The sequence below is a fragment of the Pinus tabuliformis genome, chromosome 6, assembly GCF_031772625.1.
Source record: "Pinus tabuliformis cultivar Carrire ecotype Pingquan chromosome 6, CPIR1, whole genome shotgun sequence".
Lineage (NCBI taxonomy): Eukaryota > Viridiplantae > Streptophyta > Pinopsida > Pinales > Pinaceae > Pinus > Pinus tabuliformis.
Window position 1 is genome coordinate 1448483756 of NC_142292.1, and position 72089 is coordinate 1448555844.

Below are 72089 nucleotides of genomic sequence, written 5' to 3' on the forward strand. Positions count from 1 at the left end.
TAACAACAGATTTCTTAGCTTATTAAAAGACATAGATGGGTTCCACTTAGCAGATCTAGAAATCCCATATATGTATTGTTGCAATGCATTTTTCCTATAATTTTTTTGTACATATTGATGTGGTGGCCCGAGTATTTCTTACACTTTTTCGATATTTTTTATTTTGAGGCCTTGAACATGATTTGATGATAAATTCAATGATTCAACTCTTTTATGCACATTTTCCTTCTCCTGCAAACTGAGAGAGACAATTTTATGTTATTTTTGTATATGGGAAAACTTTGAAGCAGCCAACTTTGATAGATTTCTTGATGGTGCTCTTGATCCATCTAGATTAAATGCTAAATTGGATAGTTTGACTTCCTCCTACCTATATCCTGAAATGCACTTCCACTGTTTTCTTTCCCTAGTGAGGTATATATTGTCAAAATTTGCGATGCATTTGACTTGACGTATTTTGCATCTTCTTTACCACTCCAACTCTTACTCAATGCTTGAAACTTCAAGGAATGATTCTACCAGATTTAACAATCTTTCTCAATGGCTCTATGGCCTTAGATGATCTATTTTAGATTGTTTCTCCTTTCGCACCCCATTCCAAATTTTTCATAATAGGTCAAGAAAACCCTTCTCCAAACAATGGAAAATCTATAGTCAACAAAGGGTTTTAGAAGAGGGAAGTTGTAATCATCCAATAGGGTTCAAGTTAGAAACTTGAAAAATGTATGTTCATGTGCCTTTCCCACTTAAACTTGGAATAATTTTGCCAATAGCAAGGACTGGTAGGTACCTGCAAATTATAGCACTGTGGCCAAAAGGAAAAGTTACAACCAATAGAAATGTTGTATAAAAGAAGACATAAGGGAAAAGATATCGATATCGCAAGGTTTTACCTGTCAACATGAGCACGACTAACTCTATATCCATTTGGAGATAAATTATGTGCTCTCGCTTGTCTCCAGAATTGAATGCATATCCCAAAACATGTCTGGAAACCTTAGGGGATCTTCGAAGTTATGGCCAACCAACCTGGTGGAATCCTTAGATCCATGCAACATCTCTAGAATATGAATCTTCATATAAAACCTGTAATCAAATGTAAGGGGGTTAGGGTTTAATAAACATTCCTTGTAGCTACCATCGCATGTGATGATCCATCCAATGGCTGAACATCCTCCCATCCTTTAACATATAATCCAATGGTGTAGAATGATGACAGGTGGACAAGAGGGAAGTTCTTCTCAAAGGGGACACCTTATGACGTAATAATTATACTAATATTTTAAAGAATTCACCAACTAAAATTATACTAAATAAACTTGCTTATTAATCTTTATATATTAGTAGAATATCAAATTAAAAGATAAACAAATTTCAATAAATTAACATTTAATATAGATTTTAAAATGATCCAACATTTCTTGGGTAAGATTTAATTTCCATGAGGGCTACCCTAGAGCTTGGGGCACCTTATGGTAGTGGTCGAACATGTGGTTGTACTGATGTGTACCATATTAAATGGGTTCGTGAATGTAGACATAAGTCAATTAAAGCTCACCCCGCATTCTCCCTTTTTAAGCCATAACCCCCATGTCCTCTTTTTTTAATACCAAAGTTGTTGAAGCCAATGGTCGAAATCAAGGATTTGTTCACCATTGGGAAATGTTGAATTCCCATGAGGGATTTCCTAGAGCCATGGGGTCAACACGAGGTAATGGTCAAATGTACGATTGTTGTGGCATTTATGGAATAGTTGTATGGTTGTTTTGAAATTTATGAAATAATTGTATCACATGGGTTCTGGATTATTTTTTACATTTATGAAAGAATTGTATTTCTGAAGCTATGAATTCTCCAAAAATTATTGTTCTAGTTAAAAAGCAAAATCACTGAACATTATTATATAGATTTATATCTCCTACTAAATTATATTATAAAGCTATTTAAAAGAAATCTTAGTCCAATTAATAGATAAAATTAGGTTTTGTTGTTTAAAATGTATTTTTGATTAATTTAATTTATTTGTTTTTATATATTGTCATAAATATAGTTTGTATTTGAATTTTTAAATTTAATATACATTATATTGATTCCCAACATTTTGTTTTCATAATTACTTATAAAATGTGTTATAACTTAATTTCTCTTTTGTAACATATTTTATTATATTTTAAATGAGAAATATACATTTTATAACTTAATTTCTCTTTTGTAACATATTTTATTATATTTTAAATGAGAAATATACAATTTTTTTTGTTCTGATAAAATTGCGAAAACGCAGTCAATTATTATAACAAAACTCATCATGTTTTATGAAATTAAATTCGAGTGAGAAAGATAAACCATTATTTTTTCTAACGTCTCTAACAAAACTCATCATGTTTTATGAAATTAAATTCGAGTGAGAAAGATAAACCATTATTTTTTCTAACGTCTCTACATCAACTGAAATAAAAAATAAATCAATAAATATATTACATTAAAATTTTATCTACCCATTCATAAATAAACACAATCATTTTTTGGTTATCGCACAAAGGCCTTTCTGATGAGTCCCTCTTTTGACAAAAGTCTCTTTGAATAAAATTTTTAATTTTGACCAAATAAATTTATCATTGCTACTCCTTACTTGTCTTATCTATTCCAAATATAGGTATATAGGTATACTTGCATCCAGTGATCAAATTTGAACACATCAGAGCCTTTCAAAGGGCCTCTGGCACATCACAGAAGTAGGGAGAAAATTTTACTAGTCCAAAAAAATTTAAAATTTGAATTTTGTCATTTTAAAAAGAAATTGGAATAATATTATAAAAAATTTTAAGAAGGGCTGTTAAGTTGTCAACTCGTCTAATTTTTTTTTTTTTTTAATTTCATTTTTTCTGAAATCCAGACTTTGAGAATTTCAATTTCCAACTGTCAGTGCACTGTGCCTCTATCACAAATTACAATAGTTAAACTTGTAAATTTCCTTTCTCAACTGATGTTAAATCCCATTTCAGAAACAACAGTTTCCGAGTTGCTCCCATTTCAAAAACAACAGTTTCCTTTTGAATTGTATTTTCTAATTTGGGCCTAAAGCTTTCCATGCTAGCTTCAAATGAAATAAAGCTAGATTCAAATGGAATAAAGCTTTCCATGCTAGATTTTACAGAAAGTCGGTGACGATCGAGATTAGGGCCAACCAGTGCAGAACGAAGAGGAAAACATTTCGGAAACAAAAGTATTTCAATGAAACACATTAGGTTGTTCCTATGTTGAATGGATGGATGAATTAGCTCATTTCTATGTTGAATGGATGCATAAGGTACGAGAGATCTAAACTTTCTTCATATTAATATGAACAGCAATTGGAATCTCTAATTTTTCTGGTTTCTGTTTCAGTAATTCATTTGTTATTTGTAGGTGTTTCTGGATTAACATTTCTTTTTCAATTTGTTTTTAATTTCTTTATTCCAGCTTTGAGGGTAGAGCATTGGGTGCAAAGCGCCTATTGAACAGTAACAATACTACTGTAATTTCTTGATTCCAGTGTCTAGGGCAGAGCATTGGGTGCAAAGCGTCTAGTGAATAGTAAGAATACTACTATAGAGTCATACTTTTTCAAGGTACTGTATAGTGTGGTGTTTATCGATTTGATTTCTTTGTGAACAATAATTCATCTAATTATTTTCAAAATTGGTAAGGTGATTTTTTTGTTCATTCATTGTTTTCAGCGACTTTGTTGAGTGTGTAGGGTGGAGAGTTTCCTGTACAAAGATTCCGGTGAGCACTGTTTCTCTCAAGCAATATCGTTCTAAGGTACCTTCCCAACTTGTCTAGACTTTTCTCTAGACTTCTACTCCTATTCTTCATGATTTCGCTCGTGTTGGTGCAGTCTGTTCAATGAGAAATTATCTCACGAGAGAGCTGCATTTTTTTCAAATTCTGTCATTATTATTTTTATCTATTACTAATAAAAACCATTAAGGCTTGATAGCTTTCGATTTGATAATGGTAAAAATCACCGCGTCTTAATATCTTTTCATTTATAAGTCTATGTGCTCAGCAATAGCAAGGTGTGGTTATACTATGTTTTAGAGTTTTTAATTGAGATTTGGTAAAACAATTTTTGTTGGATTATGTTATTTCAATGATCCATGTTGTTATATCATGTTTTGGAATTTTTACTTAGAATTTAGCAAAATCATTTTTATTAGATTATATTTTTTATTTATTAATATATAAATTATATATATATATATATATATATATATATATATATATATATATATATATATATAGATTCAATGAAAAATCAAACTATGATTCTAATAAATTTCTGCCAAACAAATTTGATGGAAAATATCATAAAAAACCTGACAACATAGAATAGTTACACCAGCGCTTCACAATCAATAGTTGTAAGTGTGAGATGTTACAACAGATTCGATTTTGACAATTTTACTTGTATGGAATTGGAAGAATTGAGGTATTGAATTAAACATTGTACTAAATACTGATATAGTGAAGTTATAAAAGAAACTTTGGTATGCACAGGAGAAACAATCTATCATAAACATCTTACAAGCTAGAATGAAAGTTTTCCATACAACATTGCTGGAATTGGAGGTACTGTATTGAACAGTGTACTACATACATACACACACTGATATATATGTGTGTGTGTGTGTGTGTGTGTGTGTGTGTGTGTGTGTGAGGTATTGAACAATGTACCATATATATATATACACACGATGTGCTCAGTGGAAAGATTCTACCATTAAGTAAAACAGTTAATATCGCAAAGTCTCAAACAACAAATCCATAAACAATACACATTAACCTCACAAATTCTCAAACAACATATAAGAAACGACATGCTAAGCATTGGAGAATTATTACATTTGAACTTGGAACTGTTGTATAAAAGAAAAGTTCAATATATAAAAAAATGAAGCTTTTCAAACGCTGGCAATTGAAGATTTTTAGAAGATCAAAGATCATGCCTTGAGTTTAGATTAATTACCATATGCAACAATTATATACTCTATTGTAAATGCAGATTAGTAGGTCTTCAAGCTATTCTTGTTGGAAGGGAAGTCTAGTGAGAGGAAACACCAATTCCTACTCCAAATAGATTAGTACAAGTTCCTTCTCTAGATGAATTAGTACAAAGACCAAGAAGTAATGATACAACAAGATAAATGTCAAACCACAAAAGCAAAGGAAGCAAGACATTACAAAATATGCATGATAGAAATTAGTTGTGGTAAGGGAATTCCTGGCCCCCAAGAGTGGAATTGTAAGTTGTTGAAATGAAACAGATAAAGAAGGGCAGAACTGCCATTTGCATGAAGTCCAAACAACAGAGAATGCAACAAACATGTTAAAAAGGGGCCATTCTTGATGTTGTAAGGCAAGGGAGAAGAGTTTCTTTTATCAAAGAAAAAAAAAATGCTCTGATGTGGTAAGCATGTTTTTCTTAACTTTATGAGTATTATCATAAAGTTTAGTTTAGTTGGGTAACATTTAAGGAATAACTCTTCAACTAAGGTGCTGAGTGTGGGTGAAGGTATTTATTCCACCAAAGATACTCAGTTAATCCCAGAAACTATTGAAACCTGTTTATATGAGCAAAATGGCCCAGTTGCTCCCAGAAAATTGAAGAAATCTAGCTATCTGAGCAAAATGGCCCACAGATGGCAAACATGTCCTATTGGGGAAGTTGAATTGATGTAAAATATAACCATTCCTTAGAGCAACAAGGAGTTCCATCTCCTTAGATACTTTATTCAAATGCCACATCTATTTCACTCATCATTCGAAAACTACCAAAAGCACTCTTTCCGTCCAATGTAGCATGTTTGTAATTACAAATCCCATTAACCATAGTTTGATCATGCATCGAAAGAATTTCCTTTTACTATTTGGATAACATTGTATTTCTTACACATATTTTCTTCACTACTCGTATCAATTTAATATGGCAATTTCCCATACCACATCAAATGACTCTTGGCATAGTGGAATTTGTGCTGTGAAATCATCTTATTGAGGCTCTTCTGCCCCATGTTTTCTTCAACTGCATGTTGAGATGTAAAGTTTTTCTTTCATCTCAAACTAATTCTTTTTTGGATGTTCTTACACCAATCTCTGCGTAATATAATAGTAATTCAAAGACAAAAAACATAACATTTGGCGAACATAAATGTTATGAACACAGTTGCCCTATCACTTGTTAGTTACAATGCGTATGAAGTGTACGATGAATATTAGACTTGCAGATGTGTTGGAAGGGGTTATTTTTCTTGATAAACTGAGGAATATCTTGTAGCTTGCAACATTGTAAAGGCATTGAAAACCAATAGTATGTTGTCTTCGAACTCAATATTAGTTCCAAACTATTACCGATTCACCATGTGTTAAAAAAAAATTTGAAGATAATTTACTGTTGTCAATTGAATTGCTTTTTTTTTTTATGCTTTTCATTATGGAAGGGTGACCTGAATTTGCACCCTTCTAAATAAAATTAAGACCTGCCCTTCAAATTTGATCACTGCTTGCATCTATTCTCAAACCTTATCCTTCCTATTTATAAATGAATAAGGCATTGAATAAGTAACTTATGTGTGTGGCATGATTAAGATCGTAGCATATATGTGTGATTTGAATAAAAGGCATGGGCTAATGACTCAAGTTAAAAGAATTTTGATTAGAGAGTTGCATATAACCTCACATGACTCAATTGTACTACAAGATGGGCAATCATTTTGACGATTTTATATCATTTTGACGATTTTATATTATACTACTGGTTGAAGTAAATCATCTCAGTCAACTCCATGGAAATATTTCGACAAGGCTCTGTTTGCAAATCTGATTTAATCAGAGATATGCATTTTGGATGTGAATGGAACAAGTCCAAGTGGCATATTGACCGACGACAGGCCTTCATTGACCATCTTGACTAAAGAAACACAGACTTAGCTGTACTTAGTTATCTGATTTTCCAATTGGCATCCCTATGGTGTTTTTTTAATAAGATTATGGAAACCCTTGTAGCGAGTTGGTTATCAAGCAACCTGGTTACATTCCAGACTTAATTATTTGCACTAATTACATAGACAGTTAGGGCTTCGTGACGACTGATGGATTGACTTACAAAGAAATTCAGGTGGTTGTCCTGTTTCGTAGCATTTTTGTCCCGCGATGGATAGGATGTTGGAAGGTGCCGACAACACCCAGCTATTTCAGACCAATCATAGTGAAGGATGCACGTTTTAAAACATTTATAGGGTATGAGCGCTGAATGATCTGAGTATTGCTAAGTTTGGGTTTTGAAAGTTAAACGAACTATCCACAGTTCGTGAACTATAGGTGTAGGAATAGAATAGAAAAATCATGACTGTAACAATTTACCATGTTTATTTTGAAACAGTTAGCCAGGATAAACCGAACTATGGATTTGTTATTTTTGGTCTTTTTTGCAATACTGTATATAACAAGCTGGCGCCAGAGTGCAAACACATCTCTATTATCATTATTTTGATTTTAAAGTTAATACATACTGTGCTTGGGTGATTGGCGAGGTTCTATATTTCGATTTATATTGTCCTCTGGTATGCTATGTTAAGTTATTTCGATTTTTTTCTGAATTGCGTAGTTAAACGATTCAAGCAACTCACCGAGCCTTAAGTTGGGTCCATTGAAGGAGCGATCAGGTGCCAAATCCTTTTTCGATGTTTTGATTGGTTAAGTTAATTTATTTTATTTGCCCTGAAGCTTATTTTGTGTGAAGAGAGGTTTTTCATATATGCTTTGACTAGTTCATCGAACTGGAAGCGTTGTTTCGTCTGTGTGATCAAGACAATACGTTGTATGAGAAACGTCAACATTTTCCCTTTGTATTTAAAATATGCTTCTCGGCTTATATGAGGTCGTATGAAATGTGGACAACTTGTTGAATGTAATTTTGAAGAGATTCGGTGTATGTATTTCTTTTGTTTTCATTAAAAGTGGTGTTGTGATATTCTATTTTAAAGGGGTCACAATATACCGATGGGTACAGAACTATTAATTAAAACATTTTTGTAATGCTTCCAGAACATAAAAGACTATTTTGAAATTACTTAGGTTAGAAGGAAAGAACCCTTTTAAAAGAAACAACAAACCTTTATGCATTCAGATAACCTGTACATATTGCATTGAACCCTCACAAGTTTACTAACCCACCCGGTTGACAAATAAAACACAGTGTACAATCAATATTAAACCTCAATCAAAAAAGCATTCCTCGCCTTCCTTTACAATTTAGTGGTGGACATGCAACGTTAAATAAGCTGAAAATAAAATTTTTGTTATCGCATGAACATATGACCTTTCCTTCACAAGCTAGTGGTGGACATGCAACGTTAAATGGTACGTGATAACTTTCCTTGTTCTCAGTAGTTTGATCTTCACTCACACACTATCTGACCTCAATTTGAAATATCGTTATACGTCCTCTTCGTTGTTAAAATTCCTTGAAAAACTTGACAAAACGAAAATTAATTTATGGAAAATTTACGCATAAGTGAATAAGTGTCGATTTGGCTATGGGAGTCGGGCACACGAACTATCGATTGAGTGTCAAACCAAACAAGCTGGTGATCTAGCACTGGTTATCATTTGTTGTGAACATTTAGGGGCAATGGTATAATTTATGTAGGAGGCGCTCCTTTTCAAATATTATGGGATGTGCATGATTGGATATGTATTCCCAACATCATGCCTTGCTCATTTTCAATTCCATGATGCAGCCACTTGAGTGGCTCAGTTACTAGGATATTCATGCACATTTCTGTGTCTTCGTAAACGCAGGGAAGTGTAGCATTACCAAAACTACAAAATTTTATGTCCTAATTAAGGAAGTGTAGCATTACCAAAACTACAAAATTTTATGTCCTAATTAAGGAAGTGTAGCATTAGCAAAACTACAAAATTTTATGTCCTAATTACTTGATTGCGAGTGCTGAATTTTGACTTGTGTAAAGAAAAAAAATTATATTCTTGGCAGTTGAAGGTTTTACCAACCTACTCTTTAATATCTTCCTAATAGTATTCTTATAATAAATTTAAATTCCTGATAGAAACAAAAAAAAAAAGCTAAAGAAGAGACAGGAGCCACATGGGCAAAAGAAGGGACATTGCCATAGATGGTCTTGTTGTAATATATGAATAGTTATGTTTCTATTTACATTGAATTTATTTATTTTTTTCTTTCATGCCTCAATTTAATTTTTAAAAGATTTATAATTATATTAATATTTTAAAAAAATCACTAATTAAAATTATACTAAATAAAAATATTTTTTAATCTTTATATATTAATAAAATTTCAAAATAAATTAAACAATTTTTTTAACAAATTAATATTTAATATAGATTTTAAAATGAGCCAATTTTGCTCAAGTAATTCGGAACCTTGAGGGAGTGGTTTACTTGAACCTTGAGGGAATGGTTTAATGTGTGGTTGTACTTAAGGAAGTTGTATGATAAATGAGTTAGTCACCTGTGCAAACTATTTTTTAAGCCATCGCTCCCCATATCTTAGTTTTTAAGCCTAAAGGTGTTGGAACTAATGGTGGAAATGAAGGATTTTTTAATCAACATGAAATGCTCAACTCCCACCAGGGCTTTCTTAGAGCCATGGAGTCTACATGAAGTAGTGGCCAAATGTATATTTAATGTGGATTTTATGAAATAGTTGTATCTTGGATGTTTATTGGATTTATGAAATAATTGTATTATTCTAGTTAAAAAATAAAATTACCCAACATTATTATATAGATTTATATTTCGTATTAAATTATATTATAAAGTTATTTAAACAAAGTCTTAGTTTGGATAAAATAACTTTTTTGTTATTTAAAATGTGTTTTTGAATGCACAAATGATTTCAACATCTTGAAAAAAAAAAAATATCATTAGAAATTTCTAAATTAAATAACTTAAACTTATGATTCTTAAAAGCCACAAAATTGACTGAAAAAAATGTCAAAAATAAATTCGTTTTATCTATTATTTAGAATATGCTTTGAAAAATTATATATTAAAAAAAAATCATTCTCTTTAAAAAATAAAATTACCCAACATTATTATATAGATTTATATCTCGTATTAAACTACATTACAGAGTTATTTAAACAAAGGCTTAGTCCAATTAACAAATAAATTTGTTATTTAAAATGCGTTTTTTTGAATGCACAAATAATTTCAACGTCTTGAAAAAAAAAAAATTATAACTAAAACTTAGTAAATTAAATAACTTAAACTTATGATTCTTAAAAATCAATATTCAATTTTGACAAAATTCAATCGAAAAAATATTGAAAAAAAAAATATGTTATGTATTACTTAAAATATAATTTGAAAAAATATATACTAACAAATTTGATCAATTTTAATAATTAATAAAATTAAATTTAAAACTGAAATAATTTTATAAAATATTGTGAGTACATATTTTTATTTCAATTTTAAATTTAATATTACATTATATTAATTTGTAATAATTATTCTTTCATAATTAATTAATTAAAATATATTATAACTTAATGTGTATTTGGTTCGGATGGAATTGCACATACTCAATAAGCTATTAAAACAACGCTCATAACTCATATCATGTTACGTGAAATTATGTAATAATTACTTAAGAAAAATAACAATTATTTCGCTAAATTACTTTACATAAATTCACATCAATAAATGTAAATTTTCCGGATTGTCGAATATTCTGGGAATCTGTAATCGTATTTTTTTAAGTAGATTGCAGATTTTTGGAATATTTAGGAATCTCAAGTATATAGGCGTGGTCAATTTTTTTGACCCATTCATATCCCTCGAATTACCCAATATTTAGGGAATCTGTAATCGCTGACCGCAACCTTCCCCTAAAATTACCAAATATTCGGGGAATCTGCAATCGCTGACCGCGACCTTCCCTTCACAATTTAGTGGTAGACCTGCAACGTTAAATGGCACGTCATAGCTTGCTTTTTCTCAGTAGTTTCATTTTCAATCACACGCTATGTGACCTCAATTTGAAATCAAATTATATGTCTTCTTGGTATTTAAAATTCCTTGAAAAGATTGACAAATCGAAAATTATTTTACGGAAATTCTAATTCAGTATATAATCATAATCAAAAGTGATATTGGTGCGATTGCTATTGTAGTGAAGAAGTGTAACAACAGCTAACCATCTCTACGGTGGAACGTCTAGATTTATTAAACAATAATTTCTTACCGTTGGATGAACTTTCATTGTGGCGGCTGACTGTCACACGTCTCCCCGCAAACGAGCGTCCATTTCCTTCAATTTTAATTTGCCACGGCACGTAAATTTGTAGCGAAGGGCACATGCAGTGCATTTTAGAATGGCCGAGGGATTCAATGTTTTGATCATCAGTTCCTGCCACGCGGATAGCGATAACTTTAATATTTTATTGAAAGTTTTTGTTATTTCACATTTATAAAAATATAAGATATTTATTTTAATTTTTGATTTGTCATGTGTTTAGGAAATCAAATCTGTGAGATAATATGAAATTCAAGAGACTATTCCTTATCTAAATCACGGAATTTTCGCCAATTGATCCTGTACATATTTTTAGTGGTGATTTTGTATATTTTTTTATAAATTAAAAAACTTAGTAAACCCTAAAATGATGGTCGACTTTAAAGCTCACTTTGAAGGTCTTTTTTTCACTGCATAGGAGTTGATCTATTCTAATTGTAATGGGATTCTTTTCTCATTACAAAATAAATTAACCAATAAATCTTATAACCAACCCAAAAAAAAACTATTTTTCTTTTAAATAAAAAAACTGTTTTTTTAAATTTGATGTATTTCTGGAAAAATAAATAAAAAAATAATAATTAGAGAATATATTTATTTAGAATATATAAAAAAATCTCTATAAATGTGTTCAGTTGTTTCATTAGGAATGAACACTTAGAGCATGTACAAAATTATGAAGAAGTTTCTCAATCTAAATCCTAAAACCTTGTTCATGCCAAATATTTTTTGAAATTAATAATGCTTGTGGGTTACTAATATGGGTGTAGCATTACTGACATACATGTGTTAAAGAACTTGCACAATTTAAATAACATGCATGTGTTATACAACATGCACATTTCTCACATCGGGTAACTCTCCCTCCCTCTTCATGCTTTTGCACACATTAAATGTCATGCACATGTTAAATAGCATGCATGCGTAATATGACTTATACACACTCAGTGTCCATCTTCTTTCTTTGTTTCACTCTCTCTTTATCTCTTTCTTCTCCATGCAACTCACTCACTTTGCCTCCATATTCATCATTTTCATCATCATGCCATTCTCTTTGCTTACCCATTTCTTTGTTTCTCTCTCTCTCTATCTCTCTCTTTTTCCAACAACTCACTTTCCCTCAATCTTCATCATTTTCTTCATTATCGCATTCTCTTTGCTTACCCATTTCTTTCACTATCCTTATGTATCCCTCCTATATTCAGCTATCTCTCCCCTTGCTAAGGCCCCCCCTCTTGCTTCTCTACCTACCCCCTCACATTGTCTCTCTCTCTCTCTCTCTCTTTCCTTATCCAAATATATCTCTTGCTCTACGGATGTTTCCCCACTTTCTCTCCCAATAGCTTGTATCTCCCCATTAGTTTATCAATTTATCTCTCTCCTCCCTTCCTCGTCCTTTCTATATACCTCCCTCCTTCACTATTTCCTCCTCCCCACCTCTCTCCCTCTTCCCTTTTACTCTCCCTCCAGCCCATCCCCCTTATTCATCCTTTTCTCTCTCCCTATCCCCCCCTCTTTCAATTTGTGTGCCCCTCCCATTTCCCTCACCCTCCTTTTCTAACACCCCTATCTCTCCCTTTCCCTATTCCTTTCTCGCTCTTGCTTCGCATGTGTTTCCCTCCTCTCTCTCCGAATTTTCCTATAACTACTTTCTTTCTATCTAGAACCATGACTCCTTCATATCTCTCTCCCATTTCCTTATTTCCTTCACTCTTCCTCTCTCTCTGCATGCACACATCTCTCTCTATCTCTTGTCCTTCTGCCATCTATCTCTTTGTTGCTCCTCCCTTTCCCTATCCATATCCCTCTTTGTATCTCTCCCCTTTTCCCTATTCTCTCATATCTTTCTCTCCATTTCCCCATTTATCTCTCTCTCCCCTTATCCCTCTCCCTCCTCTATAGCACTATGTCTCCATATTTATCTCTCCTCATTTCCCTATTTCTGTTTTTCTCTCTCTTCATTCCCCTATCTCACTTCTCCTCTCTCTCTCTCTCCCTCTTTCTCTTGTCCCTTCCCCCATCTCATTTTGTAAGTGATGGTATTGGTCTACTCTTTAATACATATTTAAAATACTAATTCATAACTTTTTACATGTAACACAAATATATTAGTATAAGTAAATCCACTTTTTCATGCAACACATTCTTACAATTATTTTTTAGTAGATTAAATTTATATTAAGTTGGTTTTAATATCAATCGGAGAAACTACTTATCCAAATAAATAATGTTATCACCAAAATTGTATGAAGCTTAATCAAACTTAAAAATCTCATAATGCTCTATAATTTTCTTTCATCATTTACTCTCACGGTAAAATTGAAAATTTATGTATAATAAAATTTAAACCTCAAGTAGTATAATATAAGACGTACATACATGCGATGAGGTTATATATCATGTTTCTTTACATGGATGATTTATTTGGAGTTTAACATTGATGTCACCATATTCATCACCGTGTTCCGTTGCCCCTCTTTATCCTCATACAGGAAAAAAAAAAAATTTACCATAAAACATGCATACATGTAATTAGATTATGTCTATTTTTCCTTCACATGGATTCTTTATTTGGCTCTCAACATCGATGTCACCATATTCATGGAGGATTTCTCCTTGTAGAAATTAATGTGTAGATTCAATACTACTCATCAAATTTACTAAATCACAAGACTTGAAGCTACCCTCTTAATTTACAGAAGTTAATTCACCATCTAGAACAAGAACCACGGACATGCAAAATGAAATATCATACATGCACAGAGGTTTATCTAGGGGAAAACAGCTACTCAAATTCACTTACTATCTATATTGCATTAATCAGAGAATAGAGAAAAAATACATATGCTTGCTGAAGCATGAGCACATTGTGCAAGTGTATAATCTATCTGCCTGTCTGACTCACTGACTCTAGCCAACACTTATTTATTTTTTAAGCCCTCCATGCTCTTATTTCCTTGCGTTGTTTTCTTGAAAAAATGCCCCTATTTTTTACGTATTTCCCACCATGGAATTTTGCAATTGCCTTAGGTCCTTCCTCTGACTCCATGCACCACCTATACACATTCAAATATGCTACAATTGATTGTATACTCTTGGAATATCCTTCTCAACTAGGCCACTCGAATTCTCTGCGTGAAACAAATATTTTGGATTGATTAATCAGTCAACTGGTTGATCACTGAGTGTGGTTGAAATTCCACTTCCACAACTTGACCTCCACTAGTTCTTTTGATAGTTACAACTAGTTAAACTAACAATAACTCAAATTAGTTGAAATAGATTGCAATAAATTAGCAATCAAACATACTAAACTAAACTCAATCTTCCCCGACTCAAAGTAACTGAGTTAACTAAGTGGCATATGTCATGCCACCTTAGTTCACTAACTCCAAGGTTTCTGCTGAGATAGAAATTCAAATTTTCTCTAGTTTGACCAAGCAAAAGTCAAACTAATATTTTCTTACTGCATTTTTAGCACTCCCTCTTAGTAAGAAAGGGATTGTCGGCCACCCCTATCCTACAGTCATGGAACTTGATCTTCCCTCTTGATAAGGAATTTTTCAAAATATCACCATCTTGTTCCTCTATTGGAATGTATTGGAACAACATAATTTGCCTCTAAACACAATCCCATAGATGGTGGTACCGGATATCAATATGCTTGGATTGACAGTGAAAAATGGTATTTTTACGGAGTTTGATACAACTCTTATTATCACAGTAAATCACAATAGGATCCATCATTTGACCAAATAGGCCAACACGTACCTTCTTCATCCAGATCGCCTCACATGCTGCCTGAATTGCAGCCATGTATTATGTTATTACTGAGCTAAGTGCAACTGATATCTACTTCTTTCTGTATCAAGAAACTGTTGCAGACCCAACACTGAAAATTGCACCTTATGTAATCTTTCAATCTGATGGACTTGCTTCACAATTTGCATTAGTTAAACCACACCACATCACTCCCTCTATTCATTTATACCAAAGTACAAACTATCTTACAAACTAGATAGTTCCTCTGACTTAGCATAGAACATGCTTATCTACCCTCCAATACAATTTGGTTGGCCTAACCATAGCTTATCTCAACTTGTTGGTTTCATAACACGTATATGGCTATGTGTTCAATCAATACATGAGTGAACTGACCAACTTTTGGTAAACAGTTACATCCACTTCCTCACCTGAAGTGGCATCCTCTTTCCTCCAATTGGTCGCTAGAGGTGTCTCCATGGATTTGCACCTGTCCTTGCAAAACCTCTGAAGTATCACTTTGGCATACTTGCCTTGAGATACAAATAGTTCCTCGTCACCTTTCCATACTTCCAATCCCAGGAAGTAGTGCATGAGACCCATGTACTTCATCTCGAACTCTCTTGCAAGGTCCTCCTTGCAAGATCTGATCAGATTCTCATCACAAGTTAGGATCAAGTCAGCAACTTATAAAAAAATAATCAACAATTTACCTTCTACCAAATATGATAGAGGTTTGCGTACGCTTTACTTTTGGTGAAGCCCAAACCGGTGAGATAGTTATCGATCCTAGTGTACCAAGCACAAGGTTCTTGCTTGAGACCATACATCACTCGCTTCAGTCTATAGACATGAGCCTCTTGATAAAAAGTATCAAAACCTTTTGGTTGCACAATATCCACCTCCTCCTCAATAACGCCATTGTGGAATGTAGTTTTTACATCCATTTGGTGGATCTTCCATCCCATATCTACAACCAAAGCAAGGATTGATCAGATGGATGAGTACATTCCTATAGGAACAAATGTCTCCTCATATCCAATCCCCTTCACCTAAGAGTACCCCTTGGCAACAAATATGACTTTTTACTTTTCTATGCTTCCACCTACTTCTTTCTTCACCTTGAAGATCCATTTAGAACCAAAAACTAAGTTATGATTTTTAAGCATGTGGCATTGACGAGTCGTGTTATTGGCCCATGATATTGTAACAAGGGTTTTTTGTAAATTATGAAGCGCCATGATAAAATTGGGTGAATCTCCATAATTAAGAATTTTGTTTTATATATGTTTTGTTGGGTGAATCTCCATAACTAAGAAGTTGTTAGAGATGGCAACTGAATCTTAGGCTGGGTCTAGTCATATGATGAAGGATACTACTCTTGGGTTCATTGAAAAGGTGATTGAAAAGATGGAGGCTTTGGAGACTTCTTGGGATAAGAAGATGGACTTGCTTGCTAAAGAGCAAGAGACCAACTTGAAGACCAAGGAAGAGCTTGAAGAACTCCGAGTACAACATGATGAACTCCGAGCACAGTATGAGTACACTGATCTTATGTGTACACAACTTGAAGTAAGGGTCAAAGAGGTTGAAGAATCAAGGGATCAAGGTCTTACAGAGATTGTGAACTGTAGGAAAACTATTGACACAGCCAATGATGAGATAGCGGTGTTGAAGAAGGCAGTGAGGCACAACTCAGGTGGAGGAGTACCTCATATGAAGGTCAAAGAACCGGAATCTTATGATGGCACAAGGAATGCAAAGACTCCTGGCAACTTTCTATGGGACATGGAGCAATACTTGGAACGATTGGGTCTATCTGATGATGAGACAAAGGTCAAAGTAGCTGCTCAGTTCTTAACAAAGGATGCTAAGATGTGGTGGCGAAGGAGGTTAGATCAGATTGCCAATGGTAGTGCTTATGACATTACTTCGTGGGATGACATGAAGAAGGCTTTGCAGACTCATTTCAGTCCTCAGGATGAAACATGGGAAGCAAGGACGAAGATTAAGTACATAAAACAAACCGGAAGCCTACAAGCATATCAGCGGGAGTTTACAAGTGCAGCTCTAGAACTTCCTGACATGGCGGAGAGGGACAAGGTGTTTAACTTCATTATTGGGTTAAAGCCTTGGGCATGCATTGAAGTGAAGAGGCAGAAGATTAGGACACTTGAAGAAGCTTTTGCTGTTGTTGACAGGTTGGTGGAACATTATGATGAGACTTCTGATGATAGAAAGAAGAAGTCCGAGAAACCGCAAGATAAGAAGAAGGAAGATGCTTCAAAATCGGATGATAGTTCGAAGATGAAGAAACCTTTGAAGTGTTGGATTTGTGCTGGGCCACATACAGTGAAGAATTGTCCTTCTAAACCGAAGGTGGCTGCTATTGCACAATCTGATGGAAAGAATGAAGGTGCCTCTGTAGGGATGATGCAGATACTTGGTGCTTCTGCTACTACGGAGGTGGTCTCTAAGAGAGATCCTGAAAGGAACAGATTGGAGTATGTTCAGATGAAGGTTGGGGGTGCTGATGTACTCACTATGGTGGATAGTGGGGCTTCTCACAACTTCATGAGTGAAGGTACTACGAGAAGAATTGGACTGAAGTTTGTACCGATAAAGGCACAAATGAAGATAGTGAATTCTCCTCCTATGGGGATTCTTGGTATAGATGAGAAGGTGGACACTACACTTGGTGAATGGACCGGGAAGGTAGACTTCACTATAGTGCGGATTAATGATTATGAAGCTGTATTGGGGATGGAATTCATGAAACAATTTGAGGCTATGGTTGTACCACATTTGAGGAAGCTCTACATTTATGATGGAAGGGAAGATGTACCCATTGGTGTTCCAACCATTGGTGTGACAAAACCTGATCATAAATTAGGAGGGATGCAAATGGAGGATAAGGAGAAGGTGAACAAGCGGTTGTCCACTGTTGAGGCAAAGCTTGTGGAGCAGTCATTGGTCATTAGATCACTTTCAGATAGCATATTGGATTTGTCAAGAAGGCTAGAGCTGGTGGAGGACGATGATGATGATGTTCTGGAGGTATATGTGAGACCGGATGTCCAGAAGGAAGACCGGGAGGCATATCTACAAAGGATGGAGATTGAGGATCCTGATAGATGGATTGAGTTGATTAGTGAGGGAGACCCTTCAGGCTCTACTCCCTCTACATCTTCTTAGATGAAAAGAGAAGATGGGGCTCATTGTTAGCTGCTCATGGCAGTGAGTCCTTAAACATGTTTGAGTAGGTACGATTGATGGTGCAGGGATGGCTTGGCATCAAGCATCATGACATGTTGTAGATGGATGGAGTTTCCATAGACCTGAGCATGGATTGTAGAGATGGATTCTTGATGAGTCAAGGATGTGGCAGATGTTTGAGGAACAGTTGATGAGGACATGAGGATGTTCACTCTCATGGATTGGGCGTGATGGTTGGATTAGCTACCCAACTAGTTCAGACATGGGGCCACGAAGTGTACAGAGATGTGTTGGCATTATGCTGGAGTATCATGACAGAGGTTCACATGGTGACACATGATAAGGTTGACACGAGTTGTTACAATGGAGATTGTGACAAAGGGATCAATGGTCATGGATCGAGATGATATCTGATGGAGTACATACCGTAGAGGTGTATACCTTGGTATGGTTGTCTTGGTGACAATTGGTCACTAAGGTGGAGCATGGTGGAGATGAGATTCTACATATGTTGCAGGGATGTTTGCCTTATGTGGAGGAGTCGACATCATGGTTGATGATGATCTTGGTGGAGAGCTACCGAGATGGTATGTTGTCGAGGACGACAACGATTTTAGGTGGAGAAGGATGTAAGGTCTTCGCAACTCAGGCAGGCGAGCGACGGGCGCGCGGCATGGTGGGTGCACACGGGTGCGACGAGCGGGCAGATGTGCGATGGGCGGGCGCTCCTTGGTGCGACGAGCGGGCGGATATGCGACGAACCTCCGAACCTTATGCGACGATAAAGTGCGACAATACAAGTGTGCACGAACACTTAGTGAAATAATGCGATGGAGCGAAGAGGTTTATACCTTGGTTGAGAGGCTTGCACGATGGAGCAAAGCCGACTTACACTTTGATGTTATATGGGCGTTATAACATGGTTTATGGGGTCGGCCTTAAGGCTGGACACCCCTTACATTTGAGCAGGCATGCGTATATATTAGAGGACGCAGAGCTCATTTGGAGCAATCAACTTCGCATCTCTCTCTTCTACGCATTGGACAGGGGTAAAAGGAAGGCGCAGAGATAAGGTAGAGTGCGCATAACTCATGCGCTCTACAGTAGAAGTGCGCAGTTTTACCGGGAGTCAAGTGTAGGTGTTGAGGTACGGTTTTGAGGTGGATTTGTGCAGGACTTAAAGGAGGAGTTCTTGGTGTCTCGGGTGAGCACCCTCCTACCAAATGAGGTTGGTACATGTATTGTAAAGACTGTCTTTGCCTTGATTGTAAATTATTCTAAGTATAGACTTGGAGTTTTGCCAAGTATACTTGATGATGTATTATTGAAGAACTGTTATAATATATTATTTTTGGGCAGACTATTCGGGAGTTGCCCCTCCCTTTATACTTGTTTGCAATTGTTGATGTTCTTGGTTAATTGCATATGGATAATGAATGAGTATGGGCTTCATTAAGTATAAAGGATAAATGCATTTTACTTGGTTGTGAAACACAAACTAAGTAAGGACAAGTGAATTAGGCATAGTCCATGTGCACGAGTATTGTTAAAAAGAAAGTGTTCGGTGGTGCCGCACCTTGCCGGCACGGTTGAAAGACTACCGTAGGCCTGGGGGCGTGACAGATCAGGTGCCAAATCCTTTTTCGATGTTTTTATTGGTTAAGTTAATTTATTTTGTTTGCCCTGTAGCTGATTTTGTCTCAAGAGAGGTTTTTCATATATGCTTTGACTAGTTCATCGAACTGGAAGTGTTGTTTCGTCTATGTGATCAAGACAATAGGTTTTATGAGAAACATCAACATTTTCCCTTTGTATTTAAAATATGCTTCTCGGCTTATATGAGGTCGTATGAAATGTGGACAACTTGTTGAATGTAATTTTGAAGCGATTCGGTGTATGTATTTCTTTTGTTTTCATTAAAAGAGGTGTTGTGATATTCTATTTTTAAGGGGTCACAATATACCGATGGGTACAGAACTATTAATTAAAACATTTTTGTAATGCTTCCAGAACATAAAAGACTATTTTGAAATTACTTAGGTTAGAAGGAAAGAACCCTTTTAAAGGAAACAACAAACCTTTATGCATTCAGATAACCTGTACATATTGCATTGAACCCTCACAAGTTTACTAACCCACCCGATTGACAAATAAAACACAGTGTACAATCAATATTAAACCTCAATCAAAAAAGCATTCCTCGCCTTCCTTTACAATTTAGTGGTGGACATGCAACGTTAAATAAGCTGAAAATAAAATTTTTGTTATCGCATGAACATATGACCTTTCCTTCACAAGCTAGTGGTGGACATGCAACGTTAAATGGTACGTGATAACTTTCCTTGTTCTCAGTAGTTTGATCTTCACTCACACACTCTCTGACCTCAATTTGAAATATCGTTATATGTCCTCTTCGTTGTTAAAATTCCTTGAAAAACTCGTGGGAGTCGGGCACACGAAGTATCGATTGAGTGTCAAACCAAACAAGCTGGTGATCTAGCACTGGTTATCATTTGTTGTGAACATTTAGGGGCAATGGCATAATTTATGTAGGAGGCGCTCCTTTCCAAATATTATGGGATGTGCATGATTGGATATGTATTCCCAACATCATGCCTTGCTCATTTTCAATTCCATGATGCAGCCACTTGAGTGTCTCAGTTACTAGGATATTCATGCACATTTCGGTGTCTTGGTAAACGCAGGGAAGTGTAGCATTAGCAAAACTACAAAATTTTATGTCCTAATTACTTGATTGCGAGTGCTGAATTTTGACTTGTGTAAAGAAAAAAAATTATATTCCTGGCAGTTGAAGGTTTTACCAACCTACGCTTTAATATCTGCCTAATAGTATTCTTATGATAAATTTAAATTCCTGATAGAAACAAATAAAGGAAAAAAAAAAGACTAAAGAAGAGACAAGGGCCAGATGGGCAAAAGAAGGGACATTGCCATAGATGGGTCTTGTTGTAATATATGAATAGTTATGTTTCTATTTACATTGAATTTATTTATTTATTTTTTTCATGCATCAATTTAATTTTTAAAAGATTTATCATTATATTAATATTTTAAAAAAATCACTAATTAAAATTATACTAAATAAAAATATTTTTTAATATTTATATATTAATAAAATTTCAAAATAAATTAAACAATTTTTTTAATAAATTAATATTTAATATAGATTTTAAAATGAGCCAATATTGCTCAAGTAATTTGGAACCTTGAGGGAGTGCTTTACTTGAACCTTGAGGGAGTGGTTTAATGTGTGGTTGTACTTAAGGAAGCTGTATGATAAATGAGTTAGTCACATGTGCAAACTATTTTTTAAGCCATCACCCCCCATATCTTAGTTTTTAAGCCCAAAGGTGTTGGAACTAAGGGGGGAAATCAAGGATTTTTTAATCAACAGGAAATGCTCAACTCCCACCCGGGCTTTCTTAGAGCCATGGGGTCTACATGAAGTAGTGGCCAAATGTATAGTTAATGTGGATTTTATGAAATAGTTGTATCTCGGATGTTTATTGGATTTATGAAATAATTGTATTATTCTAGTTAAAAAGTAAAATTACTCAACATTATTATATAGATTTATATTTGGTATTAAATTATATTATAAAGTTATTTAAACAAAGTCTTAGTCCAATTAATGGATAAAATAGCTTTTTTGTTATCTAAAATGTGTTTTTGAATGCACAAATGGTTTCAACATTTTGAAAAAAAAAAAAATTATCACTAGAAATTTGTAAATTAAATAACTTAAACTTATAATTTTTAAAAGCCACAAAATTGACTAAAAAAATTGTCAAAAACGAAGTCGTTTTATCTATTACTTAAAAAATGCATTGAAAAATTATATATTAATATATATTAAAAAAATCATTCTCTTTAAAAAATAAAATTACCCAACATTATTATATTGATTTATATCTCGTATTAAACTATATTATAGAGTTATTTAAACAAAGGCTTAGTCCAATGAACAGATAAATTTGTTATTTAAAATGTGTTTTTGAATGCACAAATAATTTCAACATCTTGAAAAAAAAATTGTGACTAAAACTTTGTAAATTAAATAATTTAAACTTATAATTCTTAAAAATCAATACTCGATTTTGACAAAATTCAATGGAAAGAATATTAAAAAAAGATATTTTATCTATTACTTAAAATATAATTTGAAAAAATATATACTAACAAATTTGATCAATTTTAATAATTAATAAAATTAAATTTAAAACTGAAATAATTTTATAAAATATTGTGAGTACATATTTTTATTTCAATTTTAAATTTAATATTACATTATATTAATTTCTAATAGTTATTCTTTCATAATTAATTAATTAAAATATATTATAACTTAATGTGTATTTGGTTCGGATGAAATTGCACATACTCAATAAGCTATTAAAACAACGCTCATAACTCATACCATGTTACGTGAAATTATGTAATAATTACTTAAGAAAAATAACAATTATTTCGCTAAATCACTTTAACATAAATCCACATCAATAAATGTAATACGCTAAAATTTTATAAACGAAATCATACATAGACGCAAAATAAATTCTTTGCTATCGCATGAACTTACTACTTTTTGTAAAAATTTTGTTATCGCAACAACATACAACCTTTCCCGCCATTCTAGTGGATTGTAGATTTTTGGAATATTCAAGAATTTCACGGATATGGACGTGGTCAATTTTTTAATTTATTTATGTCTCTCAGATTATCAAATATTCTGGGAATGTATTTTTTAGTAGATTACAGATTTTTGGAATATTCAAAAATCTAGCGAATATGAATGTGGTCAATTTTTTTGACCCATTCATATCCCTCGAATTGCCAAATATTCGGAGAATCTGCAATGGCTGACCGCGACCTTTCCTTCACAATTTAGTGGTGGACCTGCAACGTTAAATGGCACGTCATAGCTTCCTTTTTCTCAGTAGTTTCATTTTCACTCACACGCTATGTGACCTCAATTTGAAATCTCATTATATGTCGTCTTGGTATTTAAAATTCCTTGAAAAGATTGACAAATCGAAAATTATTTTATGGAAATTCTAATTCAGTATATAATCATAATCAAAAGTGATATTGGTGCTATTGCTATTGTAGTGAAGAAGTGTAACAACAGCTAACCATCTCTACGGTGGAACGTCCAGATTTGTTAAACAATAATTTCTTACCGTTGGATGAACTTTCATTGTGGCGGCTGACTGTGACACGTCTCCCCGCAGACGAGCGTCCATATCCTTCAATTTTAATTTGCCACGGCACGTAAATTTGTAGCGAAGGGCACATGCAGTGCATTTTAGAATGGCCGAGGGATTCAATGTTTTGATCATCAGTTCCTGCCACGCGGATAGCGATAACTTTAATATTTTATTGAAATTTTTTGTTATTTTACATTTATAAAAATATAAGATATTTATTTTAATTTTTGATTTGTCATGTGTTTAGGAAATCAAATCTGTGAGATAATATGAAATTCAAGAGACTATTCCTTATCTAAATCACGGAATTTTCGCCAATTGATCCTGTACATATTTTTAGTGGTGATTTTATATATTTTTTTATAAATTAAAAAACATAGTAAACCCTAAAATGATGGTCGCCTTTAAAGCTCACTTTGAAGGTCTTTTTTTCACTGCATAGGAGTTGATTTATTCTAATTGTAATGGGATTCTTTTCTCATTACAAAATAAATTAACCAATAAATCATATAACCAACCAAAAAAGACTATTTTTCTTTTAAATAAAAACAAACTGTTTTTTTCAAATATTTTTTTCAAAATTTGATATATTTCTAGAAAAATAAATAAAAAAATAATAATTAGAGAATATATTTATTTAGAATATATAAAAAAATCTCTATAAATGTGTCCAGTTGTTTCATTAGGAATGAACACTTAGAACATGTACAAAATTATGAGGAAGTTTCTCAATCTAAATCTGAAAACCTGCCTCATTCACCACATAACTGAAAACCTTGTTCATGCCAATATTTTTTGAAATTAATAATACTTGTGGGTTACTAATATGGGTGTGGCATTACTGACATACATGTGTTAAAGAACATGCACACTTTAAATAACATGCATGTGTTATACAACATGCACATTTCTCACATCTGGTAACTCTCCCTCCCTCTTCATGCTTTTGCACACATTAAATGACATACACATGTTAAATAGCATGCATGCGTAATATAACTTATACACACTCAATTTCCATCTTCTTTCTTTATTTCACTCTCTCTATCTCTTTCTTCTCCGTGCAACTCACTCACTTTGCCTCCATATTCATCATTTTCATCATCATGCCATTCTCTTTGCTTACCCATTTCTTTGTTTCACTCTCTCTCTATCTCTCTCTTGTTCCAACAACTCACTTTCCCTCCATCTTCATCATTTTCCTCATTATCACATTCTCTTTGCTTACCCATTTCTTTCACTATCCTTATGTATCCCTCCTATATTCAGCTATCTCTCCCCTTGCTAAGGCCCCCTCTTGCTCCTCTACCTACCCCCTCACATTGTCTCTCTCTCTCTCTTTCCTTATCCAAATATATCTCTTGCTCTCCGGATGTTTCCCCACTTTCTCTCCCCATAGCTTGTATCTCCCCATTAGTTTATCAATTTCTCTCTCTCCTTCCTTCCTCGTCCTTTCTATATACCTCCCTCCTTCACTATTTCCTCCTCCCCCCCTCTCTCTCCCTCTTCCCTTTTACTCTCCCTCCATCCCATCCCCCTTATTCATCCTTTTCTCTCTCCCTATCCCCCCCTCTTTCAATTTGTGTGCCCCTCCTATTCCCTCACCCTCCTTTGCTAACACCCCTCTCTCTCCCTTTCCCTATTCCTTTCTCACTCTTGCTCCTCATGTGTTTCCCTCCTCTCTCTCCGAATTTTTCTATAACTACTTTCTTTCTATCTAGAACCATGACTCCTTCTTCATATCTCTCTCCCATTTCCTTATTTCCTCCTCTCTTCCTCTCTCTCTGCATTCACACATCTCTCTCTCTATCTCTCTTCCTTCTGCCATCTCTCTCTTTGTTGCTTCTCCCTTTCCCTATCCACATCCCTCTTTGTATCTCTCCCCTTTTCCATATTCTCTCATATCTTTCTCTCCATTTCCCCATTTATCTCTCTCTCCCTTTATCCCTCTCCCTCCTCTCTATCACTATGTCTCCATATTTATCTCTCCTCATTTCCCTATTTCCTCATTTCTCTCTATTTCTATTTTTCTCTCTCCTCATTCCCCTATCTCACTTCTCCTCTCTCTCTCTCTCCCTCTTTCTCTTGTCCCTTCCCCCATCTCATTTTGTAAGTGATGGTATTGGTCTACTCTTTAATACATATTTAAAATACTAATTCATAACTTTTTACATGTAACACAAATATATTAGTATAAGTAAATCCACTTTTTCATGCAACACATTCTTATAATTATTTTTTAGTATATTAAATTTATATTAAGTTGGTTTTAATATTAATCGAAGAAACTACTTATCCAAATAAATAATGTTATCACCAAAATTGTATGAAGCTTAATCAAACTTTAAAATCTCATAATGTTCTATAATTTTCTTTCATCATTTACTCTCACGGTAAAATTGAACATTTATGTATAATAAAATTTAAACCTCAAGCAGTATAATATAAGATGTACATACATGCAATGAGGTTATATATCATGTTTCTTTACATGGATGATTTATTTGGAGTTTAACATTGATGTCACCATATTCATCACTTTGTTCTGTTGCCCCTCTTTATCCTCATACAGAAAAAAAAAAAATTACCATAAAACATGCATACATGTAATTAGATTATGTATATTTTTCCTTTACGTGGATTCTTTATTTGGCTCTCAACTTGGATGTCACCATATTCATGGATGATTTCTCCTTGTAGAAATTAATGTGTAGATTCAATACTGCTCATCAAATTTACTAAATTACAAGATTTGAAGCTACCCTCTTAATTTACAGAAGTTAATTCACCATCTAGAACAAGAACCACGGACATGCAAAATGAAATATCACACATGCATAGAGGTTTATCTAGGGGAAAACAGCTGCTCAAATTCACTTACTATCTATATTGCATTAATCAAAGAATAGAGAAAAAATACATATGCTTGTTGAAGCATGAGCACATTGTGCAAGTGTATAATCTATCTGCATGCCTCACTCACTGACTCTAGCCAACACTCATTTATTTTTTAAGCCCTCCATGCTCTTATTTCCTTGCATTGTTTTCTTGAAATAATGCCCCTATTTTTACGTATTTCCCACCATGGAATTTTGCAATTGCCTTAGGTCCTTCCTCTGACTGCATGCACCACCTATACACATTCAAATATGCTACAATTGATTGTATACTCTTGAAATATCCTTCTCAACTAGGCCACTCGAAATCTCTGCATGAAACAATTATTTTGGATTGATTGATCAGACAACTGGTTGATCACTGAGTGTGGTTGAAGTTCCACTTCCACAACTTGACCTCCACTAGTTCTTTTGATAGTTACAACTAGTTAAACTAACAATAACTCAAATTAGTTGAAATAGATTGCTATAAATTAGCAATTAAACATACTGAACTGAACTCAATCTTCCCTGACTCAAAGTAACTGAGTTAACTAAGTGACATATGTCATGCCACCTTAGTTAACTAACTCCAAGGTTTTTGTTGAGATAAAAATTCAAATTTTCTCTAGTTTGACCAAGAAAAAGTCAAATTGATATTTTCTTGCTGCATTTTCAACACTCCCTCTTAGTAAGAAAGGGATTGTCGGCCACCCCTATCCTATAGTCATGGAACTTGATCTTCCCTCTTGATAAGGCATTTTTCAAAATATCACCATCTTGTTCCTCTATTGGAATGTACTGGAACAACATAATTTGCCTCTACACACAATCCCATAGATGGTGGTACTAGATATTAATACACTTGGATTGACAGTGAAAAATGGTATTTTTACGGAGTTTGATACAACTCTTATTATCACAGTAAATCACAATAGGATCCATCATCTGACCAAATAGGCCAACACGTACCTTCTTCATCCGGATAGCCTCACATGTTGCCTGAATTGCAGCCATGTATTCTGTTACTACTGAGCTAAGTTCCACTGATATCTACTTCTTTCTGTATCAAGAAACTGTTGCAGACCCAACACTGAAAATTGCACCTTATGTACTCTTTCGATCTGATGGACTTGCTGCCCAATTTACATTAGTTAAACCACACCACTTCACTCCCTCTATCCGTCTATACCAAAGTACAAACTAGATAGTTCCTTTGACTTATCGTAGAACATGCTTATCTACCCTCCAAAACAATTTGGTTGGCCTAACCATAGCTTGTCTCAACTTGTTGGTTGCATAACATGTATATGGTTGTGTGTTCAATCAATAAATGAGTGAACCGACCAACTTTTGGTAAACAGTTACATTCACTTCCTCACCTGAAGTGGCATCCTCTTTCCTCCAGTTGGTCGCTAGAGGAGTCTCCATGGATTTGCACCTGTCCTTGTAGAACCTCTGAAGTATCTCTTTGGCATACTTGCCTTGAGATACAAATAGTTCCTCGTCACCTTTCCATACTTCCAATCCCAGGAAGTAGTGCATGAGACCCCTGTTCTTCATCTCAAACTCTCTTGCAAGGTCCTCCTTGCAAGATCTAATCAGATTCTCATCACAAGTTAGGATCAAGTTAGCAACTTATAAAAAATAATAAACAATTTACCTTCTACAAAATATGATAGAAATTTTCATACGCTTTACTTTTGGTGAAGCCCAAACCGGTGAGATAGTTATCGATCCTGGTGTACCAAGCACAAGGTTCTTGCTTGAGACCATACATCACTCGCTTCAGTCTATAAACACGAGCCTCTTGATCAAAAGTATCAAAACCTTTTGGTTGCACAATATCCACCTCCTCCTCAATAACGCCATTGTGGAATGTAGTTTTGACATCCATTTGGTCGATCTTCCATCCCATATCTACAACCAAAGCAAGGATTTATCAGATGGATGAGTACATTCCTATAGGAACAAATGTCTCCTCATATCCAATCCCCTCCACCTAAGAGTACCCCTTGGCAAAAAATATGACTTTTTACTTTTCTATGCTTCCACCTACTTCTTGCTTCACCTTGAAGATCCATTTAGAACCCAAAACTAAGTTATGATGTTTAAGCATGTGGCATTGACGAGTCATGGTATTGGCCCATGATATTGTAACAAGGGTTTTTTGTAAATTATGAAGCGCCATGATAAAATTGGGTGAATCTCCATAATTAAGAATTTTGTTTTATATATATATATATATATATAATCACTTTTTAATAATAATAATAATAATAATAAAGTTATATCCATGGGGTCTTGGATAGACGGTGTGATAGGGTGCTTTGTTAAGACACTCCTTGATGTGAAGTCATTGTTCAATTCCCACCCTTGATCAGGGTGTTATGTTGGATATGATGAAGATATAATCATGCCAAGATTACAATAATAATAATGTTAAAGTTATTATTTAGTTTACATGGATAGACATTTTTATTTTGGAATAGATGGTCTAGAGTTTTAAGCCAATTATTAGTAATTAATAGAGGGATGGTGGGGATTTAATCTAAACATAATATTCTAAAATATTCATAATACTATACACAAATCAAATATTTTTTTACAAGTTAAGATTCTCTGTAGTAAAATGTCAATACGTCTTCATGATGAAGAATCTTGTTCTATATTCTTTTTATTGTATATATGTTTATCTCATATGTTAATTATTTTTATAATTAATAATGATATTTTAAAATAGAGTTATAATTTAGTTCATTTTTATATTTTTTTAATTTTAATAACCTTAGATAATGAAGAATTTTTTGTAATTGTGTTTTTGGTGCTTGTTACGACTTATATCTATTGTTAGCTATTTAATTTATATGGATAGCCTAGTTTTTTTTTTCTTTCATTTTTAGCAACATATGTCATGGAATAGGTGTTTTGATGTTTATTATAAAGAAATACCTCCAACATTTATTAATTATTTAATTTATATAATTATACTAATATATAGAGCCAATAAAACTAAAAAAAAAAAAATTATTTGATATAAAATTTAAATTAATATAAATTTAGAATGATTTTAATTTTATTAATTTATATAGTTGTGCCACTCTATAGAACAAATATAAACAAAAATTTTAAATAATTAAATATAAAGTTAAATTAATATATTTTAAAAATTATTTTAATTTTAATTTTAATTTTATTACTTTAGATTTTGTTAATATAATTAATTTCAAGATTTTGTTTTTAAAATAATGATTAAGAAAATTTGGTTATATATTTTCAATTATTCAAAAATATTTCTCTTTAGAAAAAGTATGTGTAATATGTTTAACATAATGATAAATTTTTAATTCAATGCTAACTTGTGATACTTAACATTAACCCAAAAAATACTAATAATAGTTAACATTAACGTAAAAAAAATTAAATATTATAATTTTATTAGGTATCTTGATTTAAATTTTTTATTAAAAAAGTTAAACCAAATGTTTTGATTGTTATAATGTTATTTACTAAAAAGGGATACTATTAAATTTTAGGCATGATTATGTTCTTACAAAGTCACTCGATACATGTGTTTAAATTTTTATTGTAATATGTGAATGCTCATGTATTTTTCTTTATAGATATATGTTCTTCTTTTTGCTTTATAGATATTTGTTATTTTATTATTATTATTATTAGATACATGCCTCTTTTTTAATGTTATGTAGGTTAGTTTTGTATTTCTATTGATTTTTTTAGATTTCATTTATAGGATTTTAATCGTTTATACAATATTTTGTAATATGGAATTAATAAGTAAATTGCTTTCCAAAATAAGTTAAATTTTAAATATTTATTATTAGTAAAGGAAACAATGGTCGTAAAGGAATGGTTATAAGGTAGTTGTATAGGAAAGAGCAGCATAGAAAAAAGTGAAAATTATGTGTAATTTGTTTTTTTAGTGGTGTTTTTCTGTGAAAAATTTTGAAATTTGACTTTGTAGTCTAGCTCTATAAGTCTCACACTTCTCTTCATTCCCTTGCATCTCTAGAGTGTTTTTTACTCATGTTACCAAAAGGTAGTGTTTTATGAAGAGGTAGCCTAAGCTATAGAAGATAAATTTCCTTTACAGGTTGTAGATCTGATAAACACATATTTTTTTACTAAAAAGTACTCCTCATTTGTTAGTAGTGCTCCAAGTGCTTTTCAATTAGCTAATTTAGATAAGAAAGAAAAAATAAATTGCATGAATAAGTTCATACCATTCTATTGCCATACAAAATCTAAAATGTCATGGTTATTTATGTATTAAGAATACATTAATGATCAACAAGTAATTACTATGGACAAGATTAAAATTATTATGGTAAGGCTGAGTATGCATTAGTGGAAAGTGTATTCCTCTGTCAAAGAAATATTTTACAGTAGGAATCACCGCCCATTGTCCTCTAGATTCCTCATCCTACAAGCCAATCAATCCTAATTTTACGAACAACTTCAAAAGTTTTCAAAACCTGTGAAGACCAAAATTCATTTCCAATATGAGAAAATGCTAATAGTGGCTTCTCCAATATGTGAAAATATGAAGTGTTAAATGTTTTAGCCTCTATCCCTCTAATTGATATTTATCATGTTTTTTTTCTGTAAAATGCATTTCACTAGACATTAACATAAAAGCAATCACCATGTTAAATAGGAATTACACACAAAAAAAACAACCCATAGGAGATAACTAGGGCCCTTTCTCACTAATTTAAACAAAATATGGATCTGCAGTGTTTATCTATTGTTCCATTATCAGAGAGACACAACCAGTACCTTGCGATGTCAAGGGTTCTGTTTGTAATTGTTTGATTATGATGGATAAAAATGTTTTTTTTTCCTATTTTCTAAGGAGGTATGTACTTGGATACAAGGCCTTTAAAGAGGTATGATTTCATCACAACCCTCTTAGTGGATTGTCCTTCTCAGGAATCCTAGTGGTGCTACAAATCTATCTGGAGTGTCTGGAAAGAAATGAGAAGAAGCATTATCCTCTTCCCATAACGAAAGAGATGTGCTAGAATGTTGGAAATTTTTCCCAAGGAAAAGGTAACTAATATTGATAGATTATTTATGTTGGACTCTAAATGTATTCTAAATTTCTAAGATTAGCTCATTTGATCGCTTGTCAAAAGAAAATTATTTCAAAGGAAAGATGAAGGAGCTAGATCTCAATGCTCATGCACTTTCCCTACCTGCATGGGTAGGTAGGGAAAACACTATCTTGATGGCATGATGAATTAGAAACTGTTTCTTTATTGGACAAAAATAGCGAGAAAAATAGACAATTTTGATCTGCCATGATTTCTATATGTAATTAGGCTATTACGGTGAGATTTTTTTTTTTAAATCCTTAATTATCTAGTATATATTTTTATGCCATTAGGAAAATGAAAATAGGATTTGAACATACCGAAAATTGTATATATAATATTTCCATTTGAAGAGCAAAAATGATTTCAGGATTATAGGAATTTACCTCAAATTCATCTTTAGGAACAATATCAAGAAGAAAATCAGGAACATTGCCCCTAATTTTAGCTCCTGCAAAGTACATATTTTGTTCTCTTCAGTATGTAACCCTCAAAATAATGTAAGCTCCAAAATGAAATGCTCCCAAGCCTTTGAAAATAGGACAAGGGCTTCAACACTTATCATCTTCTCATGGACATTGTATAATGAGTGGAAAATAGAACACCAAATATGCAATTAAAAAAATAATTCCGAAAACAAAAAAGACACCTACAATCATCCCACTTTCACATATTCATTATATTTCATTATTTTCTTGATTCTTGCAAAAGGAAGTTGATGTTGCTTAATCTTTGTCAGCAACAAAATACAACATCTCATAAGCCATATTAATTTAGCTTATAAATCTGTCATACACTAACATATTTCTAAGCTCGTAATAGCCTTCGTTATGAAATTCTTGTACAAATATGAAATTTGTTGATATCTGCTTACTTAACCACAATAGAAGGATTCGTTTTACCTTATCTTCCCATGGCAATGAGTATTTTTAGGAAAACGTGGAAAAGTCCTTTCCATTGTGCTCTTCTTTAGAAGGGTAGAAAAAGGTATTTATGTTAGCTAATATATTGAATGAATTAAGGGTAAACCAACTAAGGTCCCGGTAAACACTTCCCTCCCAAAATTATCAACCCTTCTACAAAATCTTATAGGAGTTATTGTTTCCGTACATTTTTTTTTTATTCTTTTACTCTTTGAAGTCTTAGTAGCTTCTGAGATAGAAAAAAAAAATAGTATTTAGTCAAAGTTCCTCCGTGACTCATGGAAGGTCGATGGGACCCATCTTTGGGTCCTGTCGTACACCTTCCAATCTAAATATATAAGGATTAAGAGTTTTCAGGACTATTCTAGGAATGTGGAAAAATTCAAATGTTCTCCGTAGATGTGCTCAATTAGCATATTTCTAGCTAGAAAAGGAGTTTCATGATCACATAATTAAACATGTTTTTGAGTCAAATGATTTTTTTATGGGTGCCCTCATTTACATGTGTGTGAAATGTGGGAGTTTATAGCCTAAACATGAAAATTTTGACAAGATGCCTGAAAAATTAGGTCTTGTGGACTTCTATAATAGTAGGCTTTGGCATGCATGGGCTTGGTGATGATGCTCTCGCAATTTTCTACAAATGTAATACTGAGGAATGAAACTATACCATATGACTTTCGTAGCTGTTCTTTCAACATGCAATCAAGGGCGCATAATTGGAAGAGAAGTTAACTCATTAGAAAATGGAAATGTACATTGCATTTTATGTTTTCTGGTTATCATCATCATTGACTTCAAATCTCCTTCATCCAGTGAAGAAACTGAAAACTGAAAAAACCTAAGTACCGTTGGTACCACAATACTTGCTAAGGTTTTTCAAATCGGGTAGCAAGCTAAATGAGCTCCATTATGGAGACAATCTACATGGTTAAGTGCATTTGAGCCAAAGGTGTCTTGGGATGGGTAACGTTCCCAGGTAATCATGGTTACCAGGTGTAAGTCTTGAAATTAATGTGTGATTCTATGTGATTCATTTCAGTAGTTTTAGTCCCACTTCAACACTCCTATGAGCATCACCTCTTGCACAAAATTACAAGTGGATCATTTAAGCTCATGAGAAATTTTTCATGACTCAATGGTCCTCATGGAAAATAGAACATAGAAAAATGACTTCGTATAAACAATTAATCCCAAAAAATGAGATTTCATATTCAATGTAGTGGAACCCTCTAAACAAATAATTGAATATGAATTTTCCACACAATAGTGCTTAAAATTATGTGCCCAAAGTTGTTTGCTACATTTGAAACGACTAAGCATGTGATAGTAGCTATAAAAAGATGGTGAAAAGACAAAGAGAGAAACCTTATTATAAGTCCATTAAACTTTGGAACACTTCGAAGATATTGCAACCCAGTGTAACTACAACAAAAAGGAACATCTTCAAAAGTGGGATGCAAATTTCATGTGACCCAGTAAAATATATTATACAAATTATATATCAACAATAAGTGTGTAAAAAATTTTAGAACATAAAGAGTCTAAAAATTCAAAAATGATTTGATTCAAAAAATGCTGAAAAAATGTCATCAACATGGAAAACTATAGAGAAACACAAAACATATATTCTCTTTAGAATAAGCAACAATGAATTTGTATTTATAACTGAAAGTTGATGTGCCTCAATTATATATACCTAAAATCATTATTCCAAGAAAGCCTCATTTTCATAGTAGGCCCTATGTTATACATGGAAATGAAATCAAGCCATGCAATTTGAAAATGGGAGAACCTTTAGCATTTTCCACCGAATGTCTATTTGAACATCAACAACAACTAAAGAGGATAAATTCAACTGAAAACAATGAAAATGCACTATAAAAACTACAACCAACACCAATTTGTTTGAATTAGAGCAACGGGATTGTATTACAAAGTATATCTAAAGAAATCAATGAAAAACTACATTATGAAAAGGAAGAACATAATTAAAATATATTGGAAACTTTAAACCTATAAACAAAGATATGATTTCCTTAAAGTATAAGGGATAACATAAAGTGATTTGTCAACACAACCATAATTTTTCTTAAGTAGAATGATATGTAAGAATCTGCAAAGATAAACTATATTACTTCAAAGATATTATTTTTATAAATTTAAGAGGAAAATAATCACCTAATCATATATTATAACTGAAGAGGAAAACAACGGTAGAGAAAATCATGTAAACTAACCTAAAATATTTTTCCATTGCCAAGAGATTTTGGAAACCTCATGAAAATTTTTTCCCTGCTCATTGTTGACTTCTCTAGCCAGGTTTAAGTTACTAGATCTAGTTGAGAGGCTAATGTTTTGGTTCATATCAACTAGACTTTCTGTATTGAGTGTGATAATCAAGTCCTGAAGTGTAGATGCAATTGTTTACTAGATATGGAATCCTTGAAATAATTTCTGGTACCCAGGTCAACTCCACTACTAATAGTTAATTCTCTCAACCTTTCCTCCAAGACAACATTTAATCTATCTCCTCCTAACATGGTAGGATTGAAGAAGATTAAGATGAGTATGTTACTTCTGATATCACTTTCTCAAGTTCACTATATGTGTAAGGATCTCTCTAACATGTGTTCTGCCTTTCTCTCTAATCATCCACTACATAACCTTACCTCTCCATTGAATGAATTCCTATTTGGTATCCACCTGTAGAAATTAGAGGAGATGAAAATGTAAAAGAAACCACACCCATGCTCTTGCTGCAACTCTAAGAATCATGTTGAGGATTCTGTTCACCACTTTTGATTCCTTCTCTATAGGTTTCAGTGTTTTTAACATTCTTGCTTGCTATAGATTCCACCGCTTCCATTTCACTTTGGTATTGGTTATTTAACATTTTTGGAGGAACTTTATTTGTGTTTTTCTCATCATAAATGATATGTTCATCATCTAATGCAGAGTCCAAGTGACAAGAAATTTTTACCTACAAAATGACGACCACTCATCCTTTGTTTCGAGGGACACCTGTTAGACAACATTTTGTCATTGTCCCTATACTCCATGATCCTTGATCTTGGAGGACCTCTACAGTGAACTCTGCATACTTTCCCTTAATGAATAAGCTTCCATTATGTCCCTCTTCATGAGCAAATCAATTCCGTTTTGCACCATTTGCCAAAAATATTAGGGTTTTCCAAGTTTACAAGACTGACACTAATGAGCCCCGTTCTCCTCACGCCAATATGCAGGGATTAACACTGTCCCTAGAACTGACCAGAGAAACTGAGCTTTGTTTTAGTTGTGTCGATCCTCTTTTGTAAAGTTTTTTAAATAAGGAGTTGAAGCTTCTAGCTCTAGAAGCTTCGTAACGGAAGTCTAGTAAATGGTTGAGCCGGATGGAGTTGAGGATGTTAGTTTGGGCTCCTTTCCCCTATAAGGATGGAACTACCTCAATTGATAAGACCTTCTCCCATGAGAAGAGAAACCACCTCCCATCCATTCATGCTATACAAACCTCCATTTTTCCCAAGCACAATCTAGTGTTAATGTTGGTGTGCTAGTGCTAATTAAGTTTGGTGTAAACAACAAGATATTCATAGTTGTAGCTCTCTAGTTGTGTGTGAGGGAGAAGTGTGAATTTTGCTTAGTGTGAAGCCTAAATGGAAGAGCCTTAAAACTATCATTGTTGAGGCCATCATGGAATGCTAACAAATGTGTGTGGGAACTTGGTTTTGTCGAAGGAGAACAACAACATCAAGACAATGGTTATAATCTCTTCTTGATTTAATATATATGCAACTATCGATTGATTTCCTACATAATAAGTCATCTCACATGTTTATGGCTTAATGTTTCCTAACTTCTTAAGCAGGTTGAATTGCAATTTTTATTTTATTATGGTTGTTTTTTGCTTTTGTTTACTTGCTTCAGGTGTTTGAAGAAGGAAACGAGAGATAGCTGGAGTGAGAAAGCAAGGTCATCACAAAACACGATAAGTGCACTAAGAGGTAGGCCCTCTTAATTAGTTCTAACCTAAGGAAATCTTCCATAGAATGTCTTGTTAGCGGCTAGACTAGCCATTGAGCTAGAGGAATTGTTTGTATCCGCACTTATGATTTTACTTCACCACAAATTGGAGACTCCACTGGGGAACCAATCCTTCTGTTTGTTTGCTTGGAATTTCATGGTTTTGTTTGAAATTTTCTAGTTTCAACATTTCCCTTTAGTTCCGTTTTCTTTCCTTTTCTTACTTCTCTAGGTTTGAAATTTATGGTAGAAATTCTCATCCCAACTTTTGAAAATTTTCATTTTTTTCTTTGCATCCTTGCTCAGCACGCTTAATTCGCTGACAGTCCTGCTGATCAGTGTGATATGCTGAGAAACAATTGTGCCAAACCCCTTCGGGAGCTTGCTTTCAGTTATTCAGTCGCATCGATTCATGTAAGTGAAGATTAGGATTGATCCCAGATCTTTTCCAGTGTGTTTTGCTCTCATGATTTTTACTATGTAAGCTATTTAGACTGTCTTCTCCCTGACTAGAAAGATACTTTTCATTTGGTTTGCTTGCTTGTTGATTTGCCATATTTTTGCTTGATTTCTTTAGTCATTAGATGGTTAGTGGCACTAGGGCATCTAGATTGTCATCCATTCAGTTGATTGTGAACTCAGTGATTCAAGTTGTTGGTGCATTTACTCGCATTTTTTTATGGTCCTTGTATGGCTTTGACCTCCATTACACAATTTTGCAAAGTTTTTATTTGCTGGTCTCAACGTCTCTTTTCCAGCATATATCACATTTCTTGTCTTGTTTTTGGTAAATTCATCATGTCATTATTTTGAAAGAGATTCTCTTTTCATGTTTCTCACTTTCTTGAGAATCGATTGTCTCGAAAACATTTTCATTGAAGTGTTTTATGAGAAATTCATTTTGTCATTTCATGAAAAGTACAAAATTCTAGTTTGCTGCATCAATATGTTACGGTAGTTAGCATCATTGAAGACCAGGATTGCATTGGCATTTGAAAAGAAAAAATAATTCTCTTTTCTTTTGAAAGGACTGTTCGAGTGTAATTGTTAGGAAATTAGGAATTGGAATGTATTTTTTACTAGTTTATTTTCTTGAAAATTGAAGTAGTGAAAAATCATTTTTATTTTGGTTGGTTGGTTGTTTAAATTTGATTGTGTTTTCTACCCTGTCTAGTGTAGACAATTCATCGAATTGAAAGGGTATTGTCTCATTTAGCTGCATTTAGGTCTTTTTTCGAGTCCATCACTAAGACCTGGAAACTAAGACATAACTCAAGATAAAATTTAAAATGAACTCAATTAACCTAAGGTGCATTTGAAACCTAACGATCACATCTAGAAGGTCTAGGCCAGAGATGTGTTCCGGCGTCTTTAAACCTAGAAGTTGTCGTTAGCTTCGGCACTAGACATCGCTAGTACAGATTTGTGCTCCCCATACCATCGAGTATATAATGGGAGACACCTATAGGTTGCAATCATTTATCCATAGGAATTCAATTCTATTTCCATTCAAACGTGATACACCAAACACAACATTCGAGGAGATTGCTTGGCCATACTTCTCAGTTCGCGGGGAGGTATTTTGTAGTTCACAGTTGCCTGGTAATCCTTTTTACCTATATCATCTAGAGTATTCATTTGATCTTTTTGACTAATTAAACTTAAAATATCATTCGAGTGGTTACCCTTTAGAGCTCATTTCCAATTGAAAGTGATAGAGTCATCTTTGTTTCTTTCTCGACCCTTAAAAAACGAAAGAGTGAAAGTTTATTTATGCGTCTCAAAAAATTGATTACCCATGATCCTATAACATCTGGTTAGTCTTTTCTAGACCAAATCGTGAGTTTTCCCTAAAGAACATTTTAAAGCCTTGAAGTTTATCTCTCTTTCCCTGTTACCTAAGACAACATCATCATGGTTCAATCATCTGGTTAACCTAGTTTCTCTTCCTCTCCTCCGTCTGAAAGATTGTTTGAGGAGCCTTTTCCTGAATTAACAAAGTCACTTGAGGACCAAGGTGTTGAACTCAGAATCATTCTGAGCATTCAACCTTTGTCATCTCATCCTCCGCCTACTTCAGATACTAAGTCACCTACTCATATTGGCCCAGAATGTCTGGACAATCTCGTCCAAAATCTTGAGAGTTCGCCAAATACTGACAGACAGCCTGGACTAGTTATCTATCCTTTGAATCCTTTGTTTTACCCTTTTCTGATATCACTGCAGCATCCATACATTCTGTACAATCAGCTAGGTGTTCCTTTGGAATTATCCCCTCATACATATTTGGTTGTTCATCATCATTTATTCCTAGCTATGGATCCCGAAGGTGATGCCCTAGTTACCTCTCCAGACGAGTCAGGAGTTTCTACTCCACACATTGTCAAAGAGGAATAACATCAATTTCCTCCTGAAGTTTTCCCCTATACAGCGAGTATTCCCATCAGTGTGTATCAATATTTACCACCTAATTACGTGACTTTGGCACAATTAGTCTCAGGTACGCCTAGTGCCTCATCACATTATCATAACCATGTTTGGGCATTTAGCACAGTGCCAACTATAGGGCCATTCATTATGAACCTGACCTCCCAATAGGCCGCTACCTCAGTCCTGGTGCAACCCACCATTCTGAACCCTCTTGTCTCATCTGTCCTAGTCAACCATTCATTTCAACTGATGGTCTCAAAGAATGTTACTATCAGTTCTTCGATCCCTTCAGTAAGTAGCCAAACTATGTCACTGCCTGGGGGGAAGAATATGAGTGTTTCTATGGTTTCAATCACCACCAAGGTGACTAGCTCATAGGCTCATATAGTTGGCATGAACTAGCCTTCTTGGTGTTATCCAAAACCCTGTTGGTCCGGCTGGATCAAGCAATGTCCAGTACCAACAGGTTCAAAATCGTGTTTGTCCATCTAGGTCAAGCAATTTCCACTCTCAGTAGGCTTATGAGGCTCAAGTTTAGTACCGAAATCCTTACATTCCTAATGGTTCTCAAGGAACGGTCAGTCCAGCTTACGTCCTTCAGTCTGGGTAGTACGTTCAACCTAGCCCATTGAATTTTTAGGGTGGCTATGGCCAGATTTAGTTCAAAAAAAATTCGGGAACTGTTTGAGTACCCTTGCAATAGCAAGGACATCCTCTGTAGTAACAAGGGTGATATTTATTGTATCAAGGTCTATCCATGCAATAACAAGCGTAGATGATACCGTAGCAAGGACAACTACAACAGCTACAGGGGAAACCATCGCAACAGTTGCAGCAAACCATGCAACAACAGATGCAATATGCTCTACAAACCTCCCAGCCTATGTATTCACAAGGCCAACCTCTGCAGCCACAGGGATAGCCTTTGTAGCCTCAAGGCCAACCCTTGTAGCAGCAGAACTAACATGGGCAGCAACAACCCTTATATACATATCAAGAGGGTCAACCCTTGCAAGGACAAGGCCACGGTCAAGTCCTACAGCAGCAGGCCGAAAATCCTAATGTCCTTGGGAAACAGGCCCTGAATCCTTTTTTCCAAGGGTAGCAGGTCCAAAATCCCTACGTCCAAGTGGAGTAAGTGTACAATCCTTATGTGCAAGGAAAACATGTCCAAAACCCTCTTGTTTAGGGGCAACAAGTTCAAAACCTGTATGTTCAGGGACAATAGGTGCGATCTCCATATGTCCAAGGTCAACAGGTTCAACATCCTCTTAACCCATACATTTCTTATCAACAACCCTTGACCAGATAGTTTCAAGGTGTTCAAGGTCAAAATCCTTCCTACGGCCAAGGTAACATATAGTGGGGGCATAATCAAATGCCATATGGCCAAAACCCTCTACTATGGGGCCAAAATCCTTACCACCACTGATGGGCTCCTTCGGTTGGACCCGTTTATCAACCTCCAATTCCTTTTAATACTCAATTGTCATTCTTGGCCACACTAGAATTTCTAGATGTGTCTTGACTCACGAATGATCCAATTATTTATTCACCATACTAGCCTCTAGTTCTGTCCAAGATCCCAAGTGATTTTCCTAAGTTCGATGTGAAAGGAAAAGAAGATCCTCAAGCCCATGTGATGAAATATCACCTCTGGTGCTCTTAAAATTCCTACATTAATGATTCTATTCATCTCCATCTTTTCCAACAAACCCTCACAGGTGTTGCAAACAAGTGGTACATTGAGCTTCCTCGAAGTACTTACCATGACTTCAGCTCTTTAGCTATGGCCTTTCTCACACATTTCCAGTTTCTAGTTCATTATGAAATTGACACCTGTTTACTCACATCACTTAAGAAAGATAATGTGACACACATCTTTGATCACATCCATGAATGGAGACGCAGACGTCGCCTGATCAAATTCAATATTGTTGATTAGTTGCTCACCGAATGGTTTACCAAGTCATTCGTCACTTCAATCTCTCACGATATAGCTATGGGCAGATTTGTTACCATAGAACAAGCCATTTCTCATGCCCAGTATTTAGATCTCGTTTATTCTAAGTCTAAAACTTTGTATGATTTATTAATCAATGCTCCACAACCATCATCCTATCCCATAGCATCGAAGTCATAGGCTACACCTCTTATTGATGGCGTAATTGGTTCAATGTCCGAGACCCCTATGAAATCTTCTTCCAAATAGAAGTTAGTCTCAAACACTGCTTCCAATAGTTCCTCCCAGAATCCAACTGGCCCTGGTAAAATCTTAGAGGTCCATGCTATCCAACCTACCACAACAGATAAATCTTCAAAATGTAAGAAGGAAGGAAAAGGCAAGGGTATAGATGATGCCGCAAAACAAGGTCTTCCTAAGTCATCTGCTGGTGATTCTTCACAACGAAAGCCTAAGTATCTGTGCCTCATTTTTGAAGAGGATAACTATACTAAGGGATTGTCCTCAATAATCTAAAGTTAGTCATTTTCTCCAAGGGACGCCAGCTATCCTGAAAGAGGCGTTTCCATCTCAGCAAACTCAAATGGTAGACCAACCTCAATCATCTGCTTCCTCAGGATATCAAGTTTTCATGATGAGTATGCCTATTAATGTTGCTACTAGATCAAAAGATTATCAAACTCCTACTCTGACAGTCGAGAAAGAGAAAGAGGCCACCCCTTCTTCTTCTGCCTCGAGTTCTAGCCCTCTTCATATCGATCTCCCTAATTCTGATTCCACTATTCGGCCACCCTCTCGATGTGTGCTAAGGAAATCCTCATATAATCCCAACGTTTGAGCCACTTAGCACTATAATATTTTTGAGGATTTGGCCTAGATGCCATCAGCTATGTCGGCTCTCGTGGTACTCTAAATTTGTCTGTCTCAATGGAAATCCTTGTTGTCAGCTATTGGCGGTATTGATCCTTCTGATTCCAATTTGATATGTTTTGATTTAGAGAACCACGGTCCACGCCTACCTCATCAAATTGACTTTCTCATTCAGGTCATTGTTAATGAGAAGACCATTCATAGGACTGTCATCGATGAAGGTCATTCTACCTGCATCATGTCAGTCACCTGCTAGAAGGAAATTGGTCCTCCTACTTTGAACCAATCCCCTAACACTTTGGAAGCTTTTGACGGACGAGATTCGTGATCCTTGGGTGTCTTACCCAACCTTTCCATTATGTTGGAGGGTAAGACAATGTAATTCGAGGTAGAGATTTTTTGTCCTAATCTAGATTATATCCTCTACTCAAATGAATTTGGACACATGCCATGCATGTTGTAGCCTCCTCCTTATTCCACGTGATTCATTTTCCCCATCAAGGGAAGATTGCCACTATCGACCAACTGTCCTTCTTTGCCTCTTCCTCCTTGGATGGCAATGTTCTGTATGTCAAGCAAACTGGTGCTCCTTATGAGAGTGTGGGGGTAGGTATTTTTAAATATTTTTCCTTGATGGGAATTTTTCCACTCTCACCTCTTCATGTTGCCTCTGTTAACATGATCTCAGTTAAATCTGATCCTTGGGTCATACCTTCACCAGATCTTGTTGATACCTGGGGCAAGGTTATAGCGCTTAGTCCTGCTGAAAGCAATTGCGTGGAAATTATTTCGGCCTTAAGTTTTGTATCCTATGATTCTCCTGTTTAAAGTACTTCGCTAGGTACGTATTCTCAATCCCCATGGCTTGGGGCTTCGGAATCTCCTGATCCCTTAGCTGAGACTTTTCTTGCTGATGAAAGTATCATGGAAGTAATGTCTCTCGAGGAACCACCTTGGAACAATACTCATCATTGTTCGTTATTCTTTCCTCACCCAGTGGTCATCTCTACTATTCTTGAGGAGTTCTCTTCTTAGATTCCTTCCCTCCCGCTTCTGACACGATCCTGACTAATGAAGTATGGCTGGAAGGAAATTTGGGTAATATTACCCAAATGATGCCAATCAATATTTCTATCAAACCTGGTATCGTTGAACATGTCCATATCAGGGTAACTTGTTCTCCGGATGAGATCAAGACCTATACATATCTCTTTCAAGAATTATGTGATGTTTTTCTGTGATCATATGAATAAATGCATGGCGTTGATCCTAGCATCGTTGTACATGAAATACCAACTTATCCTCATGCGAAGCCAGTTCGCCAACGGCTCCACCTAGTGCACCCTAGGAAAGTGGTTACTATCAAGGGTGAACTTAAAAGACTTCTCAAAGCTGGATTCATTTATCTGATCCCTCTTACAGATTAGCTATCAAATATTGTACTAGTGGCAAAGAAACAAGGCACGATCCACGTTTGCATTGATTACCATGATCTCAATCATGCTTGTCCTAAGGATAACTACCCCACTACCTCCATTGATCAGATCATTGATGAATGTGCTGGGAGCGAAATTTTTTGCTTTATGGATAGTTTTTTTGGTTACAACCAGATTAACATTACGTCGACCAATCAAGAAAAGATAACTTTTATCTGTCTGTGGGCTACTTTTATGTATAAAACGCCCCCTTTCGGCCTCAAAAATGTTGGGGCTACATTTCAGCAGGTGATTTCCTATTCATTTCATGATATTTGAAACATCATTCAGCCTTATTTGGATGACATTCCCAATCATTCTCGTAAGTGCCAAGATCACCCTGACAATCTTCGACAGATTTTTCTTTGATGTAGACACTACAACATTCAGTTGAACCCACATAAATGTGTTTTCTGTGTTGTATCTGGATGACTCCTCGACTTTATCATTTCCAGAGACAATATTCTCCTTGATCCGCTTAAAGTTGAGGCCATTTTAAATTTACCCCCTCCATATTCATTGCACCAACTCCAGAGCCTACAGGGAAAAGAAAATTTCCATCATTGTTTCATACGCAATTATGTTGGGCTAGCTTTAGGATTTACCCGGTTTCTCAAAAAGAGAACCCCCCTTATCTGGGACGAGGTTACCCAAAAGTCTTTCGATGACCTCAAGGCTATCCTCATAAATGCTCCTTTGCTGCATTCTTCAGATTATCATCGTTATTACTTCCTTTACTTGGCTGTAGCGCCTACCACCATTGTTATGGTATTGGTACAAGACGATGATGAAGGCAATGAACATGCTATGCCCATGTCGAGAAGTTGGCTTTGGTTGTCGTATAGGTTGTTCAGTGCTTTTAGCACTACATTCTCTTACACACTACTACTATGATTTCTAAATGCAACCCCATGACCTACATCCTGACTCCTCAATTGCTAGAGGCCAAGAATTATAAATGAATTTTAATCCTACAAGAATTCGATTTGGTGTTTACCATTGCCAAATCTAAGAAGTCACTAGCTTTTTCCGAGTTGGTTTGCTCCCTTCCTTTCTACATCTCTCCCCACTGGTGCATATGAACAGCTTCCAGATGAGACTCTTTCCTCATCGGCACCCTTGACCTGTGGTACGGTGATATCATCATGTATCTCCAGATGTCCATGTTCTGGTCCGTATTGACTAAGGATGATAGACAATGGATTCGGCATCACTCCCAACCCTACCGTATTATTGGTGATACTTTATATAATGTCAATGTCGATTCAGTTCTTCGCCAATGTCTTAGTCTCGAGGAGGCTGAGAGAGTTCTCAACGACTGCCATTATGGGGCATGTGGCAGTCATATGTCTGGCTATGCTACCTCAGAAAAAATCCTTCGCGCTAGTTATTTTTTGTCATCCATTTTCAAGGAATGGATCCTTGATGTTCACAATAGTCATGCATGCCAAATTTACCAGCCTAAGATGAATGTCTCACCCACTCACCTACACCCCGTCATTACCATTGGTCCTTTTTCCAAATGGGGCACTGACTATATTACACGTAACCCTCGTTTGGCCAAGGGACATGGTTATATTATCATTGTTGTGGATTATTTTACGAAATGAGTTGAAGTGATGCCTACATACACTGTAGATGATATAAAGGTGGCTCAATTTCTTTTCAATCATGTTATTTCCAAGTTCAACGTACCTCATGCCATTGTCACAGACCATGGCTCCCATTTCTGAGATTACATGGTGGCTAAGATGACCTCTATGTTGGGTTTGTACCACGATGGCTCAACCCTGTATTACCCTCAGGCAAACGGTCATGTTTAAGCTATGAACAATGTTTTGGTTACAATGCTTCAGCGTACTACTGGGATGCATAATTCAAATTGGAATCTCATGTTCTTTTTAGCTCTATGGGGTTATCGAACCTCGAACAATGAGGCAACTAGTTTCACACCACTCTAACTTGTCTACAGTTTGGAAGAAACGTTACCGATTGAATGTGAAATTCCTCCACTCAAGCTAGCTATCGAACTTCTCCTTGAAACATCACCTTAGGAAGATCGCCCCTTATATTTAGAAGGGTTCAATGAGACTCGTCGTCTCGCTGCTTTAGTCATCGAAGCACAAAATAAGTGAGTCAAGTCCCATTTCGATCGGTTGGTCTCCCCTCGTGTGTTCTCTGAGGGTGATTTGGTTTTACTATACAATCAAGCTAATGATAAGCTAGGGGTAGGAAAGTTCGAACGCATGTGGAATGGGCCCTGCATTATAAAATGCATTTTTCAAACAGGGGCCTAGGAGCTAATTGATTATGAAGGAGATCCCTTGGACAAGCCCCAAAACGGGCTTTATCTCAAAAAGTACTATGTGTAGGTCATCTTGCATGGTTACTTGTGTACATTAGTGTGTCATTCATTTTTGTGCAGTGTGGTTTGGTGTGTTATTTTTCAAACAACTTTCATGTATTCTATGTTTTGCCTGCTTTGTAGATGTCTATGACTCCTCACATCGGTTTTGTTGATGGTGCTTGCTATAGTACCCAAAATCTATCCTACGTGGCATGGGCTATTTATGACCCCCATGCTGAGTTGATTGATCTTCATGGTATTTTTTTAAGTCACACAACTAATAACATTGCATAATACAATGCAATCATTTAATTGTTATCAAAAGCCATTGCTCTTGACATTTGGGAGTTGGTTTTCAACCTAGATTCACAGTTTGTTGTCCTTCAACTCAACGGGAAATATTCCATTAGAAACCCTCAGATATTGAGAATGTATCTACGTATTCGTCTACTAGAAACAAATTTTGATTACATTAAATATCATCATATTCCTAGATGCATGAATACATTAACAGATGCATTAGCTAATCATTTGTTGGATAGACATTTATGAAACATGTGAAAAGCCAAAACAAATCATTTGTACCTTAGTAAGAAAGAAAATACGACATATATATATGTGGTGATAATGTTTGATACATCAAAGCCTCAAAAAAATATATGTTTGTTCATAACATCAGTGGCTTGTAGGCCTCACATATCTGTGGCATGCAGGCCTCAAAAATCCAAAATTCTAGACCTAGGAACTAATCAACATGGTGATTGTGGTAGCATGAAACTACTCGTGCAAGACGAGTCATCAATTGGCAGTTCCAGTTCGATACTCCCACTGTATGCCTCTGGTACTGGTGCGGGATGTCTCCCACCTTGGCATACTCTAGGATACCACGAGTCAACCCCTCAAGATTCCTCGTGATCTCCTCCTCGTTGTCACTTCCCTCCTGGTATGGAGCACCATCAAACTAGCGGGTGACACGCCTGGATATTGGGGACATCCTGACAGGATGTTTTGGTCCAACATCTGCATTGATCAAACAAAATGTTATAAACACATATATATCAAAAATAATTAAAAAATCACAAAAAAAATTTTATTTTTATTTTTTTTATCTTCATCATCGAGATCCTCCCCATCTGGTAGCGGCATGTCCAGATCTCTGTGGAATTCGGTACCATTTTATGGCCAATCCTCGACGACGATTAGTTGTCATCGTAGCCATGAAATGAAGGCGAGCATGTAAGACATCTGCTAGCCCCTAGGGATCCTAGGCATCAAAGAACTCCAACGGGACATTTGTGTGTCTCATGAAAATGGTGGATCTACCTTAATCAACTGGTACTGGCACAACAGCACCTGTTCCAAGAAAAAGGTCACTAGTATAGATCCAAAGCAAAATTTCTTCAGATTCCCTGCCTTAGTTGTTTTCAGTTGGAATCTTATGTTGATCTCCATGGCTTCCACCCAATTGAATATCGTCGGTGTTGTACAATCAATAGCATATATAAATTTCGACTTGTTAGCCTCGTGCACTTCTTAGGACCCCGTCGCTCTGTTGATATTCAATAGTACCACTCTTAGTGTTAGATCTCACATAGTGGAAATCTCAATATTTCTGCTCTTGGATTTCAGTTCTTTAGGGCAATGTTTGGTAGGTAGCATGGATATGCTTTCCCCAATCGGTCGTGACCCATATAGGCTGATTGTCCCCCCCCCCCCAAGGTAGTCCTGTGATGAAATATATTTCTAAAGTTCCTAATTCCAGCTCATGGTCACCAATGATGAATATTTGTTGATTTATGTCCTAGAGACTAATCAGGTATCGAAGTAGCTCAGGTTGAGCCCGCATCCCTGGTGTGAGAAAGAACATAAGGAGCCCGTAGTTCCTCAAAGAATTTAGGCAACTTGGATCATTTAGTGCCTGAGTGTCCACATCTTCGTTCTCACATTCTTTCTAGTCTACCATTTTCAATGATTCTTTCTAGCAAAAACCATGTATTCAAGTCAATAATGATTTTTGGGCAGTAAAATTTGGATTCAAATGGTGGTTTTGAGAGGAAAAATATTTTTTTCTTCTTCACGGAATCGATGCGCCTATTTTAAAAATAGTTTCATTGACGACATGATTGATTGTTTTAATTACCCTTGGCTAGCGTGATTCCGTGCTCGGAACTTGAGCCAACCGAGGGGGGATTTTTTTGCCAAAACCTCCCTCAGAAATTGAAAAAAAGTCTGAAAATAGGAATAAATGGTATGGAAATGGAGCTTCGATCCTTGGCTCTTACCAGGAATTGGCGGCTCGACGAATGACCTCCTGGATCTCCCGCAATCTGCTTCGGAAAAGTTAGGGAAAAAATGGGTGAAACGTTTTTCACAAGGAGGTAAAATAGTAAATGGTAAAAATATTTACTTTTTTGTTCTTTTATTCAATTTTTCATGAAATATTAGGGTGTTTTAAGTATTTTGACCTGTTTTTCCTTAAGAATTGGATAATGTAGTTTACCCTTTTTGCACAGCAATAGGTGATGGACATTCGATGATGAATCCGAGTCATGTTTTAGCTCTTTTCTTGACTTGTAAATCTCAAATAAAAATATTACCAAGTATTTTTCCCTTTTGACACGTAAAAGAGAATAAAATGGGTGGTATGCTTTCAAGCTCTTTTCCAACCCTTTAAACACGAAACAATAGCCGAGCCCTTTTCATTTCAAACTCGTTAACAGATGTGAAACATCGTGTGCCTAGTATACATTTACCCCTTTTTCAAGTTGGAATGCACTATTGACGAAAAATAAAATCCTTGACTGAAATGGTCTAGAGGTTCTCTTAAGCATAATTTTCTACCTTTTCAGGCTCAAGAGACACAAATGTATGAGAAGGGACCATGTGGAGTTTCCTTTTCCATATTTTTTTAAAACTCTCTAAACATGTAAAACATACTGAGTTACACCTTTGTCGGACTCGTTAAAATATTAAACGACATCAGATTCGTCACCATGATGAACATGAGCTTATCCTTCCTAGGGCTCGTTAAACTTACTAGGTCGGATTCGTCCAAAGGATGAACTTACAGTGCAAGCATATGTTATCCCCTTCAATTTTTTGTTTAAAAAATAATTGGGGTGCCTACCAGGAATGGTGGGGGGAAATTTGGAAATCTAATCAGTTGTGTCAGAAGCCCACTCTTGAACATGAAAATTTCTACCTTTTGTCGAGATGGGATATCCTCCTTCTTATCATTGACCTTCCTGAGTTGGGCAATTTATTTGTGCCTTCTGTTATATCTGTGCCACGTAATCTCGACCACTGATCCTATGGATCCAAAAGCTGCCAAACTTCTAGTTGTGTCACTGATATGTTCAAGAGTTGTCCTTCTGCAGTTATACTTACCGCTAATTCTCTTTATCATCCAAAATCATTTTGCATCCCTTTGTCTCGTGTCAATGATGTGGGATACATCATGGCCCTCCTTCGACACATTCGCTTCCTGTCGACTTCAGCTCATTATCCGGGAAGTTGACCGAGAGACTCCCTTCTATTACCTCGGAGCTTGCATGCCCTTATGGTGAGTTCTTCACACTCGACGACAAGTTCACACCATTGGCTTTCGATTGGGTGATTCCACGAGTGTTCGAATTCAGCTCCTCTATTCACATTCTGTGAATTGTGTTGATAGTACCTTGAGGATCTTTGTGATTATTGGTGGTTTCTCTCATGCTTGTTAAAAGTTCAAATAATTTTTTGGTAATCAATTGATTTTCTAGCATGTTCGACGTCAACACATCAATTCAAATGTTAGAATTTGTACTTTGATCAGATCGTGTTGGAGCGCAAGACCCTGGGCTGAGATTACAAAAGTCCAGGTTGCAAGATGATGTGTCATGATCATGTTGGTATACACGTCTCTCTCAAATTGATGGTTGCAACCATACGATGAGTTATCATATGTGATCCTTCTCATTATTGGATAGCTATGAACATACCTTGGTTTCGATATGATCCTATTTATCAGATGGCTGCACCCATTCCTAGATCTATTTACATGATCATTCTTTGGATGGTTGCATCCATGCCACAATTCATCTAGAATTTGATAGATTTTTCAGTTATGTATATGTATTTGTACTCGCTTGTAGGTTTTCCTATGACAGACTCCCATTCCCCACACTGATTCATAAAGCATTTCATCCCTCACTCTAGTTTGGCCTTCACACATTAGGGGGCATCTGTTACACAAAATTTTTTCACTATCATTGTACTCCGTGTTCTTTTATCCTGGAGGACCTCTATAGTGAACCCTACATGCTTTACCTTCATGAAGAAACTCCCATTGCGTCCCTCTTCGTGAGTAGAACAATTCCTTTTTGCACCATTTCCCAAAAATATTCTGTTGTTCCTAGTTTACAAGACCAGTGTTGATAACCTTTGTTCTCCTCATGCCGATATGCAGGGATTAACGCTATCCCTAGCACCGATCGAGTGACTCAACTTTGTTTTAGTCATGCCAATCCTCTTTTGGAAAGTTTTTTAAATAAGGAGCTGAAGCTTCCAACTCTAGAAGCTTCGTAATGGAAGTCTCGTAAATGGTTGAGCTGGATGGAGTCGAGGATGTCAGTTTCAGTTCCTTTCCCCTAAAAGGATGGAACTACCTCAATAAATAATACCTTCTCCCATGAGAAGAGCAACCATCTCCCATCCATTCATGATATATAAACCTCCATTTTTCCCAAGCACAAGCTACTGTTAAGGTTGGTGTGCTAGTGCTAAGTAAGTTTGGAGTAAACAACAAGCTATTCATAGTTGTATCTCTCTAGTTGTTTGTGAGGGAGAAGTGTGAATTAGATTTAGTTTCAAGCCTAAAGGGATGATCATTAAAACTATCATTGTTGAGGCCATAATGGAATTCTAATAGAAATGTGTGGGAACTTGGTTTTGTCGGAGGAGAAAAATAACGTCAAGGAAATGGTTTAATCTCTTCTTGATTTAATATATATGCAACTATCGATTGATTTCCTACATAATGTTTCATGTCACATGTTTATGGCTTAATGTTTCTTGACTTGTTAAGTAGGTTGAATTGCAATTTGTCTTTTATCATGGTTGTTTTTTCTATTGTTTAGTTATTTAAGGTGTTCGAAGAAGGAAACAGGAGATAGCTGGAGCGAGCAAGCAAGGTCATCAACAAATGGGATAAGTGTACTAAGAGGTAGGCCCTCTTAATTGCTTCTAACCTAAGGAAATCTTCCATAGAATGTCTTGTTAGTTGCTAGACCCGCCATTGGGCTAGAGGAATTATTTGTGTCTGCACTTATAATTTTACTTCACCACAACACCTTAGCTCCAACTCAAGAATAACCTCTCTTCTATTCAGTCTTCTTCTTCCTGTCTTCCTTGTCTTTCCATCCATCCTTGTGTTACCAAAAATTCTTAACACTTTTATTAGTGCAATTGCTGCTCAGATTCATATTTAATGCCACAAAGTCATTTGTACCATGAAAATTTCTCGTGTTTGCGTGTTGACTAAACTAATTATTTTTAGATGACCCTTTCTTCGGGGTTAACAAATGATTGCTTGGTTTATTAAAAGACATAAGTGGGTACTACTTAGCTGATCCATATATCCCATATATCCATTGTTGCAATGCATTTGTCATATCATTTTCTTGTACATATCGATGTGGTGCCCTGAGTATTTCTAGATCTTTTTCAGTATTTTTTATTTTTAGGCCTTGAATGTGATTTGATGATAAATTCAATGATTCAACTCTTTTATGCACATTTTCCTTTGCCTCCAAAGAAAGAGAGAGTTTTTTGTTGTTTTTCTATATGGGAAAAAATTGAGGGGGCCAACTTTGATAGAGTTCTTGATGTTGTTCTTGATCCATCTAGATTCAATGCTAAAGTGGGTAGTTTGACTTCCTCCTACCTGTATCCTGGAATGCACTTCCGCTGTTTTCTTCCCCGATGAGGAATATATCGTCGAAATTGGCGTTGCATTTGACTCCATGTTTTTTTCATCTTCTATACCACTCCAACTCTTACTCAATACTTGACACTTCAAGGAATGAATCTACCAGATTTAACACTTTTTTTTAATGGCTATATGGCCTTAGGTGATCTCTTTCAAACTGTTGCTCTTTTATCATCCAGTTCCTAATATTCCATACGAGGCCAAGAAAACCCTTCTTTAAACCATGGAAAATCTATAGTGAAGGAAGGGTTTAAGTAGATGGAACATGTAATCACCCAATAGGGCTCAAGTTAGAACCTTGAAAAATGTATGTTCATGTGCCTTTTGCACTTAAACTTGGAATAATTTTGCCAATAGCAAGGACAGGTAGGTACCTTCAAATTATAGCACTAAGGCCATAAGGGAAAGTTACTACCAAGAGAAATGTTCTATAAAAGAACACATCAGGGAAAAAATATCGTTATCACAAGGGTTTACCTATCAAGGTGAGCACGAGTGACTCTAGATTCCATTTGGAGATAATTTATCTTCCCTCATTTGTCTCTAGAATTTAATGTACATCCCAGAACATGTCTGGAAACCTTAAGGCATCTTCAAAGTTCTGGCCAACCAACCTAGTGGACTCATCAATTCCATGCAACATCTCTAGAATATTAATCTGCATATAGAAATTGTAACTAAATGTAAGGGGGTTAGGGTTTAATAAGACTTCCTTCCTACTACCTTCGCATGTGATGATCCATCCAACGGCTGAACATCCTCCCATCGTTTAACATATAATCCAATGGTGTAGAATGATGACAGGAGGGCAAGAGGGAAGTTCCTCTCAAAGGGGACGCCTTACAACTTAATAATTATATTAATATTTTAAATAATTCACCAATTAAAATTATACTAAATAAATATGTTTATTAATATTTATATATTAGTAAAATTTCAAATTAAAATATAAAAAATTTCAATATTTAATATTGATTTTAAAAGGATCCAACATTGCTTGGGTAAGATATAATTCCCATGAGGGATACCCTAGAGCTTGAGACACCTTATGGTGGTGGTCGGTCGTCTGTTTGTACCCACGGGGGCATATTAAATGGGTTTGTGAATGTAGACATAAGTGGATTAAAGCGCACCACACATCCTCCTCTTTTAAGCCATAACCCCCATGTCCTCTTTTTTTAAGCCCAAAGTTGTTGAAGCCAATGGTCGAAATCAAGGATTTGTTCACCATTGAGAAATATTCAATTCCTATGAGGGCTTTCCTAGAGCCATGGGATTAGCATGAGGTAGTGGTCAAATGTGCGATTGTTGTGGAATTTATGGAATAGTTGATAATGGTCGAAATTGTGTTTATTTTGGCATTTACGAAATAATTGTATCACATGGGTTCTTCATTATTTTTTACATTTATGAAATAATCATACTTTTGAAGCTATCAATTCTCCAAAAAATTATTGTTCTACTTAAAAAGCAAAATTTCCCAACATTATTATATAGTTTATATCTCCTATTAAATTATATTATAAAGTTATTTAGAAAAAGACTTGGTCCAATTAATAGATAAAATGAATATTTTGTTTTTGAAAATGTATTTTTGATTAATTTAATTTCTTTATTTTAAATATTGTCACATATATAGTTTCTATTTCAATTTCTAAATTTCATATTACATTATATTAATTTCTGATAGTTTTTTTATAATTAATTGTAAAATATATTATAACTTAATTTCTCTTTTTGTAATATATTTTATTATATTTTAAATGAAAAATATACAATTTTTTTTTTTATTTTTATGAAAATTTTAAGACTCAATAAAACAAATTATGACAACAAAGTTCATCATGTTTCATGAAATTAAATTTGGATAAAAATAATAAACTACTATTTCTTCTAACCCCTCTACATCAACTCAAATAAATATATTATATTAAAATTTTATCTATCAAATCACAAATAAACACAAAATAAATTTTTTGGCTATCACGAAGGCCTTTCTAATGAGTCCCTCTTTTGACAAAATATTTTCAATAAAATCTTTAAGTTTAACCCAAAAACTTTATCATTTCTATTGCTTACTTGTCTTTTATATTCCTTACTTATCTTATCTATTCCAAATACATGTATACTTGCATATATTCTCAAACCTTTTCTTTTCAATTTCTAAATGAATAACTAAGGGCATTGAGTAAGTAACTTATGTGCGTGGTTTTATTAAGATCGTAGCATATATGTGTGGTTTGAATAAAAGGCATGGGCTACTGATTCAAGTTAAAAGCATTTTGATTACAGTGTTGCATATAAAATTAAAATTAAACTCCCATCTAGTAAAATTAAAATTAAAATTACTCTAAATTTATATTAATTTAAATTTATATCAAATAATTTTAATTGTTTTTAGTTTATTTTCTTTACCTATTAATACAATTATATAAATTAAATTATTAGTAAATGTTGGAAGTATTGCTTTATAATAAATATTAATATTTATTCCATGATATATGTTGCTAAAAATGAAAGAATATAAAAATTAGGCAATTCATATAAATTAAATAACTAATAAACGATATAAGCGAGAATCCGTAATAAGCACCAAAACACTTACTACCAAAATACTTACTTCATTATTTAAGGTTACTAAAATTAAAAAATTATAAAAATTAACTAAATTATAACTCTATTTTAAACTATCATTCTTAATTATAAAAATAATTAATATAAAAAATAAACATATATAGAATAAAAACAATTTGTAACAAGATTCTTCATCATGAAGATATATTCATGTTTTACTATAGAGATTCTTAACTTGTAAAAAAATATTTGATTTGTGCATACTACTATGAATATCTTAGAATATTATGTGGAGATTAAATCCCCACCATCTGTGTATTAATTACTAATAACTGGCTTAAAGTTTTAGAACATCTATTCCAAAATAAAATTTTATATCCATGTAAACTAAATTATAACTTTATTATTATTATTGTTATTATTATTATTATTATTATTATTATTATATATACATAACAAAATTCTTAATTATGAAGATTCGCCTAATTTTATTATGGTGCTTCATAATTTACAAAAAACCCTTGTTACAATATCATGGGGCAATACCATGACTAGTCAATGCCACATGCTTAAAAATCATAACTTAGTTGTGGTTTCAAGATGGATCTTCAAGGTGAAGTGGGAAGTAGACAAAAGCATAGACAAATACAATGTCATATTTGTGGCCAAGGGGTACTCTTAGGTGTAATGGATTGAATATGAGGAGACATTTGCTCCTGTAGCAATGTACTTATCCATCTAATAAATACTTTCTTTGTTTGTAGGTATGGGATGCAAGATCCAGTAGATGGATGTGAAAACTACATTTCACAATGGAATTATTTAGGAGGAGGTTTATATTGAGAAGCCACAAGGTTTTGATACTTTTGATCTAGAATCTCATGTGTGTAGACTGAAGTGAGTGTTGTATGGTCTCAAGCAAGCACCCTTTGCTTTGTACACCAGGATCGATAACTATATCACTGGTTTGGGCTTCACCAAAAGTGAAGCGGATGAAAACCTCTATCATATTTTGGTAGAAGGTAAATTATTGATTATTATTTTATATGTCGACAACTTGATCCTGACTTGTGATGAGCCTCTAATCAGAACTTGCAAGGGGGATCTTGCGAGAGAGTTTGAGTTGAAGGACATGGGTCTCATGCACTAGTTACTTGGATTGGAAGTATGGCAAGGTTATGAGGAACTATTTGTATCTCAAGTCAAGTATGCCAAAGATATACTTCAGAGCTTCCACATGCATAGGTGCAAATTGATGGAAACTCCTCTAGCGACCAACTGGAGGAAAGAGGATGCCACTTCAGGTGAGGAAGTCGATGCAATTATTTACCGATAGTTGGTTAGTTCACTCATGTATCTTGTGAAAGCACAACTAGATACGTGTTATGCAGCCAAGGAGCTAGGTCAATATATGGTTAGGCTAGCCAAAATTTTTTGGAGGGCAGATAAGCATGTTCTACAGTACCTCAGAGGAACTATGTAGTTTGTACTTTGGTATAGATGAATAAAGGGAGTGAAGTTTTGTTGCTTAACCAATGCAAATTGGGCGAGAAGTCGATCAGGTTGTAAGAGTACATCAGGTGGAATTTTCAATGTTGTGTATGCAACATTTTCTTGGTACATAAAGAAGTAGATATCATTGGAACTTAGCTCAGTGGAAGCAGAATACATGGCTACAAGTCAGCAATCATGTGAGGTGATCTGGATGAAGAAGATACTTGTTGGCTTGTTTGGTCAAATGATGGATCCTACTGTGATTCACTGTGATAATAAGAGTTGCATCAAACTCTCTGAAAATCCTATTTTTCACTATTGGTCCAAGCATATTGATATCTGGTACCACTATCTATGGGATTTTGTATAGTGGTAGATTATGGTGTTGCAGTACATTCCAATAGAGGAACGAGACACTGATATTTTTGCAAAGGCCTTATCAAGAGGAGAGATCAAGTTCCATAGGTGCATGATAGGGGTGGCTGGCAATGCCTTTCTTTTTAAGAGGGAGTGTTCAAAATGCAGCAATAAATATCAGTTTGACTTTTCCTTGGTCAAACTAGAGAAAATTCGAATTTCTATTTCACCAAAAATCTTGGAGTTAGTTAACTGAGGTGACATGACACTTGTCACTCAATTAACTCAGTTAATTCGAGTTGGGGGAGATTGTGTTTAGTTTAGTATGTTTGATTGCTAACTTGTAGGAATTTTTTTTAGTTAATTTGAGTTATTGTCGGTTAAAGTAGTTCTAACTGTCAGAATAACTAGTGGAGGTCAAGTTTTGGAAGTGGAACTTCAACCACATTTAGTGATCAACCAGTTGACTGATCAATCGGCTCAAAATAATTGTTGCAGGCAGAGAATTCGAGTGACCTAGTTGAGATGGAGATTCCAAGGAAATATGCTATCAGTTGTAGCATATTCCAATGTGTATAGGTTGTGCATGCAATCACAGGAAGCACCTAAGGCAATTTCACAATTCCATGGTGGGAAATTCCTAAAAAAATATGTGCGATTTTTCAAGGGAACAATGTAAGGAAATAGGAGTTTAGAGGGATTAAAAATTGTATAGGTGTTGTCTAGAGTCAGTCAGTCAGGTAGGTAGATAAACTATACACTTTCAGGATGTGCTCAAGCTTGAGCAAGCATATGTATTTATTCTCTATTCTCTGATTAAAGCAATATAGATAGTAAGGGGATTTGAGCAACTTCTTTCCCTAGATAAATCTCTGTGCATGTGTGATGTTTCATTTTGAATATCTACGATCCTTGTTCTATATGGTGAATCAACTTCTGTAGATTAGTAGAGTAGTTTCAAATCTTGTGATTTACTAAATTTCATTTGCAGTATTAAATGTACACATTAATTTCTACAAGGAGAACTCTGCCATGAATATGGTGACATCGATGTTGAGGGTCAAATAAAACATCCATGTGAAGCAGAAATACACATAACCTCATTACATGTATGCATGTTTTATGGAAAAAAAAAAAAAATTGTATGAGGAGAAAGAGGGGCAACGGAAACATGGTGATGAATATGGTGACATCAATGTTAAACTCCAAGTAGATCATCCACGTAAAGACAAAGTATATATAACCTCATTACATGTATGTACATCTTATATTATATTACATGACGTTTAGATTTTGTTATACATAAATTTTAAATTCTATGGTGAGATTAAATTATGAAAGAAAATTATAGAGCATTATGAGATTTTTAAGTTTGATTAAGCTTCATACAATTTTGGTGATAACTTTATTTATTTGGATAAGTAGGTTCTCTGATTAATATTAAAACTGACTTAATATATATTTAATCTACCCAAAAAAAACTTATAAGATTATGTTGTAGTGAAAAAAATGCATTTACTTATAATAATATATATGTGTTACATGTAAAAAGTTATGAATTGGTATTTTAAATAAGTATAAAAGAGTAGACTAATACCATTACTTACAAAAGGTTATGGGGATAGGGAGAAGAGAAAGAGGGAGAGATAGAGAGAGAGAGAGAGAGTGAGGGGGGGAGAGAGAGGAGAAGAGAGATAGGGGAATGAAGAGATAGAGAAAAATAGAGATAGAGAGAAATGAGGAAATACGGAAATAATAGAGAGAAAGATGGACACATAGTGATCGAGAGGAGGGAGAGGGATAAGGGGAGAGAGACATAAATGGTGAAAGGGAGAGAAATATATGGGAGAATAGGGAAAAATAGAGAGAGATACGTAGAGGGATAGGGATAGGGAGGAGAAAGATAGAGAGAGAGAGAGAGAGTTGTGTGAACAAGGAGAGAGAGGGAGAGAGGAGGAGAGAGGGAGAGAGAAAGAAGGGAATGTACAGAAAGGGGGAGAGAGAGGAGGGAAACACATGAGGAGCAAGAGAGAAAGGAATAGTGAAAGAGAGAGAGAGGGGTGTTAGCAAAGGAGAGTGAGGGATATAGGAGGGGGACACAAATTGAGAGAGAGAGGGGCGGATAGGGAGAGAGAGAAGGATGAATAAGGGGGATGGGATGGAGAGAGAGAAAGGGGGAAGAGAGAGAGGGGGGGAGGGAATAGTGAAAGAGGGATATATATAGCAAGGACGAGGTAGGAAGGAGAGAGAGAAATTGATAGACAAATGGGGAGAGACAATTTAGGGGAGAGAACTGGGGCAAACATGGGGAGAGCAAGAGATATAAATGGATAAGGAAAGAGAGAGAGACAATGTGAGGGGGTAGGTAGATGAGCAAGAGGGGGGGCCTTAGCCAAGGGGAGAGATAGCTCAATATAGGAGGGAGATGTAAGGATAGATAGAAAAATGGGTAAGCAAAGAGAATGAGATGATGAGGAAAAGGATGAAGATGGAAGCAAAATGAGTTGTAGGAAGAAGAGAGAGATGAAGAGAAGATAAAACAAAAAAGAAAGATAGAAAAAGAGCGTGTATAAGTTATATTACACATCCATGATATTTAACATGTGCATGTTATTTAATGTGTACAAAAAGATGAAGAGTGAGAGAAAATGATGTGACAAAATGTGCACGGAATATAACACATGCATGTTATTTAAAAGATGCATATTCTTGAGCACATGTATGTCAAAAATGTGCACCCATATTAGTAACGCACCAACGCTATTAATTTCAAAAAATATTTAGCATGAAAAACTTTTTCCAATTATGTGGTGAATGAAATAGCTTTCAAGATGGCATATAACACATGCATGTTATTTAAAAGGTGCATGTTCTTGAACACATGTATATCAATAATGTGCACCCATATTAGTAACGCACTGGGCTATTAATCTCAAAAAAATATTTAGCATGCACAACTTTTTCCAATTATGTGGTGAATAAAATAGCTTTTGCTAATGAAACTAGACACGTCTATAGAGATCGTTGTACATATTATCAATAGATATATTTTCTAATTATTATTATTAATGTTTTTTTCTAGACATATATCAAATTTATTAAAAAAAATGGCTTTTATTTTAGTTTTGATATAACATTTTATTGGTTGGGAAAAGAACCCCGTTAGAATTAGAATAGATGAACTTCTATGCAGTCAAAAAAAGTCCTTCAGAGTGAGCTTTAAAGTCGACCATCATTTTAGGGCTTTACTATGCTTTTTTATTTATAAAAACTATATACAATCAACATTAAACATTTTTTATATACAATCAACATTAAAAATATGTACTAATGTACAAGATCCACTGGCTAAAATTCCATGATTTAGATATGGAATAGTCTGTTGAATTTCGTATTATCTCACAGATTTGATTTCTTAAAAACATGACATATCAAGAATTAAAATAAATATCCTATATTTTTATAAATGTGAAGTAACAAAATTTTTCAATAAAATATTACATAAACGCAAATTTATCGCTATCCGCGTGAGAGGAACAGATGACCAAAACATTGAATCCCTCCGGAATTCTAAAATGCACTGCACATGCGTTTCGGTGCAAATTTACGTGCCGTGGCAAATTAAAATTGAAGGACCTGACGTGTCATCTGCCTATCTCCGTTGACTCCCGCGTCAATGACATTTGTTACTGTCAATTTGTCAATCGCTGGCATATAAATAAATTTCTTACTGGGAATAAGCCAGCGATTGACAAATTGACAGAATAAATGTCATTGACGCGACAGTCAACGGAGATAGGGAGATGACACGTCAGGTCCTTCAATTTTAATTTGCCACGGCACGTAAATTTGCACCGAAACGCATGTGCAGTGCATTTTAGAATTGCGGAGGGATTCAATGTTTTGGTCGTCGGTTCCTCTCACGCGGATAGCGATAAATTTGCGTTTATGTAATATTTTATTGAAAATTTTTGTTGCTTCACATTATAAAAATATAGGATATTTATTTTAATTATTGATTTGTCATGTTTTTAGGAAATCAAATCTGTGAGATAACATGAAATTCAACCGTCTATTCCTTATCTAAATCATGGAATTTTCACCCATGGATCTTTTACATTAGTACATATTTTTAATGTTGATTGTATATATTTTTTATAAACTAAAAAAAATAGTAAAGCCCTAAGATGATGGTCGACTTTAAAGCTCACTTTGAAGGTCTTTTTTCACTGCATGGAAGTTCATCTATTCTAATTCTAATGGGGGTTCTTTTCCAAACCAATATAATGTTATAACAAAAATAAAATAAAAACCATGTCTTTTTTAATAAATTTGATATATGTCTTTAATAATAATAATAATAGTTAGAAAATATATTTATTTAGAATATGTACAACAATCTCTATAAAAGTGTCTAGCTTTATTAGCAATGAATATGTAGAATATGTACAAAATCGTTAAGAAATTTTTCAATCTAAATCTGAAAAGCCACTTCATTCACCACATGATTGAAAAAGTTGTTCATGTCAGATATTTTTTGAAATTAATAGTGCTTATGTGTTACTCATATGGGTGTGACATTATTGACATACATGTGTTAAAGAACATGCATGCTTTAAATAACGTGCATGTGTTATATACCATGGACATTTGTCACATTGAGTCACTCCCTCTCACTCTTCATCCTTTGGCACACATTAAATAACATGCACATGTTAAATAGCATTTTTGTGCGATATAACTTATACACACTCTTTTTCCATCTTCCTTCTTTGTTTCACTCTCTCTCTATCTCTCTCTGATCCGCGCAACTCACTTTCCCTCTATCTTCCTCATTTTCGTCATCATCTCATTATATTTTCTTACACATTTCTCTATCTATCCTTACGTCTCCTTCCTATATTGAGCTATCTCTCCCCTTGGCTAAGGCCCCCGCCTCTTGCTTCTCTATGTACCCCCTCACATTCTTTCTCTCTCTTTCCTTATCTATTTATATCTCTTCCTCTCCCCATACTTCCCCCCTTTCCCTCCCCCTAGCCTGTCTCTCCCTATTTTTCTATCAATTTCTCTCTCTCCTCCCTACCTCGTCCTTTCTATATATCTCCGTCTTTCCCTATTTCCTCCTCCCCCCTTCTCCCTTGCTCTCTTCCCCTTTTCTCTCTCTCCATCCCATCATCCTTATTCACCCTTCTCTCTCCCTATTCGTCTCTCTCTCAATTTGTGTCCCCCTCTTATATCCCTCACTCTCCTTTGCTAACACCCCTCTCTTTCTCTTTCCCTATTCCTTTCTCTCTCCTACTCCTCATGTGTTTCCCTCCTCTCTCCTTCCCTTTACCTATACATTCACTTCTTTCTCTCTAGAACCATGACTCCCTCTTTATATATCTCTCACATTTCCTTATTTCCTCCTCCCCCCTTTCTCTCCTTGTTCACATCTCTCTCTCTCTCTCTCTCTCTCTCTCTCTCTCTTTGTATCTCTCTCTCCTTTTCCCTATTCTCTCATATCTTTCTCTCCCTTTCCCCATTTATCTCTCTCTCCCCTTCTCCCTCTCCCTCCTCTCTATTTCTATGTCTCCATATTTCTCTCTCATCATTTCTCTATTTCCTCATTTCTCTCTATCTTTGTCTTTCTCTCTCTCTTCATTCCCCTGTCTCTTTTCTCCTCTCTCCCCCCCGGCGTTATCTCTCTCCCTCTTTCTCTTTTCCCTCTCCCCATCCCTGCTCTTGTAACTGATGGTATTAGTCTTCACTTTAATACACATTTAAAATATCAATTCATCACTTTTTACATGTAACAAAGATATATTATTATAAGTAAATGCATTTTTTCACTGCAACATAATCTTATAAGCGTTTTTAAGTAGATTAAATTTATATTAAGTTAGTTTTAATATTAATTGGGAAAATTACTTATCCAAATAAATAATGTTATCACCAAACTTAAAAATCTCATAATGCTCTTTCTCTCATCATTTACCCTCACCGTAATATTGAAAATTTATGTATAATAAAATCTAAACCTCAAGTAATATAATATAAGATGTGCATACATGTAATGAGGTTATATATACTTTGTCTTTACATGGATGATTTATTTGGAGTTTAACATTAATGCCACCATATTCATCACCGTGTTCCCGTTTCCCCTCTTTCTCCTCATACAAAAATAATAACTTACCATAAAACATGCATACATGTAATGAGGTTATGTATATTTTTCCTTCACATGGATGGCTTATTTGGTTCTCAACATCGATGTCACCATATCCATGGCAGATTTCTGCTTGTAGAAATTAATGTGTAGATTCAATCATGCTCATGATATTTACTAAGTCACAAGACTTGAAGCTACTCTACTAATCAACAGAAGTTAATTCACCATGTAGAACAAGAATCATGGACATGAAAAATGAAACATCACACATGCATGGAGATTTATCTAGGGGAAATCAACTGCTCAAAACCCCTTACTATCTATATTGCATTAATCAGAGAATATAGATGAAATACATATGCTTGCTCAAGATTGATAACATCATACAAGTGTATAGTATATTTCCCTGCCTGATTGACTGAATCTAGCCAACACTTAACCAAATTTTAATCCCTCCAAGCTCATATTTCCTTGTGCTGTTCCCTTGAAAAATCGCCCCGATTTTTGAGGGATTTCCAAACCATGGAGTTGCGCAATTGCCTTAGGTCATTCCTTTAACTACATGAAACACCTTTACACATTGGAATATGCTACAACTGATAGTATACTGCCTTGATATCTCCATCTCAACTGGGTCACTAGAATTTTCTACATGTAAAAATTATTTTGGGCTTATCTATCAGTCAATTGGTTGATCACTGAGTGTGGTTGAAGTTCCACTTCCACAACTTGACCTCCACTAGTTTTTCTGACAGTTAGAACTAGTTAAACTAAAAATAACTCAAATTAACTGAAATAGATTGCTACAAATTAGAAATCAAACATATTGAACTAAAATCAGTCTTCCCCAACTCGAATTAACTAAGTTAACTGTGTGACAAGTGTCATGTCATCTTAGTTAACTAGCTCCAACGTTTCTGCTGAAATAGAAATAATTTTCTCTACTTTGACCAAAGAAAAGTCAAACTGAGATTTTCTTGTTGCATTTTCAACACTCCCTCTTAGACAGAAATGGATTGCCAACCACCCCTATCCTACACCCCTGGAAGTTGATATTCCCTCCTGATAAGGCCTTTGTCAAAGTATCAACATCTTGTTCCTCTGTTGGAATGTACTGCAACAACATAGTCCACCTCTTCACATAATCCCATAGATGGTGGTACGAGATATAAATATGCTTGGATCGATAGTGAAAAGTAGGATTTTCAGAGAGTTTTGTAAAACTCTTTATCATAGTAAATCACGATAGGATCCATCATCTGTCCAAACAAGCCAACAAGTATGTTCTTCATCCTGATCACCTCACATGTTGCCTGACTTGTAGCCATGTATTCTTATTCTACTGAGCTTAGTGCCACTTATATCTACTTCTTTCTGTACCAACAAAATTGTTGCAGACCCAAAACTAAAAATTGCACTTGATGGGCTCTTCCAATTTGATGGAATTTCCTCCCAATTTGCATCAGTGAAGCCATATAGATTCACTTCCTCTATTCATCTATACTAAAGTACAAAATAGATCATTCCTCTGAGGTATCATAGAACATGCTTATCTTCCCTCCAAAATAGTTTGGTTTCCCTAACCATAGCTTGACTTAGCTTGTTGGATGCATAACACATATCTAGTCATGTGGTCGCAAGATACATGATTGAACCAACCAACTGTCAGTAAATAGTTGCATCCACTTCCTCGTCTGATGTGGCATGCTCGTCCCTCCAGTTGGTCTCTATAGGAGTCTCCCTGGGTTTGCAGCTGTCCATGTGGAACCTCTGAAGGATGTATTTCGCATACCTGCCTTGAGATACAAACAGTTCCTCATCTCCTTTCCATAATTCCAATCCAAGGAAGTAGTGCATGAGACCCATGTCCTTCATCTCAAATTCAATTGCAAGGTCATCATTGCAAGATCTGATCAGATGCTCATCAAAATTCAGGATCAATTCATCAACATATAAAACAATAATCAATAATTTACCTTCTACCAAAATATAATAGAGGTTTTCATCCACTTCACTTTTGGTGAAGCCCAAATTGGTGAGATAGTTATCGATATTGGTCTACCAAGCACATGGTCCTTGCTTGAGACCATATAACGCTCACTTTACTCTTCAGACATGAGAGTATTGATCAAAATTATCAAAACCTTCTGGTTTCTCAATATACACCTGCTCCTCAATAACTCCATTATGGAATGCAATTTTCACATCCATTTGGTGGATCTTCCACCCCATATGTACAACTAAATCAAGTATTTATTGGATGGATGAGTACATTGTTACAAGAACAAATTCCTCCTCATATTCAATCCCCTCCACCTAAGAGTACCACTTGGCCACAAATATGGAATTGTACTTTTCTATGTTTCCGTCTACTTCCAACTTCACCGTGAATATCCATCTCAAACCCACAACTAATTTGTTTGTTGGTCTTGGGACCACTTCCCAAACATTGTTCTTCACAATGGATTTGTACTCCTCCACCATTGAATAAACCCATAATGGTTTATCTACTTCTTCCTTGAAAGAGGATGGCTTTGTCTCTACTAGCTCCGTCATTAGAGCCATGCAGCCAATGTACCGATATGGTGACCTTATCTCGATGGTTATTCTTGAGTGGTTATATCCACTCTCTCATCCTCAACTTGTGGCTTCTCCACAACATCATGAGGCTCCTCCTTTGGAGCTAAAAGATCCTCCTCTGGTGCGATCTGAATCTCCCTCTCAAGAGAGCATTGCATGTCTTTGTCTTCATCAAATTTGACATCTTGTCGCACAACACTCATTATGAGGGACGGAAAATACACACAGCCATTGTGGGAAGTTTCTGTGTAACCCACAAATGATCTCAATTCAGTTGTCGACTCTAGATTATTCTTTGATTCTTTGGAGAAATGGAAATAGGAAGAGGCTCCAAAGATCTTGAAGTGCGACACATCTGGCTTCCTCCCCAAGAAAGCTCCTCTGGAGTGACCATGCCAAGAATTTGATGAGGACTAATGTTCTGTAAAAATACTAATGTGTTGCATGTTTTAGCCCACAAGTGAAGAGGTAGGATTTGGTCATGCAACATCACCCATGCTGCTCCCAAAATGCTTTGGTTCTTCCTTTTAGCCACCCCATTCTGTTGTGGGTTTTATGGTGTTGTCAACTCTTGTCAAATGCCTCATTTTGCATAGAAATCTTTTAACGCATTCGACAAATACTCACCACCATTATCGCTCCTAGAGCCTCCACCTTCTTGCATGTTTGTTTCTCTACCAGTGCCTTGAAGTCTAAGAACTTGGAGAAAGTCTCATCATTCCTCTACAAGAATATCTAGCACTTCTGCAAGTGTTCATAAATAAAGATGACAAAATACTTGTGCCTAGTAGTGGAGGCCATCGAGAAAGGTCCACAAACATCAGAGTGGATCCTTTCAAGGATTGCATCTGATAAGTTTCCCCAATCATGGAAAGTGACCTTTGTATATTTCCCCAATGTACACCCTTTGCATTTGTCCTCTTGCACTAGTGCTCCTTTGGGGAGGCATTTGGTTATCTATTGCATGATCTTCAAATGGTCATGGTGAAAATGTCTAAGTGGCCTATGCCAAAGTTGATGCAGGAGCATGAGGATTGAAGGCAAAAGGATTTGAATTTATTCCAAAAATACAAAAAAGTTTACAAGCAAAGGATTAGGATCCTTTAGCTATCAGTTTACAAGTTTTCTAGATAGGATTTGAGCTAGGATTTAGGGATTTAGTGATTTTGTAATTAATTCAAGTAGTTTAGCTTTAGTTGAGATTATCGAGGAGAATATAAACTAGATTAGATATTGCTTAAGATTAGGCATATTTGATCTAGTGTTTAAGGATTTGATTGTTAGGATGAAGTGGTATTTATGTAAGTTCTGAATGATTGTAAGGGGATTTTTACTAATTTGGCTTGTTTTTGTCAGATAAGATTAAGTTACAGAAAATACATCTCTGTGTATTTTTTTGTGTAATTGGTCAATCCCGAAGGTGTTGCATCCCTTCAAAGTATCTCTGTGTATTATTGCATTTCGTGTTTGGCCTAAAAATTTAGATTTTTCTATGATCTGGTGTGATCACATTTAATTTCTCTTTCACCGTGTATAAGATCTGGGTGATCAGCAAATGCGAGGGTGGAAGTGTACGAATTTCTTGATCGTGGTTGAAGCCCCGCACTCACTCCTAGCTGTCGATCTCAATTTCAAACTTTTAGGTCACAGTCAATTGCAGGGGTTAGGCCTATTTTTAACCCATGTGCTAGTTGAAGACCCGCAAGCCGTAGGATTTGATGGCCTCCATTATCCAGTGGATATCGGGTCATCAAGTGCTCAGACTTTAATTCCAAAAACAGACCGGAACGTTTATAGATCAAGGGTTTATAATCCTTATTGGCTCTATAAGGATGGTTAACCCTCGTGCAAGTGCCTCAACCAATATCGTTGTTAATCATTGGATCAAGTATGATTGATCAAATGGTGGAGGATCGCTGATTAGTTTCACATCGCAATATTTCATGAGTGAATGAGCCTTGGCCTTAAGAAAATGCGATTTGCGATGTGCAATGTTTAGAAGACTGGTAAAGCACTTATCATTTCAGCTAAAATTAAGCAGTTCTGCTAATTTAACAAAAGAGTCAAGTTTGGAGGTAGATGACTGATACTCCAAAGGATATCCAAGAAGAAATTCCACTTGAACTTGTAGAAACCATTTTCAGATTTGAATGATTGTCCATTATACTTGTACCCAGACCACCATTTGTGGTATTAGTGCAGCCTACTAACACTGAACAGGATCTCAAGGATCAGAAAAAGAAATCCAACATGGCTTTCAAAGTTGGAGGAAGAGGTGGTTGTCGAAGAAGAGGACGACTAGTTGCAAATTCTGAAGTGTTGGAAGCTATGCAATAGATGCAAGCTAGATTGGAAGCAATGGAAATGGGAAGAGATGTAGATGTTGGGAATGTTAGTGAACCTAAAGCTAAAGCTACAGAAGAAGAACCTACAGATGTAACTCTTGAAATGGGATTCTTTAAGTCAATAATGAGATCCACATCTAGGACTAGACTTGAAGTCTCAATCTACACAGGAAGCTTAAGCCCTGAGGAATTGATAGACTGGATAAATGACATGGAGAATTTCTTCGATTATGAAGAAACAGAAGAAGGAAAGAAGGTGAAGTTTGTTGTCACGAAATTGAAAGGACATGTAGCACTTTGGTGGGATGGAGTGCAGGCAGAAAGAAGAATTCTTGGCAAAGAACCAATTAAGAATTGGAACAGGATGGTGGAAAAACTGAAAAGTAAGTTTTTACCAAGTGATTATTAGCAAACATTATTTAGACAGATGCAGAATATTAGACAGAGATCTATGGCAATAAAGGAGTACACAGAGGAATTCTACAAAGTGAGTATAAGAGTACGACAAATCCAAGATACAGATGAGAAGGTTGCCAAATATTTGAATGGTCTTAGAATGGACATCCAAGATGAGATAAATGTACTGTCTCCTAAAATAGTAGAAGAGGCTTATCAAAGGGTACTGAAGGTTGAAGAAAAACTCATGAGGAAGCAATATACCAGAAATAGAGGTAATTTCTGAGGAAGGGGAAGTCAAGGTGGTAGAGGAAGATCTACAACACCTAGAGATGGAGCTAGTAGCAGCTCAAGTCAGCATGCACCCACAGGAGGTGATGCAAGTGGAAGAGGGAGTTTTTCTAGAGGAAGAGGAGGTAGATGTAGAGGAAGAGAAGTTAGATGTTACAGATGTAACAAGCTGGGACACAGAGATTATGAGTGCCCATAAAATATAGGAATGAATCAGAGGAATGCAATTGCTTCAAAAACTGAAGAGGAAGCAACAAAGGTAATAGATGAAGAGAATGTATCAGAGAAAGGAGAATCTTTGGTAGTCAACAAAATTTTGTGAAAACCAGCTAAGGAAATTGTTGAACCAGCACAAAGGAAAAACTTGTTTAGGATTGTGTGTAAGGTTCAAGGGAAGTGTTGTCAGATGATAATAGACAATGGTAGTATAGATAATTTGGTCTCCACAAAAGTGGTGGAGAATTTGAAATTGAAAGCAAAGAAACATACAACACCTTACAAGGTGTCATGGCTTCAAAAAGGATATCAGTTGGTAATGAATGAGCAATGTGAAGTGGAGTTGTAGTTGGGAAAATACAGAGACAAAATTATGATGCCTATGGATGTGTGTCATATATTGTTGGGTAGACCTTGGCAGTATGGCAAAGGAGTTATGCATGATGGAAAGAAGAACACATACAAATTTAGCAAAGATGGTGTCAATCATACAATGTTGCCAGTAGAAGAAGAGGATACATCAAGGAAACCTGATCGTAAGACCCTTTTGTTGAGTGGAAAGGAGTACTTACAGCAGATGGAAGAGGATTAGGTAAGCTTTGCGTTGGTTTGCAAACCCAAAGTAATAATTACTTCCACAAAAGTTTCTAATTTACCAATTGAAATTCAAGAGATGTTGGATAGTTATTGTGATATCATTGTAGATGACTTTCCTGATGAGGTACCAACCATTAGAAAAATTAGTAATCACATTGATTTGATTCTAGGAGCAAATCTATGTACTAAAGTAGCTTACATGACTCCCACAGAGAATGAAGAGATCAGGAAACAGGTTCAAGAACTGTTAGACAAGGGATTGGTTAGAGAGAGTTTGAGTCCTTGTGCAGTGCCAACAGTGTTGAGCCCAAAGAAAGATGGAGGCTAGAGAATGTGCACTGGTTCGAGAGAAATCAATAAGATAACAATCAAGTATAGATTTCCTTTACCTAGAATCAAAGATTTGATGGATTATTTGAGTGGAGCTAGATATTTTACAAAGTTATATTTAAAAAGTGGTTATCATCAAAGTAGAATTAGAGAGGAAGATGAGTGGACAACTGCTTTTAACACCAATGAAGGATTCAATGAATGGATGGTAATTCCTTTTGGATTATTGAATGCCCCTAGTACATTTATGAGACTTATGAATGAAATTTTGAAGGAATTTATTGGCAAATTTGTAATTGTATATTTGGATGATATATTAGTTTACAGCAAATCTAAGGAGGAACATTTGTGACATCTGAATTATGTCTTACAGAGACTACAACAAGAAAATTTATTGTTAAATTTAAAGAAATATCCATTGATGAAGGAGGAGTTGGTGTATTTAGGCTTATTTGTTTATATTGAGGGGTTAAAGATAGATCCAAAGAAGATCAAGGCTATCATGGAGTGGCCTTCACCAAAAAGTGTCTTTAAGGTAAGAAGTTTTCACGGTCTTGCTAGTTTTTACAGGAAATTCATAAGGAATTTTAGTAAGATTAATGCTTCAATTATTGACACAATAAACAAGGACATACAACCATTTAAATGGATTGTTGAAGCACAAAACAACTTCCAACTGTTGAAGAGAAAGATTACTGAGAAACCTATTTTGATTTTTCATAATTTTAATAAACCTTTTCAAGTGAAGTATGATGCCAGTGGAGAAGCCATTGGAGCTGTTTTGAGTCAGGAGGATAGGCCTGTAGCTTATTTTAGTGAAAATATGAATGAGACAAAAAAGAAATATTCTTCTTATGACAACAATTTTTATGAAGTGGTGCAGTATTTGAAGTAGTGGAGACATTACTTGATGTCCAAGGAGTTCATAATATATTAAGATAACCATGCATTAAAGTACATTATGCAACAACCAAAGCTTAACCAGAAGCATGCAAAATGGGTAGAATACCTGCAAATTTTTAATTTTATGTTAAAACATATAACTGGTCAATCAAGAAAAGTAGCAGATTCCTTAAGTAGAAAAGGCATTTTTGTTCAATATAGTCAAATTCAAGTGTTGGGTTTTGATTTTCTTAAAGAGTTATATGAGAAAGATCTATGTTTTAAGGAGGCATTTGAAGCTTGTAGAAATCATGATTTTTTACACATAAGCAAGTGGCTAGATTATTTCTTGCAAGAGGGACTGTTGTTTATAGAAATCAACTGTGCATACCAAGTTGTTCTATGAGGGAGAATTTGATTAAGGAGAAACATAGTGGAGGACTTAGAGGGCATTTTGGTGCAAACAAGACTTATGAGCAGTTGAACCAGTTTTATTTTTGGCCAAAGATGAGGTCTAAGGTGGAAAATTATGTGAAAAATTGTAAAGTCTGTCAGTATGCAAAGGGAAGGAGTCAAACACAGGTTTGTATGTTCCATTACCTATTCCAGATAGGCCTTGGGATATGATAATTATGGACTTTGTTTTGGGTTTACCAAAAACTCAAAGAGGAAATGATTCAATTTATATAGTAGTTGACAGATTTTCAAAAATGGCACATTTTATTCTCTGTTATAAAACCAATGATGCTACTCACATTGCTAATATGTTTTTTAAGGATATTGTAAGATTACATGGGTTACCTAAGAGCATTGTTTCAGATAGAGACACTAGATTTGTTGGACATTTCTGGAGGAAATTCTAGAAGATGCTTGGAACTGAATTGAGTTTCAGTTCTGCTTATCATCCTGATACTGATGGACAGACTGAAGTTGTAAATAGAAGCTTAGGTAATCTTCTGAGAAGTCTTGCAGGTGAACATCCAAAATAGTGGGATCAAGTATTAGCACAAGCAGAATATGCATATAATGATTCTCCTAACAAGAGTACGGGGAAGAGTCCATTCCATATAATCTATGGAATGTATGCAAGAGGAGTGTCTGAATTGAGAGAGTTGGGAAAAGTTGAAAGGAGAAGTGCTAAAGGAGAATATTTTGCTACAGAAGTTCAAGCAATACATGAACAGGTAAAACAAAAAGAATAGGAAAACACCATAAAATACAAGAGAAGAGAATATTTGAAGAAAAGAGAAGTTAATTTTGAGGTTGGAGATTTGGTTTTAGCACACCTGAGGAAAGAAGGATTTCCAAAAAGGGAGTATAATATGCTAAAGTTTAAGAAAATTGGACCATGTAGAGTCTTGAGGAAATTTTCTACAAATGCATATGAAATTGAATTATCCCCTGATATTGGAATATCTCCAATTTTCAATGTTGCTAATTTTAATAAGTATGAAAGTGAAAATGCATATGAAATAGTAGAGGATCAAGAAGAACAAGAGATTGATTGGGTAAAGCAGTTACCTATAGCAAAGGAATTGAAGCCATAGAGGATTTTGGACAAGAAATTGTTGAGGAAGACAAGAGGATAGGAGTATTTTCAGTATTTAGTCAAATGGAAGGAACAACCAATTGCTTAAGTTATTTGGATGATAGATGCCATGCTACAGATGTTGGGCAGTTTTATAGAAGAGCTCACGAATAGGAGCCCATGAAGAATTTTGTCCTCAGGAGTCTAATGTAAGAGCATGAGGCTTGAAGGCAAGAGGCTTCGAATTTATTCCAAAAATACAAAATAAGTTTACAAGCAAAGGAATGGGATCCTTTAACTCTCAATTTACAAGTTTTCTAGATAGAATTTCTGCTAGGATTTAGGGATAGAGTGATTTTGTAATTAATTCAAGTAGTTTAGATTCATTTGAGATTCTCGAGGAGAATATCAACCAAATTATATATTATTTAAGATTAGGCAGATTCAATCCGATGTTTAAGGATTTGATTGTTAGGATGAAATGGTATTTATGTAAGTTTTGAATAATTGTAAGGGGATTTTGACTGATTTGGATTTTTTTGGTCATATAAAATTAAGTTACAGAAAATACATCTCTTTTTATTTTTGTGTGTAATTGGTCAATCCCAGAGGTGTTGCATCCCTCCAAAGTATCTTTGTGTATTATTGCATTTCCATTTTGGCCTGAGAATTTAGAGTTCTATATGATCTTGTGTGATCGCGTTTAATTTCTCTTTCGCCATGTATAAGATCTCGGTGATCAACAACTGAGGGTGTGGAAGCGTACGAATTTCTTGATCGTGGTTGAAGCCTCACACTCACTCCTAGCCATTGATCTT